The sequence below is a fragment of the Bufo bufo genome, chromosome 1, assembly GCF_905171765.1.
Source record: "Bufo bufo chromosome 1, aBufBuf1.1, whole genome shotgun sequence".
Taxonomy (NCBI): domain Eukaryota; kingdom Metazoa; phylum Chordata; class Amphibia; order Anura; family Bufonidae; genus Bufo; species Bufo bufo.
In genome coordinates this window covers 624122933-624195021 of record NC_053389.1, presented here as the reverse complement: position 1 = coordinate 624195021, position 72089 = coordinate 624122933, and the positions used below count along the sequence as shown (strand labels likewise).

At 42.5% G+C, this 72089-nt stretch overlaps 2 protein-coding genes and 1 long non-coding RNA gene across 3 annotated transcripts in view; 2 read left to right on the top strand and 1 right to left on the bottom strand.

The window, feature by feature from the left end:
* The first annotated feature begins 30713 nt into the window (after positions 1–30713).
* LOC120985713 (olfactory receptor 6N1-like) lies at positions 30714–31625 on the top strand. The gene has a single exon (XM_040413814.1). It carries the CDS (start codon positions 30714–30716, stop codon positions 31623–31625), a length of 912 nt encoding a protein of 303 aa, XP_040269748.1.
* Positions 31626–60295: 28670 nt separating this feature from the next.
* LOC120985711 (zingipain-2-like) overlaps positions 60296–72089 on the top strand; it is a 19022-nt gene continuing 7228 nt past the window's right edge. The window contains exons 1-4 of the mRNA XM_040413813.1: positions 60296–60418; positions 61128–61270; positions 61576–61761; positions 63564–63746. Coding sequence (XP_040269747.1) covers positions 60316–60418; positions 61128–61270; positions 61576–61761; positions 63564–63746 — 615 coding nt within the window. The 5' untranslated portion in view covers positions 60296–60315. The remainder of the gene's footprint in view (positions 60419–61127; positions 61271–61575; positions 61762–63563; positions 63747–72089) is intronic.
* LOC120985712 lies at positions 64649–68249 on the bottom strand. The gene is made up of 3 exons (XR_005775572.1): positions 68238–68249; positions 65796–65801; positions 64649–64860 (listed from the first exon to the last, which is right to left on the bottom strand). It is a non-coding gene; the product is annotated as an uncharacterized LOC120985712 (long non-coding RNA).

Sequence of the window (72089 nt, the reverse complement as noted above, 5' to 3'; positions counted from 1 at the left end):
TCAGGAGGCACGAACAACTTCCCAGAAGGACAACGGGCAGGTGTCTCAGTCTGGGCAGCCTGGACCTCGGCCTCCAAATCGGAATATAGAGCAGAAACAACTACCCCCTCCGCCAAAATGGGACCCGGGTCCTCGGAGTTTCCTCCTCCCGGAAAACAGCGAGAGAGAGCATCAGCCTTCACATTTTTTATCCCAGGTCGGAATGTAACAACAAAATTGAATCTGGAGAAGAACAGAGACCATCTGGCCTGTCTCGGATTCATACGCCTGGCCGACTCCAAGTATGCCAGATTCTTATGGTCGGTAAAAACGGTGATAGGGTGCCTGGCCCCCTCCAACCAATGGCGCCATTCCTCGAAAGCCAACTTGATGGCCAACAACTCCCTATCGCCCACATCATAGTTTCTCTCTGCCGGGGAGAGTTTTTTAGAGAAAAAGGCACAGGGTCGCCACTTGGCAGGGGAAGGGCCCTGGGACAAAACCGCACCCACACCCACCTCGGAAGCATCCACCTCAACAATAAAAGGTAAGGAAACATCGGGATGCACCAAGACGGGAGCAGACGCAAAATTCTCTTTAATCTTAGAAAAGGCTGCAAGCGCCTCCTCCGACCAAGAGGAAAAATCCGCCCCCTTTTTTGTCATGTCAGTGAGGGGTTTGACAACAGAGGAATAATTCAAAATGAACTTTCTGTAATAGTTCGCAAAACCCAGAAAGCGCATCAATGCCTTCTGATTCTCAGGAAGCTCCCACTCAAGTACAGCACGGACCTTCTCGGGATCCATGCGAAAACCAGAAGCAGAGAGGAGAAAACCCAGAAATTGAATCTCCGATACCATAAAAAGACATTTCTCCAGCTTGGCGTACAATTTATTTTCCCGCAGAATCTGCAGAACCTGAAAAAGATGATCCTGATGGGTCTGAACATCAGGGGAAAAAATCAAAATATCATCAAGATACACCAATACAAATTTCCCCATTAAATGATAGAAAATACTATTAACAAAATGCTGAAAGACGGCTGGAGCATTCATCAGGCCGAAAGGCATAACGAGATTCTCGAAATGCCCGTCAGGGGTATTAAAGGCCGTTTTCCATTCATCCCCCTCTCTGACCCTGACCAGGTTGTACGCGCCTCTCAAATCCAATTTGGAAAACACCTTGGCCCCAACAATTTGATTGAAGAGGTCCGGGATCAGAGGAAGGGGATAGGGATCGCGAATCGTGATACGGTTCAGCTCCCTAAAATCTAGGCAAGGTCTCAGAGAGCCATCTTTCTTTTTAACAAAAAAAAAACCAGCGGCCACAGGTGACTTTGAGGGACGAATATGCCCCTTTTCGAGACTCTCGGAGATGTAAGTTCGCATAACGATTCTTTCCGGTTGTGAGAGATTGTAGAGGCGTGCTTTTGGCAGCTTGGCGCCGGGAATGAGGTTAATGGGACAGTCAAACTCCCGGTGAGGAGGTAGCTCCTGAACACCGCTCTCGGAAAACACGTCCGAGAAATCAGAGAGAAATGATGGCACCGTTTTAGTAGACACCTCTGCAAAAGTCGCTGTGAGACAATTCTCTCTACAAAAGTCACTCCACTCATTTATTTGCCTTCCTTGCCAATCAATAGTGGGGTTATGTCTAGTGAGCCAGGGTAACCCCAAAACTAGAGGAGACGGCAATCCGTTAAGGACAAAACAAGATATATCCTCCACATGAGTGTCACCTACAGCTAGCCGGATATTGTGAACAATGCCTTTCAGAGATCTCTGTGAGAGTGGAGCAGAGTCAATAGCAAAAACAGGTATATCTTTATCTAATGTGCAAACCTGAAAACCATGCATGGCTACAAATTGAGTGTCAATAAGATTGACGGCCGCTCCACTATCGACAAAAATCTCACAAGAAATGACTTTGCTCTCTAGCGCCACCCTGGCAGACAGGAGAAAACGGGAACTGCAGGTCAGAGGAAAAGCATCAAATCCTACATCAACTTTGCCCAAAGTAGCAGATGAAGCAGAACTTGATGATTTACCTTTTGAGATTTTTCTCTTATTATCGCTCTTAGTACGGTTCAAGAATCTCCTAGATGGACAAACATTTGCCAAATGACCTATGCCCCCACAACAAAAACAGACCATACTCTGAGGACTAAATCCTCTTTTATCAGGGGCAAGTCGAGCTAGCTGCATGGGCTCCTCCTCAGAGGGGAGCGAGACAGGATGAGGCCCCTGCACACTGAATGAGTCCGCACCACTTCCCCTAGACTGACAATGGCTGGACAGAGAGGTCTCGTTTCTTTCTCTTAGACGCCTGTCAAGGCGTACCGCCAATGACATGGCAGACTCTAAGGACGTTGGTCTCTCATGGAAAGCAAACGCATCTTTTAATCTCTCCGAGAGACCATAACAGAACTGACTCCGGAGTGCAGCATCATTCCAACCCGAATCAGCTGCCCATCTCCGAAATTCAGAACAATAAAGCTCCGCAGACTGTTTGTTCTGGCATAAAACACGTAGGTTAGATTCGGCCAGAGCAACACGATCCGGGTCATCATAAATCTGCCCCAGGGCCACAAAAAATCCCTCCACGGATCGAAGGGAGGGATCCCCTGATGGCAGCGAAAAAGCCCAAGTCTGAGCATTACCCCTGAGCAGGGAGATGACAATCCTCACCCTCTGCTCTTGATTACCAGAAGAGTGAGGACACAAGCAAAAATGGAGTTTGCATGCCTCTCTGAAACGAACAAAATTCTCACTGCCCCCGGAGAACGTCTCCGGAAGTGAGACCTTTGGCTCGCAACAGACTCCATGAGCCGGAGCAGGGGCCAATGCTTGAAGCTGAGTCATAGATTGACGGAGATCCGCTACTTCCAAAGAAAGACCCTGCATGCGGTCAACCAGGCCAGAAAGCGGATCCATGTCAAAAAAGGACGGTTTTGGTGGATTATAATGTCACGGCTGTATGTGGGCAACAATAGTAATACACAGTACAGAGCTACTGACTGGACCCAGAACTAGGGAGGATAACGGGTGACCCCTGTCCGACCCTCAACGCTCTCCCTATTCTGCTAAAGCACATGCCCGGATCCAAATGGCGGAAAGAGGCATGCCCACGTGCCTAAGACTAATGACCACTGTAACCCCTACAATAGTGGAAGGGGCACGGCCACCAGTGCCCTACTCAGTATATGGAGGGAACCGTGGCCACCTCAGATCCAGTCAGAAAATAAACAGGAACACAACAATGTCTGCACACTTAGCTGACGGTGTTGCAGCCGCAGAGAAGACGGATCCAAGGACAGGCTGGCAATATCCGGAGTGCTAGCTGCAGCAGAACACAGGTCCAGTGAACTGATAGCTACAAGTGAAGAAACTAAAGCCAGAGCTACAACTGAAGTGAGAACTATAATCCACATCCTATCATAGGAGGAGGGGTGATATAAAGAGAGGAAAATCAAACACATGAAGGACAGCTGTGGTGAAAGAAACCAAAAGTAAACAGAGTAGTGAGAACTCCTCCCAGCTCTAGTAGTGACATCATCACAGGGGTGGAGAAACAGAGCTGTGAGAACGTCCCAAAGCTCTGGTAGTGACAATGTAGGATTGCCAGAGTGGTGTAGAGTGACCTACAATCTCCCTGATGGTGTTGTGTGCACATGTCACGGTGCTCCTACCTGGATATCCTTGGATCCCAGACATGGTCGCCCGAAGCAATGATAAAAGGGTTAACAGTTGGGGGATTTGGCAGAAGAAATGGAGTCCAGATTTTTATTAACGTTGAACACAGCTTTACTTGGCAAACTTGCATCAAGGAACAATCTTCCAAACTTTATCTTGGTCATCAGCAGATTTTGGCTTAACCTCTGGCAGGCAAACGCAATCGGCTCTGCTACATATGTACTCACTCAGCTCTGCTATGTTGGCTGGATTAAATCGGAACTTTTTCCTCTTCTTCTGTAGACTGCAACTTATTTTTCTGTAGTCTGACTCTGTCTTTATACTGATCTGTCTCTTTGTCTTATCTTTGTCTTTCTCTCTTTCTCTCTGTATCTTTATTCAGGGAACCTTTCTTCCTGGCTTAAGAGGCACTTGGCTTAGGCCTTTGGGCCCAACAGAGCAGGACAAGCTCTGCTGCCTGGACTAACTTCTGCAGGCTCTTCCAGGAGGGACGAGGGCCTGCTCCTTCCCCAAGGAGGGGATCCTCTAGACCAGTGGTGGCGAACCTATGGCACAGGTGCCAGAGGCGGCACTCAGAGCCTTCTCTGTGGGCACCAGCACCCTGGAAAGTCTTTGATGTACCAATATGCCTTAGACTTTTCCTGCCATTCATCAGCGCTGGGCACACTATGAACAGCACAGACAGTACACTGAATGTAAGAAGGCTATTATAGCTAAATGATAAAGTACATGGAAGATATACTATATTGCACTGTTGTATTCAGGCAAAATTGTCGTGTTTACACTTTGCGGTTTTAGGTTGCAGTTTGGGCACTCCGTCTCTAAAAGGTTTGCCATCACTGCTCTAGACTGACTCTTCACTAGCTAAACTCAGCCCTCTCTAGAGAGGATTGGAATGGAATAGAAGGCTCCACTCCAAGGAAACTAACTCTGCCACTGTTGCCGCCATCGGCTGGTGAACCAGGCACATTAAACTTTAACATAATAAAGTAAGAAATATATATACACGTTTTGCAGGACATGACAATTAGTATTCAGGATGACACAAGGATACACAGGATACACCATTAATGATAGTGGGTGCCAGCCAAAAGTGGTAATGCCACTCTTGGGTACTACATTTGACCTCCAGCCCAAGTGGAACCCTCTCTCCCCAGTACATGCTGTCTAAAAAAATCGAATCGCAAAGGTCTGCAGACCTAAACCACAGGGGGCTACAGTAACAGGTAAGTACAGTATACTCCTTTATGGCACTATTTTTAGGGGTATAAACTGACCGTCACTATTTTCAGGGGCACTATCAGTTATTGTTTTGGGGGCATTATGTGTATGACATGTATATTTTAGGGACAATGTCATACAGTGCTTTTATGCAATACTATTTGTCTGACACTATGTGTATAACTTTTCTGGGTACACTATTTGTATGGCACTTTTATTGCTAGTATGTCTGTAGCACTATTATTTTTGGAGAACTGTGTATGACACACATTTTAGGGGCACTGTCTTCTAGTGCTATTTTGTTTGTATGGCATTATTATTTTGGGGGCACTATGTATGACGCTATTATATTTGGGGATAGCAGGAGATTTGGCCTTTTGTTTGAGGGGTGTTATTAAAGCAGAGTGCAGGTGAGTTGCGGCCATGCTGCGGTGAAGAACCTGTATAATCCTTCTTTATTGTTAATGGCCACGTGGCACCTTTAAACAGGGGCTGTTGCTCGTATGGGGTTTGGCTGGTTAGGTGGGGGCATAATATGCAAAATATTGCTGTTCTGGCATGCAATAATGGCCCCCTCTGTATTATTATATATAATGGCCCCTCTGTAGTATTATTATTATTATTATTATTATTATTATTATTATATATAATGCCCACCTTGTGTGTATTATAATTATAATATATAATGGCCCCCTCTGTATTATTAGTATATATAATAGCTCCCCCTGTATAATTATAATATATAATGGCATTTCTGCATTATTATTATTATTATTATTATTATTATTATTATATATAATGGCCCCCTCTGTATATTCTACCGGTATATATATATAAAGAAGGATTTATATATGTATGTATGTATGTATATATGTATGTATGTATGTTTCGCGATCACTCAAAAACGCAACAATCGATTTCAACTAAACTTGGTATACACATTCCTTGCTACCTGGAAAGAAATCCTGTGTGAGTCACAGATCTCTAGGACGTATCGTTCTGAGATATTCCCCAAAAATTACCTGCATTAACCAATACAAGCCTGCAAATCTTTCTCTTCATATCCCAACTGCCATACACACTGTCACATGCCCCTTATCAGCCAATAGAAGATCGCAGGCCCTTAGTCTCCACATACACACAGTTTTACTCCAGGTTTCCATAACAACCCAGCCATTTTTCTTCACTGCTATAGGTCAGCTTTAGGCTAGGGCTACACGACCACATGTGTCACGTGACAATAAGTCGCACGACACATAGGGCACAACTACACTGCTACATGTGTCCCGCGGCATTGATGTCGCACCAATGTCGCGTGACAATTTTTGTAATGATAGTCTATGGTGTTGCACTGCGACATGTGACATGCTGCGATGGGTGGATTTTTTGCAACTGTCGTGTCGCAGTCGCAGCATGTCACATATCGCAGTGCGACACCATAGCCTATCATTATAAAAATTGTTGAGACAAGATGTCGCGCGATACATGTCATCGTGTAGCCCTAGCATTTAAGGGGCAGGGCACTGTGGTGGTCACTGTGAAAGGGGCGTACGCTGTGGAGGTCACTGTTAAAGGGGTGGGCACTGTGGAGGTCGCTGTTAAAGAGGCGTTCACTGTGGATGTTACTGTTAAGGGGTCAGGCCGCTGTGGAGATCACTGTTAAAGGGGCGGACACTGTGAAGGGGCACTATTAACCGCCTCCGGACCGCCGAACGCAGCGACGCGTCCAGGAAGCGGTCGATTCATTCCTTCTGGACGCATATACGCGTCCTCTCGCGAGAGGTGAGATTTCCTGTGAACGTGCGCACACAGGCGCGCGCGTTCACAGGATCGGAAGGTAAGCGAGTGGATCTGCAGCCTGCCAGCGGCGATCGTTCGCTGGCAGGCAGGAGATGCGATTTTTTTAACCCCTAACAGGTATATTAGACGCTGTTTTGATAACAGCGTCTAATATACCTGCTACCTGATCCTCTGGTGGTCCCTTTTGCTTGGATCGACCACCAGAGAACACAGGCAGCTCAGTAATAAGTAGCACCAAACACCACTACACTACACCCACCCCCTGTCACTTATTAACCCCTTATTAACCCCTGATCACCCTATATAGACTCCCTGATCACCCCCCTGTCATTGATCACCCCCTTGTAAGGCTCCATTCAGACGTCCGTATGTTTTTTACGGATACATGGATCGGATCCGCAAAACACATACAGACGTCTGACTGGAGCCTTACAGGGGGGTGATCACCCCATATAGACTCCCTGATCACCCCCCTGTCATTGATCACCCCCCTGTCATTGATCACCCCCTTGTAAGGCTCCATTCAGAAGTCCGTATGTTTTTTACGGATCCACTGATACATGGATCGGATCCGCAAAACACATACGGACGTCTGAATGGAGCCTTACAGGGGGGTGATCAATGATGGGGGTGATCACCCCATATAGACTCCCTGATCACCACCCTGTCATTGATCACCCCCCTGTCATTGATCACCCCCTTGTAAGGCTCCATTCAGACGTCCGTATGTTTTTTACGGATCCACGGATACATGGATCGGATCCACAAAACACATTCGGACGTCTGAATGGAGCCTTACAGGGGGGTGATCAATGACGGGGGTGATCACCCCATATAGACTCCCTGATCACCCCCCTGTCCCCTGTCATTGATCACCCCCCTGTCATTGATCACCCCCCTGTAAGGCTCCATTCAGACGTCCGTATGTTTTTTACGGATACATGGATCGGATCCACAAAACACATACAGACGTCTGACTGGAGCCTTACAGGGGGGTGATCACCCCATATAGACTCCCTGATCACCCCCCTGTCATTGATCACCCCCCTGTCATTGATCACCCCCTTGTAAGGCTCCATTCAGACGTCCGTATGTTTTTTACGGATCCACTGATACATGGATCGGATCCGCAAAACACATACGAACGTCTGAATAAAGCCTTACAGGGGGGTGATCAATGACGGGGGTGATCACCCCATATAGACTCCCTGATCACCCCCCTGTCATTGATCACCCCCCTGTAAGGCTCCATTCAGACGTCCGTATGTTTTTTACGGATCCACGGATACATGGATCGGATCCGCAAAACACGTACAGATATCTGAATGGAGCCTTACAGGGGGGTGATCACCCCATATAGACTCCCTGATCACCCCCCTGTCATTGATCACCCCCCTGTCATTGATCACCCCCTTGTAAGGCTCCATTCAGACGTCCGTATGTTTTTTACGGATCCACTGATACATGGATCAGATCCGCAAAACACGTACGGATATCTAAATGGAGCCTTACAGAGGGGTGATCAATGACAGGGGGGTGATCAGGGAGTCTATATGGGGTGATCACCCCCCTGTCATTGATCACCCCCCTGTAAGGCTCCATTCAGACGTCCGTATGTGTTTTGCGGATCCGATCCATGTATCCGTGGATCCGTAAAAATCATGCGGACGTCTGAATGGAGCCTTACAGGGGGGTGATCAATGACAGGGGGGTGATCACCCCATATAGACTCCCTGATCACCCCCCTGTCATTGATCACCCCCCTGTAAGGCTCCATTCAGACATTTTTTTGGCCCAAATTAGCGGAAATTATTATTATTTTTTTTTTTATTACAAAGTCTCATATTCCACTAACTTGTGTCAAAAAATTAAATCTCACATGAACTCACCATACCCCTCACGGAATCCAAATGCGTAAAAATTTTTAGACATTTATATTCCAGACTTCTTCTCACGCTTTAGGGCCCCTAAAATGCCAGGGCATTATAAATACCCCACATGTGACCCCATTTCGGAAAGTAGACACCCCAAGGTATTCGCTGAGGGGCATATTGAGTCCATGAAAGATTGAAATTTTTGTCCCAAGTTAGCGGAAAGGGAGACTTTGTGAGAAAAAAAAAAAAAAAAACAATTTCCGCTAACTTGTGGCAAAAAAAAAAAATTCGATGAACTCGCCATGCCACTCATTGAATACCTTGGGGTGTCTTCTTTCCAAAATGGGGTCACATGTGGGGTATTTATACTGCCCTGGCATTTTAGGGGGCCTAAAGTGTGAGAAGAAGTCTGGGATCTAAATGTCTAAAAATGCCCTCCTAAAAGGAATGTGGGCCCCTTTGCGCATCTAGGCTACAAAAAAGTGTCAAACATCTGGTATTGCCGTACTCAGGAGAAGTTGGGGAATGTGTTTTGGGGTGTCATTTTACATATACCCATGCTGGGTGAGAGAAATATCTCGGTCAAATGCCAACTTTGTATAAAAAAATGGGAAAAGTTGTATTTTGCCGAGATGTTTATCTCACCCAGCATGGGTATATGTAAAATGACACCCCAAAACACATTGCCCAACTTCTCCTGAGTACGGCAATACCACATGTGTGACACTTTTTTGCAGCCTAGGTGGGCAAAGGGGCCCACATTCCAAAGAGCACCTTTAGGATTTTACAGGTCATTTTTTACACATTTTGATTTCAAACTACTTACCACACATTAGGGCCCCTAGAATGCCAGGGCAGTATAACTACCCCACAAGTGACCCCATTTTGGAAAGAAGACACCCCAAGGTATTCCGTGAGGGGCATGGCGAGTTCCTAGAATTTTTTGTCACAAGTTAGCGGAAAATGATGATTTTTTTATTTTTTTATTTTTCTTACAAAGTCTCATATTCCACTAACTTGTGACAAAAAATAGAAACTTCCATGAACTCACTATGCCCATCACGAAATACCTTGGGGTGTCTTCTTTCCAAAATGGGGTCACTTGTGGAGTAGTTATACTGCCCTGGCATTTTAGGGGCCCAAATGCGTGCAAAGTAGTTTGAAATCAAAATCTGTAAAAAAAATGGCCGGTGAAACCCGAAAGGTGCTTTTTGGAATGTGGGCCCCTTTGCCCACCTAGGCTGCAAAAAAGTGTCACACATCTGGTATTGCCGTACTCAGGAGAAGTTGGGGAATGTGTTTTGGGGTGTCATTTTACATATACCCATGCTGGGTGAGAGAAATATCTTGGCAAAAGACAACTTTTCCCATTTTTTTATACAAAGTTGGCAATTGACCAAGATATTTATCTCACCCAGCATGGGTATATGTAAAATGACACCCCAAAACACATTGCCCAACTTCTCCTGAGTACGGCAATACCACATGTGTGACACTTTTTTGCAGCCTAGGTGGGCAAAGGGGCCCACATTCCAAAGAGCACCTTTAGGATTTCACAGGTCATTTTTTACACATTTTGATTTCAAACTACTTTCCACACATTAGGGCCCCTAGAATGCCAGGGCAGTATAACTACTCCACAAGTGACCCCATTTTGGAAAGAAGACACCCCAAGGTATTTCGTGATGGGCATAGTGAGTTCATGGAAGTTTTTATTTTTTGTCACAAGTTAGTGGAATATGAGACTTTGTAAGAAAAAATAAAATAAAAAAAAATCATCATTTTCCGCTAACTTGTGACAAAAAATAAAAAATTCTAGGAACTCGCCATGCCCCTCACGGAATACCTTGGGGTGTCTTCCTTCCAAAATGGGGTCACTTGTGGGGTAGTTATACTGTCCTGGCATTCTAGGGGCCCTAATGTGTGGTAAGTAGTTTGAAATCAAGATGTGTAAAAAATGACCTGTGAAATCCTAAAGGTGCTCTTTGGAATGTGGGCCTCTTTGCCCACCTAGGCTACAAAAAATTGTCACACATGTGGTATTGCTGTACTCAGGAGAAGTTGGGCAATGTGTTTTGGGGTGTCATTTTAAATATACCCATGCTGGGTGAGATAAATATCTTGGTCAAATGCCAACTTTGTATAAAAAAATGGGAAAAGTTGTCTTTTGCCAAGATATTTCTCTCACCCAGCATGGGTATATGTAAAATGACACCCCAAAACACATTGCCCAACTTCTCCTGAGTACGGCAATACCAGATGTGTGACACTTTTTTGCAGCCTAGGTGGGCAAAGGGGCCCACATTCCAAAGAGCACCTTTTGGATTTCACTGGCCATTTTTTTTTACAGATTTTGATTTCAAACTACTTTGCACGCATTTGGGCCCCTAAAATGCCAGGGCAGTATAACTACCCCACAAGTGACCCCATTTTGGAAAGAAGACACCCCAAGGTATTTTGTGATGGGCATAGTGAGTTCATGGAAGTTTCTATTTTTTGTCACAAGTTAGTGGAATATGAGACTTTGTAAGAAAAAAAAAAAAAAAAAAATTTTCCACTAACTTGTGACAAAAAATAAAAAGTTCTATGAACTCACTATGCCCATCAGCAAATACCTTAGGGTGTCTACTTTCCGAAATGGGGTCATTTGTGGGGTGTTTGTACTGTCTGGCCATTGTAGAACCTCAGGAAACATGACAGGTGCTCAGAAAGTCAGAGCTGCTTCAAAAAGCGGAAATTCACATTTTTGTACCATAGTTGGTAAACGCTATAACTTTTACCCAAACCATTTTTTTTTTTTACTCAAATATTTTTTTTTTATCAAAGACATGTAGAACAATAAATTTTGAGAAAAATTTATATATGGGATGTCGTTTTTTTTGCAAAATTTTACAACTGAAAGTGAAAAATGTCATTTTTTTGCAAAAAAAACGTTAAATTTCGATTAATAACAAAAAAAGTTAAAATGTCAGCAGCAATGAAATACCACCAAATGAAAGCTCTATTAGTGTGAAGAAAAGGAGGTAAAATTCATTTTGGTGGTAAGTTGCATGACCGAGCAATAAACGGTGAAAGTAGTGTAGTGCAGAAGTGTAAAAAGTGATCTGGTCATTAAGGGTATTTAAGGTAGTGGAGCTGAGGTGGATGCTGTGGAGTTTACTGTTAAGACAGCAGGATCCTGTGAGGTCAATGTTAAGGCAGCGGGGAATTATGGAGGTCACTATTAAGGGGGCGGGCCCCTAAGGAGGTCACTGTCAAGGGAGTGGCGTGCTGTAAAACTTACTGTTAAAGGGGCGGGCTGCTGTGAAGGTCAAAGTTAAGGGGATGGGCTGCTGTGGAGGTCCCATTTTAAAGTGGCGGAACTGTGGGGGGGGTCAGTGTTAAGGGGTGGGGGACTGTGGAGTTCACTGTTAAAGGGGCGGGGTGCTGTAGAGGTCACTGTTATGGGGGATATCTTTTAACGACACACACAAACATTAAATGAAATAGATGAAATATGCCCTTCTGCTAGTTATAATATTTTATGGCCCCCTTTCTTTCTATATATATATATAATTGCCTCCTTTGTATCCTTTCTCTTCAATTGTATTGATAATGCCCTCCACCTCCATAGTGCCTCCAGTATGGCCTGCCTTAGGGTACTTAAGTTAAAAAAATTAATAAATACTCACCTCTCTTCCGCTTTCAGTTGCCGCCTGTGGCCTAAGTTAAAGCGCCCCAGCAGGAGGTCACAGTGGTGTCATCGTGATCTACTGCACCGTTCTACTGCCTAATACCCAGTTTTTATTCTATTTCCAGAATATTATTATGGGGTGGCCATCTTGCCTGAGCTGTTCTTAACAACATAAAAAAATTCTATGGGAGAGTTTTCTGAGCATGCTCTGTGACCTGTGCACAGTCATTGTATAAGGAAAGAATAGATAAGATTTGACAATCGCCTATTGTGAATGGAGGAGCCTGTCTTATCTGTACACAGAGGTGATATCATTACAGGCAGGATTAGAAAAATATATAACGGAAGAAAAGTGATCTGTACACACCAAAAGGTTGCGGCAATTATTAGTCTTCGTGGCCATTGCGAAAACTGCAGGATTTATGTTTTATTTAAGTATAAATGTTGACATGGAAAATTAAAAATAACATCATCAAAAATTCTTTCAAAAAACAGTATGTTAAATATAAAAACGTGATTTTAACAATAGGTCATTTTCTAATTACACATTGCCTTTAAAGCTGAGGGGGGGGTTGTTCAGCTTTTATTTTTTTAAAGAGGACCTGTCACCTTGAGATGCAGAGCATTAGCAGACAGCATGTTATAGAGCAGGAGGAACTGATATATAGTTTTGTGGGAAAAGATTCAGTAAAACTTGTAATTTATACATTTAGATCCTCTGCTGTTTCTGACAGAATTGTGTGGTTATAGAAATAGCTGTTCCCAGGGGCAGGGTGCGGTTTGGACGTGTTATCAGTGATTGATAGCTATCTCCTTATACACACACACAGAGAATGCTATCACTGATAACACCTCCCACATGTACATCTATCTCTATAAATACACAATGCTTTCAATCATTGATAACAGCTACCCTCTGAACGTGGAGTTGGAAATAGCAGAGATATAAATGCATAAATTACAAGTTTTACTGAATCCTTTGGCTGGTTTCACACGGGCGTTGCTGTAAAAGGTGCGGGTGAGTTGCGGGAACATGCGCATTGTAATGCGTTTTGCACGCGCGTGAGAAAAATCGGCATGTTTGGTACCCAAACCCGAACGGTTTGGGTTAGGTGTTCTGTAGATTGTATTATTTTCCCTTATAACATGGTTATAAGGGAAAATAATAGCATTCTGAATACAGAATGATTAGTAAAATAGGGCTGGAGGGGTTAAAAAAAAAAATATATATATATAATTTAACTCACCTTAATCCACTTGATCGCGCAGCCGGCATCTCTTCTATCTTCTTCTTTGCTGTGCACAGGAATAGGACCTTTGATGACGTCACTGTGCTCATCACATGGTCCAATCACATGGTTCATCACCATAGTGAGGGACCATGTGATTGGAACATGTGATGTGACATCACCACAGGTCCTTAGCCGGCAGCTCAAGATTACAGAAGAAGGCAGAGATCCGCAACTACGCGATCAAGTGGACTCGGTTAGCTAATTTATTTATTTTTTTAACCCCTCCATCACTATTTTACTTAGCATTCTGTATTCAGAATGCTATTATTTTCCCTTATAACCATGTTATAAGGGAAAATAATACAGATCGGGTCCCCAGCCCGATCGTCACCTAGCAACCATGTGTGAAAATCGCACCACATCCGCACTTGCTTGCGGATGCTTGCGATTTTCACACAGCCCCATTCACTTCTATGGGGCCTGCGTTGCGTGAAGAACACAAAATATAGAGCTTGCTGCGATTTCACGCAACGCACAAGTGATGCGTGAAAATCACAGCTCATGTGCACAGCCCCATAGAAATGAATAGGTCAGGATTCAGTGCGGGTGCAATGCGTTCAAACTCACGCATTGCACCCGCGCGGAATACTCGCCCGTGTGAAAGGGGCCTTTTCCCCCAAAAATATATTTCGGTCTCCTGTATAACCTGCTGCCTGCAGATTACTCTGCATTTTGTGGTGACAGGTCCTCTTTAAGTGATGTCCTTTCCTCGGAATAACCCATTACTAGCTGATCGGAGGGGGTCTGACACCCCACACCCCACACCCTCGCTAATCAACTTTTCTGTGTAGCTCCATTACCTCACAGCACCATGGAGGCATCTCACTACCACAGCGATGCTCCCATTGATTTCAGCTAGTGGTGCCCTGTCCCAAGGATCACATAAAAAAGGATGGACAACCTCATTAGAGGTTTTTTTTTTCCTGCAGTTGGATATTGATGACTTATTCTTAGAAATATCTAATTGGTGGGGGTTCAACTCTCAACCAGGCACCTCTACCAATCAGCTGTTTGAAAAAGTCTGTGGTGCTTCGGCAAGCGCACTTGAATGGGACTGAGTTGCACCTAGACCACGTGACCGATGAACAGGATGTCACATAGCCTAAGAAGAGACTCTGGGAATAATCCAAAAGTAAAATGTCCAGCAAACATGTTTTCCATTAAAATATTACCAGCATTATTTCCATAGTAAATGCTTTAAAAACAAAGTGTGCACATCACTAAATGCTGACGCATTTCGGACATGCAATGTGTACCTAATCGTAGCTGAATATATATAAATGTATCCACAAATAAATACACAGACAGATGCCAACATGGGATGATGTCAAAATGGTTCCACCTGCACTTACATACCACCTATTCATCACACCAGGCAAAGTTAACAAAACCCTAGAGAGTATACAGTGTATATATGGAATCGCTGTTTAATAATGATAGTGTAACGGACCGTTCAGCACACAACTCCGTTCAGACGATATTCCCTCTTTCCAATGCACAGGCAGCTACTGCAAGCACCAGTCTGCCGAACTGCAAACTACACGAACACTGGAAACCGCGGAACAGGAAAAGCATACAATCAGCTTACACTCCTGGCAATCAGCACCCAATCCAATTCCCCCAAAAACGAGACGGCACTTCGTTTTGAGGTCAAGCAGAACTGACTGTCCTGGGGCATACAGCCTCTTTTATTTACAATCCACAAACATAGTACTGCCCACAGGGTTTTGAAATACAACCAATCAATATATTACAACACATACAATGTAAGTACAGCAGCAAATCGGACACAATGGGACAATGGCACAATGGGACAATAGAAACACACCCAGCATATTCCTCCCCTCTGTCTAGGAGATAATTGAGTCAATTTCTGTATCTACACAACTATCTCCTAGGCTGAAAAGTTACACTTCTTATAAATTGTTACAACTTTGTGAGTTTACATTGTACCTACATATAACTTATCTCAATTTAACCAGTATAACATGGGGACAAACCTATCCAAAATTCACTTGAATAGGTTCAGGGGTTTAAAAGTTAGTAAAAGTATATTAAAGGGCCGTAATCCTGGGGCAGGAGGCGGGCAAACAGCCCCCTCCAAAACACCGTGGCGAAGTGGCTTTCGCCACAGATAGTATAAATCTGTTGCTATATTCCATGAGGTTTAAATAAATTCAGAGTGAAGATCCAGCATGCTTCTCGAGCAAGAAGCAATCTCTTCTATAACCACACTGTCACACAACTGAACGTGTACCTGTGATATGTTCACTGATGCATTTTCTAGGGGTCATCAGGTGCCTCCTATATACCGAAGAATGCATTCTGCACACTTAATCATGTATTTAACATAAGATCTAAGGATGAGGGAACCCAATTTGGACCAAACCTGATTCAGTCTGAACTTTGATATTTTTAGACGGCAGACAAACCCCGAATCTTTTCAGGTTTGTTTTGGACAAATCCACAAAAATGGCACGTAGCCCATTTTTCTCCACCATGTTGGCAGGAAACCAAATCACAAGGGAGCAAGAAGAAGGGGTCTACATGACCCAGAGAGGAATTGGAGGGAGGGCTTGCCCTGATTGGCTCCAGGCTGACAGCCTGGATGAGCCAATCAATGCTGCAGCAGGCAAGGAGGTACCCAAGCAGAATGAGCAGAACGCCATTCTGTCATGGGCTATGAGGGTGGATGGGTCTCACATTGTCTGCCAGAAAAAACATCTTAGGGAGTCAGGACAGTAAAAAAATCAATCTGGGACAGTCAGAAATCAATCAAGCTTGTATTCTGTTGCCAGGGAGAGTGAAGGGAAAAGCTAGAATTACAAATAAGAAGAATTGTGTGTATAGAATAAGGACAAGGCATAAAAACATAAATAAATACTCACCTCTCTTCCACTATCCATTGCTGCTTGTGGCTTAAGTTCAAGCATTCCGGCAGAGGCGGTCACAAACACATCACTGTGCTCTCTGCACCCCATGATCTCGTCATCTCGCAAGACCCAGCGTAGGAGGTCACGGAGATGTCGTCGCAATCTCCTGCAACATTCTACTGCCTCATAGGCTTCAGACCTAGTGGCCTGCAGCCTATGAGGCAGAACAGAGGGGATGGGAGCCATAGGCTAACGCGGCCCTCATCGAAATGCCTGCTGCCTGGTGCCTCCTACAATTTGGCGCCCGGGGCAATCACACCAAGCTCCCACCCCCCCCACTGTTTTTATTCTATTACTGACTGATTATGGGATGGCCATCTTGTCTGAGCTCTTCTTACAGCATTTACACAGCATTAAAAAAAATGCTTTGCAGCAGCCCATGGTCACAATGGTCAGGAGAGGCCCTCATTGACTTCTATAGGAGAGTTTTCTAGGCATGCTCTGTGACCTATGCAGAGGTCATTGTGTAAAATGTTCCTGGGTGTTGTAGTGCAATAGACACTAACCTGAGACGGCTGACCTCTGCATGGGCAGGTGATGATGAGAAAATGTTCGTGACGCAGTGCCAATTAAACGTGGCACGCCGTTTGCTGATAGCAGGAATAACTGAGGAACCACGTGATGTTAAAGCAGAACTCAAACTTTAGTAGTCATCATATAGGGACATTAACTGAAACGCAGTTCCTTTGCAGACAGTTGTTTTCAGTACATTTGATGCAGGCAATATATGTATAGCAAGGTGACTTCAGAGTGTTAAACACAGGATTTGTAGTACAGGCAGCTTGCACTCTATTCCCTGACTGATCCTGGAACATAGAAATCTTCTCAAGGCCCAATACCCTAGCTCTGGCGTATATCCTTGGTTTTATCTTTATCAAGTACCTCCTCTGTTGGTCTTGAGTACCTCTTGCTATTCTGAGCTTTGCCTCTGTCTCTCTTCAGCTTCCTCAGGCTCTTTAATTGAGGTGTTCCTGCTTCTGCATAGGTGAACTCAGGAGGGGAACCTTCTCTTTGAATCTGGAACCCGGTTACAGGGACTGCAATACCCTCTCCTGGTCTGCAGGCTTCAGGCCTGGACTTGACTCAGCATTGTCTAGTCTCCAACTACAACTCTAGACTGACTTTCCTTTCCCTGACTGGGCCTTATATAAACTAGGGCTCCCTTGCTCCCTCTAGTGACTAAGAGCTGGAATGAACACCCCTAGCAGGCCTGTACATGCAAGTTTCACAGTAACAGGGAAATACATAGCATTACAGTTTATAAAGATGACTTATACCCAACCTTCCCCATAAATAAGGGGGACGACAGCACACAAGTGACCCTTTTGTAGTGACGGGCATTACAGTCCCCGTACACTACATACCCCACTGCTTTAAGCTGAGTACGACCTCGTACTCCATCAGGGCTCGCCCAACTGGAAATCTCTACCTGAAACAGAAAAAAGAGACATGCAGGCATTACATACATGTAATTCATCTGCACTTTACATTCATATCAGGTCCCAATTGGCAAAGGTGAAGGTTAGGTGACAAGGGGCGTCGTTCTCTTCTTCTCAGGATAGTGAATGGAACTGGGGCGCTGACTGGCACAGCGTAACATTATAACCAGGATAGTCCCTGACAATGAATAAGTCCATAATAGAACAGCAAAATAGATAAAACAGTATAAAAGTTCTTGGAGGCTCAAAGACAAACATGAGTCCGTACCAGGTTATTTTCCTATTAAATCACAGAGGCTCTCGTGCGGTGGAGTCCATCTCTGGGCACATTCACTTTAAAAAGAGTAAGAATCTCAGTGGCTCCGGTTCTTTTGAGTCTGTCTCCGGGCACGGTTCCTTAGTATCAAGTTGCACAATATAAAACAAGTGCTGTAATACCTGATCAACCTGAAAAGGGGGTTAAGGGTAAAAGGGCTGCAACAAAGGAACAGGCACAACTTGGCGAGGGAAAGCAAAAGCAGGCAGGAGATCCTGGAAACAACTTGGCTTTGTTGACCTTGTGATTTCAGTGGTTAACACCTACCACTGAGCCGTGGATGAACTGGCAGCAGCAACAACGACCAGGAAACATAGGACTCCTGTCCTGGAAGGTTAATAACACATTCTTTGGTGAAATAAATCAAAGGCCTAGCAGGCTGATTCACAGGGGTATGTCATCATTACCCGGGCTTGCTGGCAAATACGGCCTGTAGTAGTCCCTCTACAGGAGGATGGGCCCACATAACGGTGTTAGGGGCAGCTGCAAGGTAAAGGGGCCCCTAAATAGGTATTGGCCCATGGGCCTAGGGGTAAACCTTGGGTGGACCGTACTGGTCCCGGCATGATAATTGTGGGATGTACGACAGTTGGTACTGCCCGCCGCAAGCGGTCGGTGGGCTCGGTTTGTAGCAATCACAGGAATAACGGGTCTTCCTTGGGGCCTTGACGGAGCAACATTAGCAGACGGTGGTTTAACGGGTGGTGACAGGCCACCTTACCTCGTCCTTCTTTGGCGGCGTCCGGATCCTGGCGGTGGCAATCTTGCGCAGCTCCCGCAACTTCTCCTCCAGCTGGACAATCTGTTCACCGATGCTCTCCGTGTCAGAGTCGCTGTCATCTGCTGGCGCCGCCGGCGCAGGTACAGTCAACGATGGCGCGGACTCGGCCTCTGCAGGTTCTGGTGATGCATCGGGTCTCCGACCCCTCCGGATGTTCTCAAAGGTATTGCAAAGTCCTTTTTAAGTTTTCCATATCTTGTATGGTCTTCTCCCGATGAGGCAGCTCGGGGGAAGGATAGGGGCTCACCCATTTTTCCAACACGGTTGGCTGCCAGAAGACGTTAGGCCCAAAGAAGGAGCTCCGCTCCTGGAAGGCGTGATGGGCCGGCTCTGGAGAGCGTTCCGGTTCCCGCTCGCAGCCAGAGTAGTCTTCTTCTTCTGCCTCCCAGTCCTCAGGTTCTCGCTTGGGACGGGTCACAGCAGTTGCATAAGGGCCTCTCAGGCTCTCGGCGGGGTGAACTCCACTTCCTCTCCCTCGCGGAGGCTGTGCTGATAGGAAGGGAGGTAGTCTCTCTTGACAGATCTTCTGTTAACATATAGGTCTCTGCCAGTCAGCTAATCTTGTATGAACCTGTAGCCACGGGCTTTGTCAAAGGACACCACCAACCCCTTTCTCCTTTCCAGGCGGGGTTGGGTGTTGGTGTGTCGTTCATGGATAGTCTTGGTCAATTCCTCATAATAGATTTTAGTCTTTGTATTCCGCTTTATAGCGGCCTCCCGGATCTCTGCCATTAGTGAAGACCACTTGAACGAGGGCTGAAAGAAGTCTCTCCAAGAGCCATAGCAGGGCTCTGGTTCTTTCTCCCGTGGCGGGCAGGTGGGTTTCTCCGGTCCCGGAGAGTAGGCCGGTGGAGCCTCTTCTGGCTCTACACCAATATCATTCATTTTTGGTATTTCAGGCGCGGACGTTGCAGCAAAGCGGTGCTCACTCTCCAACATGCTCGATCCTTCTCCGGAGAGCGATAGGGTGGCGCCCACAAGTTCAGCCAGCTCCTCCATTGCACTGGGAGGTCGCCCCCCAGGTATTCCAGTATATGGAAGGCGGAGTCCATGCTGGCAGACATGCAAATGTCCAGATAAGCGGTGGCGCCTGACCTTGAACTCCTTCCCGCTTTTTCATCAGAAGGGCGCCAACTTTTCCCGCTTTTTCGGGATGAAGATGACGCAGCAGCTATTTCAGTAGTCTCAGCGGCCATCTTTAGCAAAATCCGCTGTCTATTCACTGACAGCAAGCAAGATGATGAAAAGTCCATAAAACCACACTCCAATGCGGCGATTTTCTTCCTCTTGATAGCGCAACACTGTACAGCGCTTTTTGGAGGTTTTAGGCACACTTTGGGTAGGATTTTCAGTCCACAAAGTCCACTTTAATAAAACAGGCAATATGTCACTTTGGTCACAGGGCAACTGTATAAGGCACAAAGTTCACGCTTCTTGCACTAGAAAGCGTGCGTATCATGTTCGTGACGCCAAAAGAGAGGTGCAGCGTACTCAAGTTAGGTGTAGAAATGTTCCTGGGTGTTGTAGTGCAATAGACACTAACCTGAGACGGCTGACTCTCTGCAAGGGCAGGTGATGATGAGAAAATGTTCGTGACGCCAGTGCCAATTAAACGGTGGCACGCCGTTTGCTGATAGCAGGAATAACTGAGGAACCACGTGATGTTAAAGCAGAACTCAAACTTTAGTAGTCATCATATAGGGACATTAACAGAAACGCAGTTCCTTTGCAGACAGTTGTTTTCAGTACATTTGATGCAGGCAATATATGTATAGCAAGGTGACTTCAGAGTGTTAAACACAGGATTTGTAGTACAGGCAGCTTGCACTCTATTCCTGACTGATCCTGGAACATAGAAAATCTTCTCCAAGGCCCAATACCCTAGCTCTGGCGTATATCCTTGGTTTTATCTTTATCAAGTACCTCCTCTGTTGTCTTGAGTACCTCTTGCTTTTCTGAGCTTTGCCTCTGTCTCTCTCTCAGCTTTCTCAGGCTCTTTAATTGAGGTGTTCCTGCTTCTGCATAGGTGAACTCAGGAGGGGAACCTTCTCTTTGAATCTGGAACCCGGTTACAGGGACTGCAATACCCTCTCCTGGTCTGCAGGCTTCAGGCCTGGACTTGACTCAGACATTGTCTAGTCTCCAACTACAACTCTAGACTGACTTTCCTTTCCCTGACTGGGCCTTATATAAACTAGGGCTCCCTTGCTCCCTCTAGTGACTAAGAGCTGGAATGACACCCCTAGCAGGCCTGTACATGCAAGTTTCACAGTAACAGGGAAATACATAGCATTACAGTTTATAAAGATGACTTATACCAATTCCCCATAAATAAGGGGGACGACAGCACACAAGTGACCCTTTTGTAGTGACGGGCATTACAGTCCCCGTACACTACAATTGTACAAGGAAAGAATAGATAAGATTTGACAATCTCCTATTATATGGTGGATCCTGTCTTATCTGTACACAGAGGTGATATCTCATCATTACAATCAGAAATTTTAATCATTATCATTACAAGCAGGGAAACTGTCAACCAGGGAGGAAGGAGTGAAGAGCTGAGATTGGCTGTGCCTCCTAGCAGAACTGCAGCTGATGTAAACCTCAAAATCAGCTACCGGCAAGGAAATACTTTTTTTTTTTTTTCCCCATTTTCACCGAAATCTTTTTTTTAGGGAGGGGGGGTGGAGTAAGCGAGAACGGTACCAACACATGTTCTGCCATTAATCAAGCATAGCATATATAATACTAGTGACAACTCTGTCAGGTCGTCTCACATATTTAATGTAATTTATATTTTTTTGTTTGAAAAATCGCATACATCAGTGATTGAGAATGAAATTTTAGGGCTAATTTATTATCTACACACACACAGTCCAGTTCCAATTTTATTTTTTATTTTTTTGGGGGGGGGGGGAGTTATTGAATTTAACTAAAACAGAATATAGGTGATCACACATCAATACACACTAGGATAAAAATGTACCTGTGTTAACGAAATATTAAGGGTCATATCTCAATCGTCCGTTTCGGTATATTCAGTTTCCATATGGTTGAAATTTTATATATTTTTGGGACTTGTTCAATGTAACTAAACCAGCGTATACATGATTACTACAGCAATACACAGGGTAGGGCTGCAATCTACCTGTGAGTGTTAACGTGAAATTGAGCAACAAGACTCAATCGTCAGTTTCCGTAAATTCCATTTCCACATGGCTGGAAAAAAATTTTTTTTTAGGATTGGTAAATTTCATTAAATCAATATATATATATATATAGCCGAAAAATTGGGAAAACTTTGAAAGTAAGGGCTATTTGACCATGAAGGAGAGTGATGGGGTGCTGCGCCAGATGACCTGGCCTCCACAGTCACCGGACCTGAACCCAATCGAGATGGTTTGGGGTGAGCTGGACCGCAGAGTGAAGGCAAAAGGGCCAACAAGTGCTAAGCATCTCTGGGAACTCCTTCAAGACTGTTGGAAGACCATTTCAGGGGACTACCTCTTGAAGCTCATCAAGAGAATGCCAAGTGTGTGCAAAGCAGTAATCAAAGCAAAAGGTGGCTACTTTGAAGAACCTAGAATACGACATATTTTGAGTTGTTTCACAATTGTTTGTTATGTATATAATTCCACATGTGTTAATTCATAGTTTTGATGCCTTCAGTGTGAATCTACAATTTTCATAGTCATGAAAATAAAGAAAACTCTTTGAATGAGAAGGTGTGTCCAAACTTTTGGTCTGTACTGTATATATATATATATATATATATATATATATGTGATTAGTGCAGCAAAACACAGGGTAGGGCATCAATCTACCTGTGAGTGTTAACATATAATTGAGCATCAGGCCTCAATTGTCCGTTTCCATGAATTCCATTTCCACACGGTTATAATTTAAGTCTTTGAGGGGGATTGCTAAATTTAATTAAACCAATATATATATATGTGATTGCTGCAGCAATACAGAGGGTAGGGCTGCAATCGTCGTGGTGTGTTTTTAAACACACTATATGTTAATGTCAAACAAGCGTTTACCCATAGCTATGTACTGTATGCCATAAAAAAAATAAAGTCCTAGGAGGCTAGAGGTGGTTATATACCAACTTGCAGGGTAATTGGAGCAACTTCAGTTCAGCCCGAATCGATTCGGGTCAGAACCAAACTTTCAAAAATTTGGCAAACCGGATCCGAAACGAATATCAAGTGGTTCACTCATTTCTAAAAACTATTACAATTCAAATGCATTTGATGGGATAAATGTAGTCCACATGTCAAACTAAAATTGAGACCATGTATGAACATAAATAACAGTTTGGATATCCACATTTATAATTGCAACAAATGTAGTGGTTTCTTTATTAGAGAAAAAACTAAGTAAAGCATTACCAAAGAATCTGTCTTTTGATTTTATCTTACAAGTGCTCAAACCCAAAAAAAATTAAAACGTAAATGAGTCCAAATGCTGTCCGAAATGCGTCAGTGAAGTGTACACTTTGTTTTTAAAGCCTTTTCTTGGGAAATAAAATTTGCAATATTTTAAGGGAAGACACGCTTGCTGGACATTTTTCCTTTTGGACTATTTCCACAATTGCTTCACTTGAGAGTTGGCTCAGTGCTGTCTCACGCAGCTTTTCCTTTTTGCTTTATATCAGAAAGGAAGAGACTGTGGTGCTCCTTAGAGCGGTATGGTCTATTTAAAGGAGCTATACGGTTTCCTATATATATGATCTGTCATTTTTAGGATAGTTCATCAATATCAGATCGGCAGGGGTCCGACTCCCAGCACCCTCACCGATCAGCTGTTTTAAGAGACCTCATTGCTGGTCACCAGGAGTGCCAGGAATCAGACCCCTGCCAGTCTGATAGTGGTGGCCTATCCTGAGGATAGGTCATCAATAGAGATGAGTGAATTTCTTGAAAATTTGATTCAGCTGATTCGCCAAATTTCACAAAAAAATTTGCTTTGTGACGATTTACTTTGCTACGAAGCACATTTTTTTGTGAGAAGAAAGGTTCAATGACAGAGAGCTGCGATAGTGCCGCCCCTGTCATTGTACCCCTCAGGTGCCGCTTTCATACATGATCGTGGCATCTGAGTGTACAAACAGTGTGAAATTAACATAAAAAAATATTACATCAAACTTACAGCGTCCATTTGCGCGTAACAGGCCGGCCGCTGCCATCTTGCTTGAAGATCTCGGCCGAAATCATGTGCTGCGCAAAATTACGTCATCAGAGTCCCCTCCCCATAACTGTGCCATCCACAGATCCCCCTCCCCATAACTGTGCCATCCACAGATCCTCCTCCCCATAACTGTGCCATCCACAGATCCTCCTCCCCATAACAGTGCCATCCACCACAGATCCCCCTCCCATAACAGTGCCATCCACCACAGATCCCCCTCCCCATAACAGTGCCATCCACCACAGATCCCTCTCCCCATAACAATGCCATCCAACACAGATCCCTCACCCAATAACAGTGCCATCCACCACAGATCCCCTTCCCCATAACAGTGCCATCCACCACAGATCTGTGGATGGCACTGTTATGTGTTACAATATTATGAAATAGCTATATTTTTGTATTTTTCAGGTGATTGTCTTATGTAGGGGCTCATTTTTGGAGGGATGAGGTGACGGTGATGGGGTGGATCATGTTATATTTTTATAGAATCTAATATGTCTGTTTTTATTTCTATTTTTTTACACTTTTATAAGTCTTTATTATGTGAAAGGGGAATTTTTTTTTTATTTCATATTTTTATTTTTTTATTATGAAAAACACTTATTTTAAACAGTTTTTTACTTTTGTACGGCACTGGGAATGCTGCTTGCTGGTATCCTACGGGTTAAAAATCACCAACATATTTATTATCATTATAAACATCAATTCATCCTGTAAAATAGATCATCAAAACACACTGCCTAGTCTTGAAGGGGTTTTCCTCAGGTTAGGTCATAAATATTTTCTCGGTGGGGGTCAGCCGACAACTCTGCCAATCAGCTGTTTGCAGAGGCCACAGAAGTCTGGTGACCATTGTGGCCTCTTCCTAGGCCAGTGACGTCACATTCATTGGTCACATGGCCTAGGTTCAGCGCAGTCCTATTCAAGTGAAAGGGCTTAGGCTGTAAAACCAAGCATAGCTGCTATAGAAAGTATAGTGCTGTGCTTGGTAAACTGTGAGGAGGCTGCGGTACTCAACAGAGTGCCATGGCTTCTTCAAACAGCTGGTGATCAAAATATTCAGACCCGACAATCAAATATTAGTGACTTGTCCTGAAGATAGGCCATCAATCTTGAACATCTGGAAAATCTGTTTAAGGTCACTTTACATGGACTGATAAATGGGACAATTAAAGAGATAAGTGTTTGTAGAAATGCTTCTTCCCGATAACTGGCCAATAATAAGGTACCAACAATAACCTGATGAACGAGCAAACGCTTGTTCATCTTCTGATTGTGTCTTGCGGCCAGCACCAAAAACCATTGTTTCTGCGTTACAAGACATTTTAGAGCACTTTAGGCTTCCCTCTGTTAACAAGCTTTATGGAGATGCTGATTTAATTTTTCAACAGTACTAAACACCTGCCCACACTACCAAAAGTACCAATGTCTTGTTTAATAAACACGGTATCGCTGTGCTTGATTGGCCCAAAAACTTGCCTGACCTAAACCCTATAGAGAATCTATGGGGTTTTGTCAAGAGGAAGATGAGAGACACCAAACCCAACAATGCAGATGAGCTGAAGGCCACTATCAAAGCAACCTGAGCTTCCATAACACCTCAGCAGTGCAACAGGTTGATCGCCTCCATGCCAGGCTGCATTGATGCAGTAATTCATGTAAAAGGAGCCCCGACCATATATTAAGTGCATATACTGTACATACTTTTCAGTAGGCCAAAATTTCTGTATTAAAATAATTTTTTAATTGGTTTTATACAATATTATAATTTTCTGAGATACTAACTTTTGGGTTTTCATTAGCTTTAAACCATAATCATCAACATTAAAAGTAATAAACGTTGACATAGATCACTCTGTGTGTAATGAATCTATATAATATATGGGTTTCACTTTTTGAATTGAATTACTGAAATAAATTAACTTTGTGATGATATCTGTTACATATGATGATATCTGTTACATATCTACCGTATATTACAGACTTTTAAGGCTACTTTCACACTAGCGTTTTGGCTTTTCGTTTCTGAGATCCGTCATGGGCTCTCACAAGCGGTCCAAAATGGATCAGTTTTGCCCTAATGCATTCTGAATGGGAAAGGATCCGCTCAGAATGCATTAGTTTGCCTTCATTCAGTCACCATTCCGCTCTGGAGGTGGACACCAAAACGCTGCCTGCAGCGTTTTGCTGTCCGTCTGACGAAGCGTAGCCAAATGGATCCGTCCTGGCACACAATGTAAGTCAATGGGGATGGATCCGTTTTCTCTGACACAATCTGGCACAATAGAAAACTGATCCGTCCCCATTGACTTTCAATGGTGTTCAAGACGGATCCGTCATGGCTATAGAAGACATAATACATAATGCATGCAGTTTTATTATTGTAAATGAAGCGTTTTTGCTAATCCATGACGGATTCGCAAAAAACGCTAGTGTGAAAGTAGCCTATAAATACGTTTGGGTAAAAGCAGCCCTAGGCCTCATGAATACAGCCTTATCCGTACTTCGGTCCACAAAATATCATTACCTTCCATGTGTATTCTGCATTATTCTCACTCCCATCAATACAAACGCCTAATCTTGATCACAGCACGGACAAGAGTAGGACCTGCTCTATAATTTGTGGAACAGCCCCATGGATCAGCAAACAATATTATTATGTGCATGGCCCCATAGAAATAAACTGGTCAAAATTATGGAATACGCATGGATGAAAAATATGGTGGTGCGCATGAGGCCTTAGGTCGCTTTCAAATGGCAGTGTTTTGGTCATTGCTTTGCATCGGTATTTGTAAGTCAAAATCCGGAATGGATCCAAAATGCAGAAAGAGTACAAATTTTTCCTTTATACTTTTATATATTTATATATTATATATTTACAAATTACTAGTCAGACCACACATGGAGTACTGTGTATAGTTCTGGGCTCCTTTAGTTGCCCTCCAGTTCTGGGTTCAGAGGAGGGCAACTAAAGTAATAACTGGAAGGGGCAACTACAGTACCCTGAAAGATTATGAAAATTAGGGTTATTCACTTTAGAAAAAAGACGACTGAGGGGAGATCTAATTACTATGTATAAATATATCAGGGGTCAGTACAGAGATCTCTTCCATCATCTATTTATCCCCAGGACTGTGACTGACGAGGGGACATCCTCTGCGTCTGGAGGAAAGAAGGTTTGTACACAAAGATAGAAGTTGGATTCTTTACGGTAAGAGCAGTGAGACTATGGAACTCTCTGCCTGAGGAGGTGGTGATGGTGAGTACAATATAGGAATTTAAGAGGGGCCTGGATGTATTTCTGGAGCGTAATAATATTACAGGATATAGCTACTAGAGAGGGGTCGTTGATCCAGGGAGTTATTCTGATTGCCTGATTGGAGTCGGGAAGGAATTTTTTATTCCCCTAAAGTGGGGAAAATTGGCTTCTACCTCACAGTTGTTGTTTTTTTACCTTCCTCTGGATCAACTTGCAGGATAACAGGCCGAACTGGATGGACAAATGTCTTTTTTCGGCCTTATGTACTGTTACTATGTTACCTTTATACTTTTGGTTCCCCACATGGTTTTGGCTTCCATATACTGATGAAAAATACTGACCAAGACATTGCCCTATGAATGTGGCCTTAGACACAGCAATGACCATCTGACATGACAATAGACCTCTCCATTTAAGTCAAGATAGTATGGACAACCTAGTGGTGGTCAGAGGAACATTGGCTGCACAGGTAGGTATAGTGACCAGTACCCATTAGATATTAATTTAAAGGCTTAACAATAAGGTACATAGAATGTTAAAAATGTAAACTCACAAGATAAAAATAATTTCAGCATGTTTCTTTATCTGAGCAGAAAGGTCTCTTAGGAAGTCCAATTTATTTGTCTAACTCCCTAGGCAATATGAATAGGATAGGGAGTAGCTTCTTTTCCAAGGAAGATGCTGGTAATCTCTTTAAATGGGTCAGCAAAGCATGTAATGCAGTTAAGGCCTCATGCACACGACCGTTGTGTGCATCTGCGGCCGTTGTTCCGTTTTCCGTTTTTTTTCGCTGACCCATTGACTTTCAATGGGTCCGTGGAAAAATCGGAAAATGCACCGTTTGGCTACCGCGTCCGTGATCCGTTTTTCCAGTCCGTGAAAAAAATATGACCTGTCCTATTTTTTTCACGGACAACGGTTCACGGACCCATTCAAGTCAATGGGTCCGTGAAAAATCACGGATGCACACAAGATAGTCATCCGCGTCCGTGATCCGTGTCCGTGATCCGTGTCTGTTTTTCCTATCATTTTCAATGCAAACTTGACTTAGTTTTTTTTTTTCACTTTTCATGTCCGTGGATCCTCCAAAAATCAAGGAAGACCCACGGAAGAAAAAACGGTCACGGATCACGGAACAACGGAAATCCATTTCGCGGACCGCAAAAAAAAACGTTGTGTGCATGAGGCCTAATTAAGGCATACATGGGAAGGTTTATTGCCTTTATAATGTGCATGTGCTGTAAGTGTTATAGGTGTATTACTATTATATCGATATGCTGTAGGAAACTCAGGATGGTTGAAAAAGATATGCAAAGGGTCCCTTTAAAGTTATGAAATTATAGTTTGTGTAAAGCACAAGGACTGAAAAATTAAAACCTACAGTTCGGCAGTCACTACATCCTTTGTTCTCTCGTAAGGGTTGCCAACCGGAATTTTTCTTTTTTCTGGGCAAGTTAATCAAAAATCAAGAACAGACAACATATTTTACAAACAAATTGGAAAACCATAATGAATGATTAAGATTATGAGTAATATATGTCTATAGCTCAATATACTGACAAACCTTATTAACAGCATTTAACGTGAGCTTTAAAATGATAATTAGCGCCAAATAATGTAGTCAAATACTACCAGCCTAAAAAAAAAAAAATCACAGACACATCTATTTTTTTCTCAAGGACACAGGAAAAAAATGCCTATTTTTATGGATTTCCAGAAATTTCTGGATTGTTGCCAACTCTGGGCATCATGTGCTGCTGTATGGTGCTCTTTATAGTGCTGTATTATGAGGTTCTCCTATCGTAGAATAACTCATTATTTTGGCATTTGATGGAGTACACAGATATACAGTAGGCCTCAGGGGTTGTAAAGAAGCATAATATGGTAATGTATATGAGGCTGGACAACACTTTTAATGCTTGTCTGTGCCATGAAAACTGCAGAAAATTAGTATAAGTTCTTCAGCTCATATACAGAAGATGTGGCTCAGAGATGGAAGAAGTTTGCACCCAGTAAAAAAAAAATGCCTAGCTTGATGAAACTTGCCATATGTATATGTCATATGTGAATTTATCCTATTGTAGGATATTGGGTCTAATTGATGTTACATATCTACTGTATATTACAGACTTTTAAGGCTACTTTCACACTAGCGTTTTGGCTTTCCGTTTCTGAGATCCGTCATGGGCTCTCACAAGCGGTCCAAAATGGATCAGTTTTGCCCTAATGCATTCTGAATGGGAAAGGATCCGCTCAGAATGCATCAGTTTACCTTCATTCAGTCACCATTCCGCTGTGGAGGCGGACACATTCAGAATGCATTAGGGCAAAACTGATCCATTTTGGACCGCTTGTGAGAGCCCATGACGGATCTCAGAAACGGAAAGCCAAAACGCTAGTGTGAAAGTAGCCTTAAAAGTCTGTAATATACAGTAGATATGTAACATCAATTAGACCCAATATCCTACAATAGGATAAATTCACATATGACATATACATATGGCAAGTCTACGTCCCTCATTTTTTAGCCATTAGCTCATTTCTTTGAGAGCTGGAGTACTATTCCTGAAGAATAAGATGATTCTTCCTTATCCTCTCCATCATGCCTAAAATCCATCCCCAATAACTCAATGAACAATACAATACTAAGGAACAATAGATCTCAGGAAGAATGGGAGCAGTACAGGTGAAACTCGAAAAATTTGAATATCGTGCAAAAGTCCATTTATTTCAGTAATGCAAATTAAAAGGAATTGCATTCATGCAGCTTAAAATTAGAATATTGTGAAAAGGTTCAATATTCTAGGCTCAAAGTGTCACACTCTAGTCAGCAAATTAATCCATATCCCCTGAGCAAAGGGTACCTCAAAATTTAGACTTTGGGGTTTCATAAGCTGTAAGCCATAATCATTCAAATTATAACAAATAAAGGCTTGAAATATCTCGCTTTGCATGTAGTGATTCTATCTCATATATAAGTTTCACCTTTTAAGTTTCATTACTGAAATAAATGAACTTTGCACAATATTCAAATTTTTCGAGTTTCACCTGTACTTACCACTATGTAGATATGTTATATAATGTCTTTTTATATGAGAACTCATAAATCTGAAGACACCAGGTATATACAACCAGATGGATATTCTTTTACCTAGTGGTCATAATGCATAGATTGTAAATTCTGTAATGTGAAGTCACGTGAAAATTGTCCTGTTTCTCTCTTCTAAAGTATGGGTAACACTTCCCAGTGCTATCATGAACCAAACCGTTACTGGCTTTGTTATTCTGGGATTTTCAAGCTTGGGATCCTTGCGTCATCCGCTCTTTGGAATTTTGCTTTTCATTTATTGTCTAATAATTATTGGTAATGTAACCATAGCTCTGATCATCTGGATTGAGCCACGTCTGCATACACCCATGTATATGTTTGCAGGAATGTTGTCCTTTCTAGATATATGTTACACTGCGGTCACAATTTCACAAATCTTGGTCATCTTTTGGATTGGAAGAGTCCATATTGCCTTCAGTGGCTGCCTACTTCAAATGTATTTTTTCCATTCTCTGGGGATAACTGAAAATTATCTTTTGACCATTATGGTCTATGACCGTTACATCGCCATTTGTAACCCTCTGAGATACTCTACTATCATGACTTCTAGATGCTGCAAGTGTCTTGTATTTGCTTGTTGGTTATGTGGCTTTTTGAGTCCAGTGACCAAACAGATTTTGGTAACTTTTTTACCATTCTGTGGATCTAATGAAATACACCATCTTTTCTGTGACCTGTCTCCTCTTTTACATCTCGCTTGTGCAGATACTTTTCTCAATGTTATTACTGACTTTGTCATCAACTCTTGCATCATTTTTTTAACTTCTGCATTCATTGCCTTGACCTACACAAAAATCCTCATTACACTAATCTTGATGAACAGTGCGGAAGGACGTAGAAAGGCGTTCTCCACATGTGCAGCTCATATTACAGTAGTGCTGATATTTTTTGGAAGTGTAGCCTTCATGTATGTAAGACCGCAGAGAGTTTATGCACCTGAATATGACCAACTGGTAACTATTAACTATACCATATTGACCCCATTGTTAAATCCTGCAGTGTACAGTCTAAGAAACAAAGAGATAAAGAGGGCACTTAAAAAATATCTTCTGAGGTAGTAGTTGTAATTTATGGATTGGTCAATTTTTGTAGCTCACAGTAATATCCTAAAAAAAATATGTTGCCTCTGCTCGATTACCACCCCTCAAATCAAAGGCCAAACTAGCAAATAAAAATATCTTCAGCTCAGAGGTAATAGTTGATTATACTGTAGATTGGTTCCTCTTTTACTCTTTTCGGCTTTATCCAAGGAACGTCTTGAAGTTTCTCCACAGTTAAGAGTTAGCCCTCTACAGATGCAGTGGTCGATATGGTTACCAATAGTTGAACTGGTTCACAGTATTCTATTATATTCTAGTTTTGTAAAAAATTAGGCAATATGGGCCTGTTAAAAAATTCTCAACCCAAGTCACCACAAGGAGAACTTACTAAAAAAAAATAAAAAATTAAATAATCAGTTTGCTAAATATGAATTTATAATGAAGGAATATAATTTTACTGCACATTTGTCTGGATGACTACACTACAGGTGGACGTTCTGTTCAGTGCAATCTTTAATACAGTAGTCAAAGAATGATATTTCCGGGTACTTATACACATTAATTTGGTCCTGTTGTCTTTTTACCTGTAAAAAACACTTCTTTTTTTGTTTTTGTATTTTTACAACTGCTTTTTTTCTGCTGGATTCCAGCATTATTTCGGGCACTTTTTTTTCCCACACAATGTATTTGCTCATTAGTAGAGATGAGGGAATTTCTCCAAAATTTGATTTGGTCGGTTTGCCGAATTTTCCAAAAAGAATTTATTCGATCCAAATATATTTGTGGCGAATCGCGTTAAAAAACTGCTATTTCCTGGCTGCAGAGAACCTGTATAGAGGTGTAGAAAACTGTGCCTTGCAGTAACACGCATAGGGAGTCTGCTGTGGTAGTGAAACAATACTGTGAGTTAGTATGACACACACATGACAGGTGTCACTCTTAGGCCCCAGTAGTAAGAGGGTATATGTTTCGTCAAACTGCAAAGTGACAGGTACCACGCCCCCGTTTATACAGATACCCCCGCCCCTTTTATATTGCTTGATATTTAAATTTATATTGCTAGATATTAAATTTATATTGCTTGTTATTAAATTTATAGTGTTTGATATTAAAATTTATAGTGCTTGATATTAAATTTATATTACTTGATATTAAATTTATATTGCTTGATATTAAATTTATAGTGCTTGATATTAGCCTCCCAGGAATCCTTCTCAGATTATTGCTAATGCCCGGCAGTTTACAAATGAAGACAAAAGCCTACTGTAAGCAGGATGTTGAGGTTTGAGAGCTTCCTGACAGCTTACTACAGATTTTGACATCTACCCCTCGATAAACCTGATATTTGTAAACAAACGGGTTAGTTCATCATACATCCTTCTATCTATTTATCAATTATCTTTCTATCTACCTATCTATAGTCTATCTATCCATCTATCTGTTATCTATCTATCAATCCATTTTATCCATACAACTGTCTATCTATCTATCTATCCATCTATCTGTTATATATCCATTTATCTATCCATCTATCTATCCAGCTATCTGTTATCTATCTATCTATGTATCTATACATCCATATACCCCATCTATCTAAATTCTATCCTTCTATCTATCTATTATCTACCTATCTTTCTATCGACCTATCTATAGTCTATCTATCCATCTATCTGTTTTCTATCTATCTACTTATCTATAGTCTATCTTTCCATCTATCTATCTAGCAATCTATATTTCCATTTTTCTATCTATCTAGCTATCTATCTATACAGCCATATACCCCATTTATCTAAATTCTATCTATCAATTTATCTACCTATCTATCCTTCTATCTATCAATTTATCTATCTATCTTCTATCTATCTATCTATCTATAGTCTATCTTTCCATCTTTCTATCTTTCTTTCCATTTATCTATCTATCTATCTATCTATCATACAGCCCATATACCCAATTTATCTAATTATATATATCAATTTATCTACCTATCTATCCTTCATATCTATCAATTATATATTCTTTCTTTCTATCTACCTATCTATTGTCTAATCTTATCCATCTATCTGTTATCTATCTATCTATCTTTCTATCTATCCATCTATGTTTATATACATCCTTATACCCCATCCTATCTAAATTCTATCTATACTTCTATCTCATCTATCTACTATCTCTCCCATCTAACCTTTAGAGATGGCCCGTAATTGTTTGCGGCGAATAGTTCCACAGCGAACATAGCTTGTTCGCGTTCGCAGCTGCGGCGCGAACATATGCGATGTTCGGTCGCCCCTATACATCATCATTGAGTAAACTTTGACCCTGTACCTCACTTGTCAGTGGACTCATTCCAGCTCCAATCAACAGCAGACCCTCCATCCAGAACCTCCCACCTCCTGGACAGCATTCCATTTTAGATTCATTCGGTAATCTGACTTCTCAGTGAGAGGTGGGTCAGTGCTGCTGATGCTGATTCAATAGGGAAAGCGTTAGCTAGGGCAGTGTTCTGTATCCACAGACTCATCTGCTGTAAGGACAGCGTCCTGACAGCACCCCAAAAAGCCCTTTTCAGGGCTGGTACATCAGTCTGCTTTTTTTTTATATATATATATATATATATATATATTTTGCAGTTGCCTGCCCGTGTGTGAGAGGCTGCAGGCTCAGTCACAGACAGTACTGTGTGCACACCATTCATACAGGGTGTGACAGAAAATACCTTGCAGATAAAAAAAAATTCAATTTAATCTTTTTCTGTGATATAATCACAGTTGCAAGCCAGTGTGTGTCAGACTGTATTGTGGCCACTGGATAGGCCTCTACTCATACCGTTACAGGGTGTCAATAACTCAAATACCTTTCAGATAAAAAAAATTATATTTAATATTTTTCTGTGATATAATCACATTTGCAAGCCCGTGTGTGTCAGTCCCACACAGACTGTATTGTGGCCACTGGCTAGTGGCTAGGCCTCCACTTATACCGTTACAGGGTGTCACTCACTCTCAAATACCTCGCAGATAAAAAATAATTCTATTTAATATTTTTCTGTAATATAATCACATTTGCAAGCCTGTGTGTGTCAGGCCCACACAGACTGTATTGTGGCCACTGGCTAGTGGCTAGGCCTCCACTTATACCGTTACAGGGTGTTACTCACAAATACCTCACAGATAAAAAAAAATAATATTTAATCTTTTTCTGTGATATAATCACAATTGCAAGCCAGTGTGTGTCAGGCCCACACAGACTGTATTGTGGCCACTGGCTAGGCCTCCACTCATACCGTTACAGGGTGTCACTCACTCAAATACCTTTCAGATAAAAAAAATTATATTTAATATTTTTCTGTGATATAATCACATTTGCAAGCCAGTGTGTGTCAGGCCCACACAGACTGTATTGTGGCCACTGGCTAGTGGCTAGGCCTACACTTATACAGTTACAGGGTGTCACTCACTCACAAATACCTTGCAGATAAAAAAAATTATATTTAATATTTTTCTGTAATATAATCCCATTTGCAAGCCCGTGTGTGTCAGGCCCACACAGACTGTATTGTGGCCACTGGCTAGGCCTCCACTCATACCGTTACAGGGTGTCACTCACTCAAATACCTTTCAGATAAAAAAAATTATATTTAATATTTTTCTGTGATATAATCACATTTGCAAGCCCGTGTGTGTCAGGCCCACAAAGACTGTACTGTGCCCACTGCCCACCACTTATATAGGGTGGCACAGTACCTTGCACGCATAGTAAGACTTATCTAATAAAAAATGACAGGCAGAGGCAGGCCACGCCGCAGGGGCCGTCGTGGTCGTGGTGCTGTGATTTCCACTGGCCCTGGAATAATGCCCAGTGTTCAGAGGCCATGTACCCTGAACCCCAAAAATTCGGAGAAAATAGTTGACTGGCTTACACAGGACACCCAATCTTGTAACTACAACTGCTCCTTCCCATTCAAGTGCATAGGACAGAGGAGCTGTAATTACACTTATCATCACTGCAATTACCAACGGCAAGAAAGTAAACAGCGAAGACGAACTGTGAAAAGAGTAGCACTTATACAGTAGTGAGATCCCTCCATGGTGCTGTGAGGTAATGGGGCTACATAGAAAAGTTGATTAGAGAGGGTGTGGGGTGTCAGACCCCCTCCGATCAGCTAGTAATGGGCTATTCTGAGGAAAGGACATCACTTAAAGAGGACCTGTCACCAATCTGCAGGCAGCAGGTCATAGAGTAGAAGGAGCTGAGCAGATTGATATTTCGTTTTGTGGGAATAGATACAGTAAAACTTTATTCCTCTGCTAATTCTGACTCCACGTTGTTCAGGGTGGAGGCGTTATCAATGACCGAAAGCACTGTGGTGGTCATTTATCATGCTCGTCTGTTTTTTAGAGTGTGTTTAGACCGACATAGTAGATTAGCCTGTCACTATTTTGCATAGTATTTAGAAGTAGTCACCCAGCAGGTAATGAATTAGGTGAGGTGTCTTTATACTCCTCAAGGCACAAGTGGATCGTGTGCAATTAGACTCGTAGGTCGGCTCACGAAATTAGGCAAAAATGTGCTGCATATTAAATAAAAAGCTGCAGCCATATACACATGTTTTATGTTTGTACAAAGGAACACATCTACCGAAAGATGTGACTTTTAATATAAAATTGTCACACAATTGTCAGACAGACCCACACAAAGCTGATGAACAGAACTACTGTACACAAAGACTCATCTTTCGCCAAATTCATACTTAAAAAGGTGCAACTACATAAATAGGCCAAAAAAAAAAACTTACAGCTAGTCATGCCCGCAATATTCGCCCACACCTTGAAACTGTCTAACGAGTCTAAAAAGACTCTGAAACAGGCGCAGTATGATTAGTAAATGAGACTAAAACAATTAGTCTTTCAAACAAGGAAAAAGACAAAAACAGGCGCAAACTGCAATAATAAATGACCTCGTGTGTTTATAGAGATAGATGTACATGTGGGAGGTGTTATCAGTGATAGCGTTCTCTGTGTGTGTATAAGGAGATAGCTATCAATCACTGATAACACGTCCAAACCGCACACTGCCCCTGGGAGCATCTATTTCTATAACCACACAATGCTGTCAGATTCAGCAGAGATCTAAATTGTATAAATTTACATGTTTTACTGTATCATTATCCCATAAAACTATTTTTTTATGTTTGATGATATGTTCTTTCTTCAGACATTGGGGGTGTCGATGGGGGCTAGTTCTCTCCCTCCATAGCCAATATATTCATTGGCATGGTGGGATGAGAAACTTTCTCCTCATCGACACCAACCCTTTGCAGAGAACATCAGGTTGGTATGGCCGTTACATACAGATGACCTGATCTTCATTTGGTCTGGTGATGTGGCAGCCATACTCTTTCTCTTATTATCTAAACACATGTGTGAACAGCATCCAGTTTACTGTTCACTATGACACCACCAACATTGTGTTTTTGGATCTCCACCTGAGGGGGGACTCCACCGCAGCCTCCATTTACACAAGTACATACAGAAAGCCGACATCATGCATACCATTACTACACGCTAAGTCGTGTCACCCCATCCATACAGTTCGAAATATACCTAAAGGGGAACTCATTAGAGCTCGAAGAAACTGCAGCCAACAAGAAACTTATGAAACGGAGGCCCAAGATACTATTAATAGATTATCATGTAGAGCATGCTCAAAACAGATAATGATAAAATATAACAAGGAAGTTCTCGGTATGAACAGAGATAGACTGATCTCAGCTCACCCGAGAAATACAGATGTAAAGAAAATGGAAATGAATTGTGACACAAATTACACAAAAAAGAATATTTTTGTTACACAATTCAGCAGTGAATACACACAGATCTGCAACATTATTAAAAAAACACTTTCCAGTGTTAGCCCGTGACAAAAACTGGAATGAAGTGGCATTAAATGGTATAAAATGTGCGGCACGTAAAGCCCCTACAGTTGCAAGCACAGTTAGCCTGAGTCTGTTTCAGAAAAACAAAGGAATAATGCCACCCCAAAATACATGGCTATCCACCAAAGGCAACTACAAATGTGGGCACTCTGTGTGTACTTGCTGCAGATACATGAAAATGTCCAGATCGTTTGAATCCTGTGTCAATGGCCAAAGTTTTGTGATAAATCATTCTTATAACTGCAATACGACATATGCTATCTATTGATTACATGCACTAAATGCTTGTTACAGTATGTGGGCTGCACGTCGAATGCTATAAAAACCCGGATAAGAAAGCATATCTCTGATGTGTCGCACATGATAGCCGCAATGTTTCAGCGGCTAGTCTCCATTTCGCGTTTGTTCATGGTGGCGGTACCTCAGATATGCTTGTGCAAGGTATCGAAAGGGTCAATAAACCTGCGAGGGGAGGCGTCGCAAAAGGAAACTTATAAACAGAGAATCCTTTTGGATTTTTAGATTGGAAAGCCGCCAACCCCAAGGGTTAAATAAAAGTTTAGATTAGATTATACAATACTGAATATTGGATTCCCTTGTATCTTTAAGTTATTTATGAGGATATTTTATTTAAGTCTGTTTTATGTCGTCACCTTTGTGGGAGGGAGTGGCCACATGACCCCTTGATTGGTCCAGGTGTGGTCTCCTCCTCCTATTAAGGTGAGGACTAAGTGATGTTTAATGGTCACGTGTAAGGGCTGAAATTGTTTTGCTGCCTGAAAACGAGTTGACCAACGCAACCTGTACTGGATGCTTTTTTAAACTTGATATTGAATAAAGTGCAATTGGAACTTCTCAAAGAAAGGCTGGACAACTCTCCTTCACTTATCTCTAATTGCTCCCAGCCTGGGTGAGGGAGCGGTCCGTGTCCTCATGGTTGGAGGTTCCAGACAGGTGAGAGCTGCTCTAACTACCTTTGATAGTCTTATACCATAAAACTATATGTCAATCGTCTCAGCTCCTCCTGCCTCTATAACATGTTGCCTGCAGATTGCACTGCATTTCATGGTAACAGGTCCTCTTGGTCAACACCGCATCTTTAAAATAGACAATATTGCATCACTAACCACCAGAGAACATGAGTTAAGCCATTTCCCATTTCCATATTGAACCATACATTAAAGCATCAAGTTTCCCACCACTATCCTTTTCTTATCTATAAACTAATCTACAGGGTAAATATACAGACCGTTTCTCTAGTGATCCCCCATTGCACACAGCAGTAATAAAGATTAACTATCACTAGTGAGAGAATATCTTATATATTCCTGACAGATGGAGAAATAATTGCTTAGTCACTGTCACATTAAACGATCATTTTCAATTACTGTAGTTTTTTTCAGGGTGGTATATACAGGGGATCTTTTTGTGCCCCATATTATGGATGAAACACTCGGACTTCCCGCGGTTCATCAAAACCAGATGTATAGCGCTGCAACTTTTGTTTTGATGTAGACATGTGTGGTATGTATGAACTCCTCACATCTTACAGTTTTTTGCAGACCATATTTTATTTGACTAAGGGCTCTGCTAAGTATGCATTTTAGTCTAAATTGGAATTTTGTCCAGTTCGTGTAATAATCGCTGTTTGCTGCAACGTTGCATAAAGGCAGTTGTGTGCATTCATTATTAGGTTATATTTTGATAGAGACATAATTTGCATGCTTTTCCTTATGTTAGAAAGTGTTTGGTGTGGTGTACTTTGTTATAAAGTGCAGCAAATCATAAAGTACATTTTTTCTTTGAGATCAAGTTCCAGTGGCGGATTGGCCATAGACCCTACAGGGAAATTTCCTGGTGGGCCTATGCACAGGGGCCACTCAAGCCATTCTTGATGGCGCTGGCCAGGTACATAGTGATTTGTTGCTCAACGACCACAGGTGCCTTCCTGAACTCAACTGTATTACAGTCCTCATGACAGTGATACTGTTGAATGCTGTGGTTGGGGTGACAGTATTTTGTGCTGCCCTATGGTATTTGGTTCTGATGAGGCGTTATTCTGTGCTGCACTAACGGTATTGCAGGCCCTGCCTACTTCTGGTGTCCCGGCCCTACTTGTTTGTCCTGTTCTCTGTCAATTTGGACCCACTACAACATGGGGCGCTTTTTTTTTTTTTCAGGGCCACTTTAAGTTCCTTCTGTATCAATCGGCACCCAGGAATGAAATCGCAGGGTGCCGATGACAGGCCGTGACCAAGGTAGGCTCTTAAGCCCTGCCTCTAGCCATTTTCAGCAATGTACCTCCTTGGCGCAGCCTGCTAGTGAATGTCTGTATAGCACTGACATTCAAATATAATGATATATAAAAACAGTTGTATCGAATTTTATAAGCGATCAAAATATTGCCTATTATATCCCCTTGTGGGACTAATAAATGGTTTAAAAAACAGTAAAAATCCAAGTAAAAAATAAATATTTTTTTCCATTGAAAAAACAATTTTTCCCATTGAAAAAAATAAAATCTCCTCCACATATTTTGGTATACAACACATTCTAACGACCCATACTACACAACAGTCATGTAATATTAACACAACAGTCATGTAATTTATCCCGTACGATAATTGCCATAAAAAAACAAACACAAAAATGCCAGAATTGCTGCTTTTTTCTTAGTCGCCAACAACAAAAAAAAGAATAAAAAGCAATCAAATTGGGTTACGTACCCCCAAATGATACCAATGAGAACCACAAAAATCAAGCTCTCACAAAGCAACGTAGAAATAAAAAAATAAAAAATGGGTATTGGGATGCTGTGATGCTAAAACATTTCTACTGTAAAAAAAAAGGGGTTTTATTGTGGATATTACAGTAAAATATAATAAACTATAGGGGTCATTTATGAAACAGAAGTACACCCTTTATTAGGAGTATTACTGGCTCAGATTTCGGCGCAAGCAGGGCATGGCGTAATTTGAAGCCATCCATTGGCACTTGGGTCTTTTTCTTATGAGATGATTCATAATATATTAATCGTTTTAATGATGATATGTCCTTGGTGCACAATTTTAACAACCAGGATTGCATGCATTTAATTGTGGACATGACATTTTGCAGTGTAAAGAGATTATATTTTTAAATGGCTAATGTCTGTTAATATTCTCATTCATCCAGGTTATCCACCACCCTCCCCAACTTTATTAAGAACAAGGCCAGTGCACAGACCCCAGTGTATGATCCCTTGTATACAGACTCAGACACATATTACAATGTGTCAGCCAGATACCTATGGCCAATTGAATGAACCATAACAATTTAAAATGATCCTAATGACAACTTCATCTCAGATTGTGGGTACTACAATACAAAAGTTTCTATCTTACTTATACAAAAGTTTCTAACTTACTTAGTTGGGTGGTTCTTGCCATAATGTGGATTAGAACAATAGTAAAATAGGGCTAAACACTGTACGGAACATTGTACCATACCCTACTTCTGCACAACAACAACTTAGGCTACTTTCACACTTGCGGCAGGACGGATCCGACAGGCTGTTGGGTCCGTCCTTCCGCTATTTTGCCGTGCCGCCGGACCGCCACTCCGTCCCCATTGACTATAATGGGGGCGGGGGCGGAGCTCCGGCGCAGCATGGCAGTGCACGGCGAAAAGCCGCCGGAATAAAGGTCCTGCATGTCCGACTTTTTAGTCCGGCGGCCTCTCACCGCGAAATGCCGGACTGCGCTGGAGCTCCGCCCCTGTCCTCATTATAGTCAATGGGGACAGAGCGGCGGTCCGGCGGCACGGCAAAATAGCGGAAGGACGGATCCGACCGGGTGAACAGCCTGTTGGATCCGTCCTGCCGCAAGTGTGAAAGTATCCTTATGGAGGCAAGAAGTTCCCCAAATTAACACTTGACAAGGCATATCTGCTAATGGAAACCATTGCAGGTGATTACCTTATGCAGCTAATAGAGAGAACGCCCATGCCGGAGAATGCCATACGGGTGCAAAGCTATCATCAAAGCAGAAAAATCTAGATTATAAAATAGATTCTGGTTTAAAAATTTTTAGTTTACTACTTAATTCCATATGTGTATACTTCATCATTTTCACATGTTCAATCTTCAGACGGGCGTCCCGGATTTGCTCCGGATGCGTCCGGGTTTATTGCGGGAAACCCGCGCGAGTGCGCACCACAATTTCAGTCAGTTTTGACTGCGATTGCGTTGTTAGTTTTTATCGCGCTGGTGCAATGCGCTTTGCACGCGCATGATAAAAAACTGAATGTGGTACCCAGACCCAAACTTCTTCACTAAAGTTCGGGTTTGGGTTCGGTTTTGTGTAGATGTTATTATTTTTCCTTATAACATTCCCTTTTAAAATGTTGCTTGAGGGGTTAAAAATTTTTTAAAAATTAACTCACCTTATCCAATTTATCGCGCAGCCGGCATCGTCAACTTTCTTCTTCTTTGAGGACTTGCAAAAGGACCTTTGATGATGTAATTGCGCTCACCACGTGGTGAATAAAGATAGAAGATCCTTCTTTTACTTTTCTTCCTTTTCTTCCTATCCTTCAAACTTCTCCATAAATATCTTCCAATTATCCCATAATTTTAGATAAGTTTGCATTTCATTTACTTTGATTTAACCAGCTTTCTCGATAGAGCTTTGCAGGTTCATCATATTCATCCATTCTCTAATAGTAGGCACATCTGATCTCATCCATCTTCTAGCTACTGATAAGCAAGCCTGTCACGAGGGTGTCAAGAGCCACGCCTGACTCCGTTATACCCGGGGTCAGGAAGTCGCACCGGGTGGCTGCGCGCTCTATGCATGAAGATAGTGCTGTTCCTTAATGGGAGCTTTCTGGGTTTGCCTTGCAACCCTTTTTGGCTCACTCAGGGATCCGTAGCTCCTTCTCCCCAGCTGTTTCTTGTCCAGCACTCCCAACCTCCTTATATTCCCCTCTCCCACTTCTCTGGTTGCCAGATATAGAGCTTCCTGCCTGGACTTCTATACTGACCCACTGGAGCTGTGTAGCTGTGTTCCCTGGTTGTTGTTCCAGAACGTTACCCTCCGGATCCCTGTTGGGCCTTTGTGGTCTGCTGTTGTCGCCCACCTGGGATTATATGTTTGTCTGTATTGTCTGTCCTCTCCTTGGTGTTTTCCTTTTAGTGTCAGTGGTGCGGACTAGTGATCCCACCGCCCGGTTCACTACATAGGGCTCATCTTAGGGAAAGCCAGGGTTTAGGCACGTGATCGGCGTACGGGTGAGGAACCCGTCTAGGGACGTCAGGGCAGTCAGGTGCCAGCCTCAAGGTGAGTCAGGGGTCACCACCTTTCCCTCTCCCTTGGACAGGGCCTTCCCATTTCCCTCCCTTTGCGTGACGCCGGTCATTACAAAGCCACAACGAAGGATTTATACACCATAGTCTGATTCATTCTCGATAAGTTATGTGGAGTTTCGGCTAACACGCAAATAAATATCGAGAAGGATAACTTAAGTCCAAAAATGTCTCCAATCATTTCACTAAGACCCTGCAAAAATGGTTGTATCTTAGGACCACGCCACCACATATGGATAATATCTGCTTTAGAACTTTCACATCTTGGACATACAACTGTAGCACCCATTGAAAATTTTTGAAGCCAGGTGGGAGTCACATATAAACGATGCAAAATCATAAATTGGGTGACTCTATGTGCTGGATTCCTCAAGCATCTGCTTACATGCCAGTACCTCCTTCATTGGTCCTTAGTTATTGTGCCTAAATCATTTTCCCATGCTAACCTACTAGTGCATTTTTCCCCCTTGTCTATAACCACCCTTAACTTCTTATATAATATTGACACCCGTTTATAATTACCCCTCCACTGTAAAATAAAATCCAATATCGCATGTGTACATAACATCCTAAGTACCCTATTTTTAACTAGTTTAAATATTACCACTAATTGTAAATATCGAAACACACTGTCTATCATCACCTAAATTCCCTAATAAGGCTTCCTTTGACTTCAGTGCTCCATCCGTAACATATTGTGATAAATATAAAAAACCTTTTATTATACAATATTTAGCCTCTTCACCACAAGTGTTATCCCCCCAAAAAATAATTATACCAAAAGGGGCTTATTCGAATAAACCCCTCAAAACCCAAATAATGTTTAAACGTGACCCAGGCTCCCACCAAGGATTTAACCAATGGGATCTTATGTGCTTTTTTATTATATCATTGTCCTGATTCAAGGAGTACAAAGATGATTGGCAATGAACCTACATTATTATTCAACAAGCTTTTTAGAAAATCCACCTGCTCTCATTTCATTAGCAATTCAAGGTTAGAAACCAGACAATAAAGCTTCATATCAGATACCTCTAAACCTTCGTAATCATAAGCCCTGATAAACCAACTTAATTTTTTCCTCACTCTCTTACCTGCCCACAAAAAAAAAAAACATTAAACAATTTCGCAATTTCCTTAAATACAACGTTACCTAAACAAATGGGGCAATTTCTAATAACATACAATAGTTGAGGTAAAAAAAAAAAAAAAACATTTTAATTAGGCCTATCCTATCTGTCTTATTAATAGGTAATTTGTTTCAGATTTTAATCCTGTTGTTAATCTTACGAAACAATGGCTCAATATTCAATTCAATACATCTACAAGCATCTTTAGCTATTTCTAATCCTAAATATCTAAAATTGTCCTGGCAACCCAAAATAGTAAACCTTTCATCCAGTACCACCAACTTATTACATAATGAAAAAAGTATTGATTTACACCAATTAATTGTTATGCCAGAAAGACTGCCAAATTCCTCCATCAATGCCATCACGTGTTTTAAGGTCCCTCTGGTATCATCAAGAAAAAAGAGAAGATCGTCTGCATAGAGTGATATTTTATCCTCACTTCCCTTCACCCCTTCACTCTAATGTTGTTAGAATATAAAAAAACTTTCAACAATCTACTCGTCCAAAACTCTCTGTCTCTTTTGTATAACTCTATAGGTAAGCCATCTGGATCCGCTGTTTTACCAGGAGGAGCTTCAGCTATTGCCGATAACACCTCGCTCAATAAGATGGGGCTATCCAATGCTTCCCGCTGGGTATCATTCAGCCTTGGTATCTTAATATCCCTCCAAAAGCATTTCAGTCTGTTATAGTCAATTTAAATATGCGTAGAGTACAGATCATTAAAATATTCTCTAAACACATATCTGGCTAATTATGTACTATACCTCCTTTATCGTGAATTGCCGCAATATTTACTGCCTTTTCCATTTTACTAATAATCCCAGACAGAAACTTGTCAGGCCTACCCCCCTCCTAATATCTTATAGATTTAATAAATAAATCAATATTCTGTGCCTTTTCCCTAAGGCCTCCGAGTCCACCAGTTTATATGGCAGTAGTTGGCGGGCTAGCAGTTCCGACAAGCCAGCAGTCAGCCATTGGGCAAGAGGGTTATCCGGTGTCATCATCTTTTTACGCTCAAAGCCAAGCTTCTATTGATTCCAGTGTTTTTTGAGTTATAATTTTTTCCATTTTCTCCGATATTAACTTTAGATCATCTTCCTTCTTCTTAAATTCTATTTTTAATTCTATTATCTTTTTATTTAGTAGTCCTCTCACATAAGCCTTGGCAGTGTCCCAGACCACATTAACCCCAGCAGAGTCCTTATTTATTTCAAAAAAGGAAATCAACTCACTCCAAATTGCTTTCCGGTCCCATTAGGTTAAACCAAATAGGATTAACCGAATAAGGTTTACAAGTACCATTTACAACTTCTACCCTTGTACCCAACTTAATTAATACTGGGAAGTGGTCTGAGACACACCTTGGCTCATACGAGACTACCACTCTACTCTGGAGTGTCATCTGATTTCCAAATACCAGATCAATCCTAGAAAAAGAATCATAAGTTTTGCTATAACAAGAATACTGTTTCAGTACCAGATTTGAATCCTCCATATATCACACCAACCAAACTCTTGGGTTAACTTCATTAATGGCGTAAAACCCACCTTTTTAGACTCATCTTTTTTAGTCAATCTATCAAAGTCTTCGTTCAATGTGCAGTTGAAATCTCCCAGTAATTGCATTGTGCCAATGGCCACAAATTTTCTAAAGGCCTCCGAGTCCACCAGTTTATATGGAAGTAGTTGGCGGGCTAGCAGTTCCGAAAAGCAGTCAGCCATTGGGCAAGAGGGTTATCCGGTGTCATCATCTTTTTACGCTCAAACATTTTGGCCACAAAAGCCTGCCTTATGCCAGATGAACACGACAATGGCACGGTGGAAGGTGGAGTGGAGGACAAATGGGAGGAGAGAGGAGAAGAAGCAGGACGTGGAGCGCCCGGGAGTATGGCTTTGTGGGTTCTGACGGCGTTGCTCCCACTGGGCACGGTTATGGGAGGCCAGGTGCCTTCTGAAGGCGGTCATCCCTAGGTGAATGTTGGGCTTACCGCAACTTATGCCTTGACAGCACAGGCTGGAGATGCCAACACTATTGTCAGCAGCTGACACGTTAAAAAAAGCACACACTGCGGAGCCATGTGCCAGCATCCTGGAAGCGCCAGAAGTGACCGTGCATGGTGGATTGCTAGCTCCAGATACATTTGCAGTCTGCTTTTTGCCTCCTGTGCCCTGCGAGCTGTGCCTGCTTCTCCTCCTTTTCCTCCCTCTCTGCTGCTCCGTCTCTCCCTCTGAACTCCCCTCCTCTTCCTCTCTTGTAGGCACCCACATGATGTCCATCGACACGTCATCATCGTCACCTTCACCACCACTGACATTTGAGATCTCGGAGTAGGCAGCAACATTGGGGACCTCCCTCCTTGGGCTGATCTGGGTATTGTCATCAGACCGCTGGGTGGCAGCCGTTGCTACCTCCTCTTTCTCATCCGATGTAAAAAATGGCTGCTCATCAGTAAGGTCTGGGAATGAATGGGAAAATAATTCCTCTGACTCGAGTGGAGGGGCTATGGTGGTGGTGGTTGGGGGTGCACACAGCAGAGAGTGAGGAGGGTGCAGAGACAGAGGATGAGGAGGGTGCAAAAGTGGAAGGGTGAGTGAGCCACTCAACCAACTCTGGTGCGCCCTTTGAAGTAATCGCACACGCTTTCTCCAACTTCCCACTTAGGCTACGTTCTGGTGCACCTGCCCGACCCCTACCACCCCTGCGGAACGGCCTGCCTCTTCCTCTGCCTGTCATTTTCAAAATGACCCTTTGCCTTAGTCCCTAGAGAAGAGCAGTATTTGTGGAACACAGGTATATTGCAGGCCTCAATCAATATTTGGTGGAAGCTGGTATATCTAACCCCTTAATCAGTCTTTTGTGGAAGCAGGTATAACACACCCCTCAATCAGTTTTTTTGGGGGGCAACTGGTATATCACACCCGTTGCAATTAGTTGTTCCAATAGCGTTTGTCCCTCTATATAGCTGCGGTATTGCAGCAGAACTGCACACAACTGCTGCACAGTTCAAATGCACTATATAGAAAGTATATTATACAGTCAGGTCCATAAATATTGGGACATCGACACAATTCTAACATATTTGGCTCTATACACCACCACAATGGATAGCAACACCGCAGGAGAAATGCTAGCACAGGCTTCCAGTATCCCTAGTTTCAGGTGCTGCACATCTTGTATCTTCACAGCATAGACGATTGCCTTCAGATGATACGAGATGTGCAGCACCTGAAACTACGGATACTGGAAGCCTGTGCTAGCATTTCTCCTGCGGTGTTGCTATCAGTGTGTGAAGAGTGGGAGAAAAGGGTTGCATTGACAATCCAACACAATGGGCAGCACATTGAACACATTTTGTAAGTGGTCAGAAACTTGTAAATAACTCATGAAAGAATAAAGTTACGTTAAAACCAAGCACACCATTGTTTTTCTTGTGAAATTCCCAATAAGATTGATGTGTCAAATGACCCTCTTCCTATTGAAAAAACAAAAGTTGGATTCAAAATGGCCGACTTCAAAATGGCCGCCATGGTCACCACCCATCTTGAAAAGTTTCCCCCCTCACATATACTAATATGCCACAAACAGGAAGTTAATATCACCAACCATTCCCATTTTATTAAGGTGTATCCATATAAATGGCCCACCCTGTAGTTAGAAACAGACAAATAAAGTTAGCTTGTAGTTTCCAAACTGAAACTTCAAAGGGCAAACCCAGCGAGGAATAAAACTCCAGTGCGTTCCTTCAGGACACTGAGAGAGAGCCCTTGAGAGAGGTTTTCCTAGCTCTGTATTCAAGAAAAGCCAATGTTCCTTCAATTTAGGGCACTATAAATACCTCCATACAGACAATAAAGCAAATAGTTATCTGTGTTAGAGTGCAAAGGTGTTGGGCACTCTCAGGGTTACTAAAGTAATTGGGTTAAGCTGGAATTAGTTAGGCAGACATCAGTAAAGAATGTTAAAGGGGTTGTCCGGGTTTAGAGCTGAACCCGAACATACCTCCATTTTCACCCAGGCAGTCCCCCTGACAAGAACATCGGAGCAATTCATGCTCCGATACTCTCCTTTGCCCTGCGCTAAATCGCGCAGGGCAAAGGCATTTTCAGGAGTTCCGGTGGCGAACAGGCTCTCCTTGGGGCTGCCAGCAAGCCCGGTGACGCAGGCTTTAGCGCTGCTTTAGCCAGTAAAAGGGTTAGGGCAGTGCTAAAGCACGCCCATCCGAGCCGGTCACATCACCGAACACACTGCTGGTCAGAAGCCTCCGCCCGGCAGTGTGTTGTTGTAAATAAAAGAGCCCGTGCCGTGCGCGGTCTAGCGCAGGGCAAGGGAGCGCATCGGAGCATCTTATGCTCCGATGCTAGCATCAGGGGGGCTGCCTGGGTGAAAATATGGGTATGTCCGGGTTCAGCTCTGAACCCCGGCCACCCTTTTAAGTAAATCTTCTTGTATTTTGGTAGTTTGCTCCAACTCCCCTGAGACTCATTCTCCTTAACATCCCCAAAAGATATATATGCAGGAATTTATATGCCCTTTTCTAAAGTCACGCAGCTCCCCCCTTGTCATAGGAGAACAAAAACCATAATACACCCAGGCGGCTGCCCTCACCCGGGCAATCAACAGCAAACTTCTACACCTCAATAAAGGATAAGTCCTCCGCTGACCTCCAGAAAGTAATTTCTCCTCTTCTTACCACTTCGCAGCCACTGCCGGCTGCTTACCACGAAGTGGAGCACAACAGCCAGCCTTCATCAGAACAGCAGGTAAGACGGAGACACAAGCCTACCATACAAGGACAACCGAGCGGGAGCTTTCTCCGGGCCTGGGGACGGACGCCAAGGGTGAAACACATGGAGGGCACGCCAAGCAGCGGCAAGCACTTCAAACAAGCGAGCTCATCACGGAGCAGAGAAGGGAGGTGGAGCTACAGCCGACGTGCTACAACACCCACGTCATGCCGGCGTGCCTCCCTGATTTAAAAACTATTTTTAGAGGGAAAAAACAAGAAAAACCATGAAATAAAATGGTGCAAACTTTTCACTGGTAAAGTAGGTCTGGGTGATATGACCTAAAAATCAAATACCAATTATCTATTGGTGCTTTGGATGGCACGCCTTTAAATTAGCTAAATTAAGTCATATTACCCCTAACTTTGTGTCTGACTTAAAAAGTAACTTTTTAAACACCTTTATTAAAAACTATTCTATGCTGTATGTTTAATTTTTTGTAATATGCTTTATTTATTTTTTTACAATTTTACTGATATGGATTCCTAAGTGCTATAGACACCCTGAACTGTGGCTGCCTATTTTGTTAGTAAAATAGTAAAAAATAAAAATAAAAAATTAATCATAGGGTATTTAGAATCATTTTTTAAATAAAGTTGTTCCAAAGGTTACCGTAGTTACTCTGTAAATAAATTGTATATTCAGAGTAAGGGCTCTTTCACACGAGTGGATGCCGTGCGGGTAATCCGCTGCGTGAAAGAGTGCCAAGCCATGCTCCGGACATCAGAGACACGAAGCATTAGGGTCCATTCACACGTCCGTTTTTCCTTTCCTGATCTGTTCCGTTTTTTGCGGAACAGATCAGGACCAGTTCTGGACCCATTCATTTTCAATGGGTCCTGGAAAAAATTGGACTACACAATGTGTGCTGTCCGTTTCCATTGTTCCGTTCCGCATGTCCGATTAAATATAAAACTTGTCCTATTCTTTTCCGCAAAAATCGGATCCTGGTACAATACAGTCAGTCAATGGATCCGCAAAAAATGGAAGACATTCGGATGTCATTACGTATGTCATCCGTTTTATGCGGATTCCGTTCCTGGAAATTAAATTTTTATTTTATAAACTTTTATTCACTTTTTTTTTTCCAATTTTTTTCAAAGAAATCCAAACAACTTTATTTGCTTATTGAAATTTATACATGTTTCCATTTTTTGCGGATCCGCAAAAAACGGATGACATACGGATGACATATGGAAACATTTTCAGGAACAACGGATCAGCAAAAAAAGGAACGAAATTCGGGATATAGAAAAATACTGACGTGTGAATGTAGCCTTAACATGATTGATAATGCTCTTTGCCTCTCTGTGATCTTTTTACTACAAAATCACGGTGACAACAAACATGTTCATTGTGGTATGTTCAACGGTTACTAGTTATCAGACCAAGTAATGCTGTCATGTGACTATGATAATATCATCAACCGGAAAACCTGATAGACATCAATAGTATATAGGTTACTGATATTGCATGTGACTGCTACCTTCCACACATCATTCAAGTGAGTACTGCAATGAATTGGCAATGATATTTTATGTCTTTGTGCTCCTTAATTTCATTGTTCCCACTGGGATAAAAGAGGGAAAACTGTTCCAATAATATAGGGTGGTAGCTGAACTGTGCCATAGGGCAACTTGTACAGGGTATTCAGATATGTGTAGTCCCACCTGCCTGGCTGCACTTCTGTCATAACATGTATAATCAGCAATAGTACTGTATAGACAAAATTGTAATGTTTAGAACTTTTTGCACATTATTACACATATTACCTCTAGTGTCTTAGTTTGCTTTTAAAAGTTTCTTTAAAAAGCATGGACTAAACCGCAAATATTAATATATCCATACATCATGTGACAAAATCATTCATTGTGTAACCTATGTTTAATACAACCATTCAGTGATGGTATAATATAGGTCACTTGCTATTGATTTTGCAATGAATTTAACCCTATGTGTTACAAATCCGTGGTGGAAACTGAAGCATAAATTGATTTAATGTCCACAACGCAGGTGAATTTACCTTGTGGAGAACTGTTGCAGAGTGTGGATGAGATTTCTTAAAATCTGGTCAGCTTTGCAAAAGTCTATGGATTTGCTGCACACAAATCCACAGCGTAGTTTCCCCGTGTTGAAGTATGCTTAAAATGAATTTGATAGATAAGGGCTGTATTACACCAACAGATTATCTGACAGGTTTCTGACCAATCATTGGTGAGATGGCCTATTACACGGACAGATCTTTTATTATACACACCAACTATTGGTCTGATTGGACAGAAATTGGTCAGATAGTATGTTGCTGCAATATAGCCTTAACTGTGCTATTTAGATGGAGATAAGAGTTTTATAGGTTAATCTAATACATACATGCATACATAATTCATGAAGTTGGCCATACACATTTAATAGCTGTTGGCCAAATGCTCGTCTGCTGACAGCTACTCCTTCTGACCTCCTCATACATATGCATTCATGGTTTGGCCAAATATGGAGAGGAAAGTAAGCTGCTGCCGGACACCTCTGGTTTATCTCCCTGGATAACTAAGGTAAGATATGTTGAAATATAACCGAACAATACTTTTTCCCCAACTAAAGGCCGCTTTACACAGGACAAGAATCGGCCAGATAATCGGTAACATGCATTCATAGGAACGCTTGTTAGCGATTATCTGTCGGTGTAAAGATGCCGCCAATTACCCGATCATGCTTGTTCATCGGGTAATCGCATCATTCATGTGGACCCCTACATCGTGCCATCTAATCACTCCCTGCTGCTGTCAAACAATGATTCTGTATGGGGACGAGCGTGGCATTAGTGATCCCTCGTCCTCATACTGTGAAGGAGATTGCTGCATGTAATAGCAGCAGTCTCTTTCACTGCTGAGCAGGAGCTTGCCAGGAGGGAACTATTCCATCCTGACAATCCCCTGCAAAATTGTTCATTGTAAAGGGACCTTTAAGGGGTTCTCTGTGATTTTTATATTGATAACCTATCCTCAGGATCCGACACCCGACACCTCCGCCAATCAGCTGTATGGAAAAATGGTGCGCGCAGTGCGCATGTGCTGTCTCCCTTCTCTCTTCTTGTCCACTGCTGCTGTCCCATAGACATACAACAGAGAGCAGGAAGAGAGAAGGGAGATGGTATGTGCACACTGCACACACCGTCTCCTCAAACAGCTGATTGGCGAGAGTGCCAGGTGTCGGACCCCCGCCAATCTGATATTGATGACCTATCCTGAGGACAACCCCTTTAAGGCAAACAAACATCAGCTGAATATCAAATACACATTTTATAGTTGGCCAGTAGTCCCAAAGAAATTGTCAGGTTCGGAAGCCTTTAATGACAGATTGATTGCTTCTACAAGTATACGTGCCTCACCAGCATAGCTAACGAGATGGCCAGTACCGGAGAGATATGCTCATTAAATACTAGATTTTATGCTGTAAGAACACTCTTTTAATCTGAAGTCACTTTGCGAGGCTTACATAATAGAAACCACCCAAAAATCACCCATCTAAGAAACTACACCCCTCAAGGTATTCAAAACTGATTTTACATACGTCGTTAACCCTTTAGGTGTTGCACAAGAGTTATTGGCAAATGGGGATGAAATTTGAGAATTTCATTTTTTTTGTCTAATTTTCCATTTTAACCCATTTTTTCCACTAACAAAGCAAGGGTTAACAGCCAAACAAGACTGTATCTTTATTGCCCTGACTCTGCCGTTTACAGAAACACCCAATATGTGGCCGTAAACTACTGTACGGCCACACAGCGGGGCGTAGAGGGAAAGGTGCGCCGTTTGGTTTTTTGGAGGGCTGATTTTATGGACTGGTTTATTTACACCATGTCCCATTTGAAGCCCCCTGATGCACCCCTAGAGTAGAAACTCCCTAAAAGTGACCCCATCTAAGAAACTACACCCCTCAAGGTATTCAAAACTGATTTTACATACGTCGTTAACCCTTTAGGTGTTGCACAAGAGTTATTGGCAAATGGGGATGAAATTTGAGAATTTCATTTTTTTATCTAATTTTCCATTTTAAACCCATTTTTTCCACTAACAAAGCAAGGGTTAACAGCCAAACAAGACTGTATCTTTATTGCCCTGACTCTGCCGTTTACAGAAACACCAAATATGTGGCCGTAAACTACTGTACGGCCACACAGCGGGGCGTAGAGGGAAAGGTGCGCCGTTTGGTTTTTGGAGGGCTGATTTTTATGGACTGGTTTATTTACACCATGTCCCATTTGAAGCCCCCTGATGCACCCCTAGAGTAGAAACTCCCTAAAAGTGACCCCCATCTAAGAAACTACACCCCTCAAGGTATTCAAAACTGATTTTACATACGTCGTTAACCCTTTAGGTGTTGCACAAGAGTTATTGGCAAATGGGGATGAAATTTGAAAATTTCATTTTTTTGCCTTATTTTCCATTTTAACCCATTTTTTTCCACTAACAAAGCAAGGGTTAACAGCCAAACAAGACTGTATCTTTATTGCCCTGACTCTGCCATTTACAGAAACACCAAATATGTGGCCGTAAACTACTGTACGGCCACACAGCGGGGCGTAGAGTGAAAGGTGCGCCGTTTGGTTTTTGGAGGGCTGATTTTTATGGACTGGTTTATTTACACCATGTCCCATTTGAAGCCCCCCTGATGCACCCCTAGAGTAGAAACTCCCTAAAAGTGACCCCATCTAAGAAACTACACCCCTCAAGGTATTCAAAACTGATTTTACATACGTCGTTAACCCTTTAGGTGTTGCACAAGAGTTATTGGCAAATGGGGATGAAATTTGAAAATTTCATTTTTTTTGCCTTATTTTCCATTTTAACCCATTTTTTCCACTAACAAAGCAAGGGTTAACAGCCAAACAAGACTGTATCTTTATTGCCCTGACTCTGCCGTTTACAGAAACACCCAATATGTGGCCGTAAACTAATGTACGGCCACACAGCGGGGCGTAGAGTGAAAGGTGCGCCGTTTGGTTTTTGGAGGGCTGATTTTTATGGACCGGTTTATTTACACTGTGTCCTGTTTCAACCCCTCTGATGCACCCCTGGAGTAGAAACTCCCTAAAAGTGACCCCATTTGGAAACTACGGGATAAGGTGGCATTTTTTTGGGGACTATTTTTAGGGTAAATATGATTTTTGGTTGCTCTATATTACATTTTTGTGAGGCAAGGTTACCAAAAATTTTAATTCTGAAATTTCATCTCCATTTGCCATTAACTGTTGAGGAACACCTAAAGGGTTAATAAAGTTTGTATAATCAGTTTTGAATACCTTGAGGGGTGTAGTTTCTTAGATGGGGTCTGTTTTGGGGAGTTTTTACTCTAGAGTGCATCAGGGGGGCTTCAAAAGGGACATGGTGTCAATAAAAAAGGCCATCAAAATCGGCCTTCCAGAAACCATGTCGGTCCTTTCCTTTTGCGGCCTCCCTTTTACTGATACAGCAGTTTACGACCACAAATGTGGTGTTTCTGTAAACTGCAGTATCAGGGTAATAAATATTAAGTTTTGTTTGGTTGTTAACCCTTGTTTTGTTACCGGAAAAAACGGATTGAAATGGAAAAGTGCCAAAAATAGCGGTTTTGGCACCGTTTTTTTTTTTTTTTACCGTGTTAATCTGGGGGGTTAGGTCATGGGATATTTTTATAGAGGAGATTCTTACGGACGCGGCAATACCTAATAAGTCTACTTTTTTTACAATTATTTAGGTTTTTGACTATATTATCTTTTTTGATACAAATCTTTTTTTTGGGTATCTCTAAAGTCTAAGGGTCATTTTATTTTTATTTTTTTTATCCAATTATCTCATGTGGGGGCTCATTTTTTGCAGGAGGAGCGGACGGTTTTATTGGCACTATTTTGGGGGCTATATGACTTTTTGATCGCTTGCTATTAAACTTTTTATTATGTAAGGTGACAAAAAAAAACTTTTTTTGCACCTTTTTTTTTTTTTTTTTCTTGACCGTGTTAATCTGGGGGGGTTGGTCATGGGGTAGTTTTATAGATGAGATTATTACCGACGCGGCGATACCTAATATGTCTACTTTTAATAAATTATTTTAGTTTTTTTGGGTGTCTCAGGTCTGAGAACCATTTTTTTTTATCCGATGTCAGTGCTAAATTGGGATATAAATTTAGTACTCCATGGAAGTGTGATACTCCCTGAAGCAACCGTCAATGCAGAGGCCCGGATGATCGGGGCACGTGTCGCACTGAGTAGTCGTGTCCTTCCGTATCCCCCTCCTGCGACACACTCTGCACTTTTTTTGGGTTCGTCCCTTCTTTCCAGTATGGGGGACCACACCTGGAAAGTGTTGGCCAGGGACGATCCGGGCACCTACAGTTCCCGAGGTACTCCGGCCTGCTCTTTCCCGGTCCGAAAAGATCAGGGCCTTGAGGACTGCCTCATAGAACTGGAGGAATGTCCCTGTGCTGCCAGCGCTTCGGGATAGTACAAAAGAGTTGTACATGGCAACCTGCACCAAGTAGACCGCAACTTTTTTGTACCATGCCCGGGTTTTGCGCATGGCATTATATGGCTTGAGGACTTGATCCGAGAGATCAACTCCTCCCATATACCGATTGTAGGCGACGATACAATCGGGCTTGAGGACCGTTGCCGCGGTACCTCGCACAGGGACAGGGGTGATGCCGTTACCATGAATTGTGGACAGCATAAGGACATCCCTCTTGTCCTTATACCTGACCAGCAACAGGTTTCCAGTGGTAAGGGCACGGGTCTCACCCCTGGGGATAGGTACCTGGAGGGGGTGGGCAGGGAGGCCGCGTTGATTTTTCCGCACGGTCCCACAAGCGGACGTGGATCTGGCGGCAAGGGACTGGAACAAGGGGATACTGGTATAAAAGTTATCCACGTAAAGGTGGTAACCCTTATCCAGCAGTGGGTACATAAGGTCCCACACAAGTTTCCCGGTAACACCCAGAGTGGGGGGACATTCTGGGGGTTGAATCCGGGAATCTCGCCCCTCGTACACACGAAATTTGTAAGTGTACCCTGAGGTACTCTCACAAATTTTGTATAGCTTCACGCCATACCTCGCCCGCTTGGAGGGCACATACTGGCGGAAAATGAGTCTCCCCTTGAACGCAATGAGAGACTCATCAACCGCGACCTCCCTTCCAGGTACATAGGCCTCCATGAATTTGGCCCCAAAGTGATCGATGACCGGCCGTATCTTATACAGACGGTCATGGGCAGGATCACCTCGGGGGGGACATGCTGCATTATCGGAATAATGCAGACATTTCCGGATGGCCTCAAACCGGGAGCGTGTCATGGCTGTACTGTAAAGTGGGGCCTGGTATAGGACGTCCCCACTCCAGTACAGCCTGACACTGGGTTTTTTGACCAGGCCCATATGCAGCACGAGGCCCCAAAATATCCTCATTTCGGCTGCACTGACCGGCGTCCAGCCACCGGGCCTGGCCAAAAAGGAGCCCGGGTGTTGAGCGACGAACTGTTGGGCGTACAGATTCGTCTGCTCCACCATCAGATTTACCAGTGGGTCACTGAAAAAATGACAAAAAAAGTCATATTCAGTGTAGCCCACTGTGGAAATCTGGATTCCTGATTGGCCTACAAAATCAGGAATCACGGGCTCGTATCGCTCTGGGCTACACCAGACAAGTTCACCGGAAGGGGGCTCCGGTGGATTTAACTGGTGGGCCGGGAAACCAGTACGAGCCCCAGAGCTGCTCGTACTAGTGTGGGCCACAGGGTCCCTAACATGGCGGTCCCCTTGCTCCGCCTGGCGGCGTCTCCGCCGCCTTGGGGGCTCATCATCATCGCTAGATGATGAGGAGGATGCGGATGACAACAGGAATGTGGGGTCATCCTCATCCTCACTGGGACTCTCGGAGTCGGAGGCAAGCTGGGCGTATGCCTCCTCGGCCGAGAACGTCCGGCGGGCCATAGGGGAGTGTGTGTCTGCGTGTATATGTGCGTGTGTGTAACTCTTTATTTTGTGTGCGTGTGTGTGGGGGCACGGGTGTTCACGAACTCACCCTAAAACTAACAGAAAAAAAATAAAATAAACTAACTAAAAAAAGGGCAAAAAATGTGGGGGAAAAAAATCAAAACCGCTGATCAACTGTCCGAAGTTGATCAGCGGTGGGGTGTGCGATGCGCTAACAGTGGCCGGACACTAAGTGCCGGCCACAATCAGCGTACAAAAAAAAAAAAAAAAATGCACCCCAAAAAAGGTGGGGGGAGGGGGCGACAAGTGGCAGCACCCCTGGGGGGGTCTAGGGTCACACAGCTGTGCTGTGGACCCCAGACACCCTAACTTAGGGTGATGCAATCAAAGTAAGAAAAGTTCAGAAACTAACTTTCCCTTTTTTTTCCCTGCCTAAAACAAACTTTCCCTATGCTGTCCCTATGTACCTGATGGGGGGTGCTGGGGCACAGATCGGGTCCTGGGGGCACAGATCGGGTCCTGGGGGTGCTGGCAACGATGGTGGGCACACGTGCAGGCAGCTCCTCTCTCCTCCGGCTCCGGAACACAAAAGGAGGAGGAGAGGAGCGCCTGCCTCTTTTGAATTTGGCGCCGGACCGCCCACAGACCAATCGGAAAGCGATCCTAAGTGGTGATGTCACCATCACCACTCAGGATCGCTGGATGGTGATTGGTGGGGTGAAATCACACCACCATCACCATCCTGTTCCGGGTTATCGGGTCTTCAGAGACCCGAACAACCCGGAAACGCAGAAAACCGCAGGTCTGAATTGACCTGCGGTTTTCTCCGATCGCATACATGGGGGGGTCACCGGACCCCCCGGCGCATTTGCCCCAAGTGCCTGCTCAATGATTTGAGCAGGCACGGGGTTCCGATCACCGCCCGCCGCCCGGCGGTGATCGAAAATACACAGGGCGTACATGTACGCCCTGTGTCCTTAAGTACCAGGGCACAAGGGCGTACCTGTACGCCCTATGTCCTTAAGAGGTTAATAATGATTTTGTTGTAGTAGCAAGTGAGACTAGCATTCCTTTCTGGGAATGTGTAAGAAAACTGAAGCAAAAAGTCCCATTTAGGCCTCATGCACACGACCGTATTTTTTTGCGGTCCGCAAAAACGGGTTCCGTTTTGCCGTGATCCGTGACCGTTTTTTCATCCGTGGGTCTTCCTTGATTTTTGGAGAATCCACGGACATTAAAAAAAAGGCATTTTGGTGTCCGCCTGGCCGTGCGGAGCCAAACGGATCCGTCCTGAATTACAATGCAAGTCAGTGGGGACGGATCTGTTTGACGTTGACACAATATGGTGCAATTTCAAACGGATCCGTCCCCATTGACTTTCAATGTAAAGTCAGGAGTTAATATACCATAGGATCGGAGTTTTCTCCAATCCGATGGTATATTTTAACTTGAAGCGTCCCCATCACCATGGGAACGCCTCTATGTTAGAATATACCGTCGGATTTGAGTTACATCGTGAAACTCAAATCCGACAGTATATTCTAACACAGAGGCGTTCCCATGGTGATGGGGACGCTTCAGGTTAGAATATACTAAAAGAACTGTGTACATGACTGCCCCCTGCTGCCTGGCAGGTGCTGCCAGGCAGCAGGGGGCAGCCCCCCCCCCCTGTAGTTAACACATTGGTGGCCAGTGCCGCTGACCCCCCCCTCCCTCCCCTGTAGTTAACTCATTGGTGGCCAGTGGGCCCCCCTCCCTCCCCTGTAGTTAACTCATTGGTGGCCAGTGCGGCCGGCCCCCCTCCTTACCCTGTAGTTAACTCGTTGGTGGCCAGTGGGCCCCTCCTCCCTCCCCTGTAGTTAACTCGTTGGTGGCCAGTGGGCCTTCTCCCCTCCCTCCCCCTCCTAATTAAAATCTCCCCCCTATCATTGGTGGCAGCGGAGTATACCGATCGGAGTCCCAGTTTAATCGCTGGGGCTCCGATCGGTAACCATGGCAACCAGGACGCTACTGCAGTCCCGGTTGCCATGGTTACTTAGCAATTTGTAGAACCATTATACTTACCTGTGAGCTGCGATGTCTGCGTCCGGCCGGGAGCTCCTCCTACTGGTAAGTGACAGGTCATGTCACTTACCAGTAGGAGGAGCTCCCGGCCGGACGTCACTTACCAGTAGGAGGAGCTCCCGGCCGGACGCAGACATCGCAGCTCACAGGTAAGTATAATGGTTCTACAAATTGCTAAGTAACCATGGCAACCGGGACTGCAGTAGCGTCCTGGTTGCCATGGTTACCGATCGGAGCCCCAGCGATTAAACTGGGACTCCGATCAGTACACTCCGCTGCCACCAATGATAGGGGGGAGATTTTAATTAGGAGGGGGAGGGAGGGGAGAAGGCCCACTGGCCACCAACAAGTTAACTACAGGGGAGGGAGGGGGGCCCACTGGCCACCAATGAGTTAACTACAGGGGAGGGAGGGGGGGGGGCGGCCGCACTGGCCACCAATGTGTTAACTACAGGGGGGGGACTTGAATGGGTCCGTGAACCGTTGTCCGTCAAAAAAATAGGACAGGTCTTATTTTTTTGACGGACAGGATACACGGATCACAGTCTCGGCTGCAAAACGGTGCATTTTCCGATTTTTCCACGGACCCATTGAAAGTCAATGGGTCCGCGAAAAAAAACGGAAAACGGCACAACGGCCACGGATGCACACAACGGTCGTGTGCATGAGGCCTTAATATGCAATTTTTATATTTGTGCTAATAATCCATGTATTACTCCCATAAAAACTGCAGAATCCTGTCCTCCATCCTAACCATTGATAAGGCCATGAATTTTACGATTTATGTAGTAAATCAATAGGATTTATTAAAATGGAGCCTTATAATTTATTCCTTTACTGCACAGCGCCACCTAGTGACTATATAGAACATTCGATTGCAAAGAAAAATCTCCCTGAAGTAATTACCCAAACTGAAATGAAAAATAGTCTTCTAAAGATATGGCCAGCAGTGATGAGCGAATTTCACAAATTGGATTTGGCTGAATCAGTCAGGTGATTCGGGTCTGAATAAATTCCATCTGAATCTAATGTGCTCCAATTGCCGTGAAAAGTTGTCGATAACACACTGGGGTCTCTGAACGCCAAGCCAGCATTAGTCATCTTAAAGTGACAGCAATATATATGTAGGTATGGGTAAACACATGGCTAGTGGTGGTAACAAACAGATTTTTTTAAAACAATCTGCACTATAGGATTTTCTTATATTTTTTTAAAAAATGCTCTGAAAATGTTTCACTTTTTGGCGGCATATGCCACTGTAGATATACTTTCTTAATAGTAGAGAAATTACACGCATTCTTGTTCTTCTTACTGTTAGACCACGTTTAGCATGCCCCCTTGTCATGTACACAACTAGTTGATATTGTACTATTATTACTACAGTTTTGTATTTGTTTCTACTATATTAGTCATTTCATTCTATTCCAAAATGGACTTGTCTTTGTGAGCTTCAACTTTCTGTAAACGCTTATTTCTAGGATGCATCTGGAGAAACTTGCGCTGGTTTTGTCTGCTGTTATCGTATGCGCCCTTTCTTCACAGTTTCTTGACCAGGAATGGAAAGCGTGGAAATCTAAATATGGTATTACATCCTCCTTCTTGTATAGGATAAAATTATAGGAAAGGAAAATGGGGCAATTGCTCTGTGCCCGGCATCACCTAGGAGGGGGGTCTGCACAAAACATTGGGGGACAGTTAAAGTGAGGGCAAACCGAAGTTGCAAAAAATGTATCACGGTGACACTAACTGTATACTAAAACCACATTAGACACTATGGGGTCATTTATCAAACTAGTGTAAAGTAGAACTGGCTTAGTTCCCCGTAGCAACCAATTAGATTCCACCTTTCATTTTTCAAAGGAGCTGTCCAAAATGAAAGGTGAAATCTGATCGGTTGCTATGGGAAACTAAGCCAGTGCTACTTTACACCAGTCGGATAAATGACCACTATGCTCTTCCTTTACGCCGCCTCTTGGCTGGCCTACTTTTCACCAATATTTTATTCCAAAATAATGGAGTGCACCATTAAGAGACCTGACACATTTTATATTGCTTTTAGCCACACCTATTAGACACGCCTATTAGACACGCCTAGACACTTTTCAAAACTATCCAGATTATCAACTGACTGTCAAGGGGCTGAAAATTAAAGCAATTAAGATTTTTTGTCCACATGAAAGATGTCTATATCCTTTTAGAAATGTTACATGTGCAGCCTGTACTGTAGTAATCCATAAACGCATGCAGTAAATGGTCTAACTACGTATTTTAATTTCATAAATTCAATATAGAAAAGAATTATAGCACTTTTCGTGATGAGATGTTCCGGAGAAAGGCTTGGGAGGCAACCTGGCAAAAAGTCCAGAAACACAATAGACTGGCTGACCAGGGTCTGTCCAGATACAGAATGGGCATGAATAAGTTTGCAGATATGGTAAGTTTACAAAAACCAGCTTAATAATAGGTAAAAGTTAAGAAGGTGAAGATGGAGAGCAGGAATATAGGGTTTCCAGACCTGTGTAGACATCTAAATAGCCCAGTGGACCCGATGTCGCTTGGCTTATTGTGCTTAGTAGTGTTAGTTACGGTAAATATTAGTTACCTCCAGATAAACCCCCAAAGAAGGACTTGAATGTGTATCCACAGATACAACAGATTATATTAGCATGATAACTGCTTTCTGTAGTATTAAATAGTTTTGATAACTTGTACATCATACTTATTTTTTTATCATTCCAGACACCAGAGGCACGTAGTTCTAGTAGCTGCTATCATTCAAATAGAAGGTCAACATCCAGGAACAACGTACCTCTTTGGTCTTACTCCGAAACTGACATACCAGAATCGATGGACTGGAGGGAATCAAATTGTGTGGGCCCTGTCAAAAATCAAGGGCTTTGTGGATCCTGCTGGGCATTTGCCACCGTAAGAAAAGCTTATCATTCACTATAAAAAATATACAGATAAAATATATATGCTATGACAACAAGCCAAGACTATGGGGAAAATGTATTGTGCCCTATACTTCAGAATTCTGGCTTCAAATAGTAGCAGAATAGGACTTTACGACTTTTGGGGGTTACTTGTGCAAAACTTTGGCAGTTGTGAACTCATTCCAGTAGGGGGTGCTGTTAAAATTAGAGTAACATTTCTACAAAAAAACAATGAGGAGACTAATCAAAACTGGAAGAAAGGAAAACTGGCTTAGTTCTCATAGCAAGTTTAGCAACCAATCCGATTCCACCTTTCTTTTTCCTAAGGAGTTCTGAAAAATGAAAGGTAGAAACTGGATGCTAGAGGCCACTAAGCCTGCTCTCCTTTGCACCCGTTTTGATAAATCTCCCCCAATGTGTGCCGTTTGATAAATTTAGTGCAAAGTATGCAAATACAGATCCAAGCAAAACGGACTTCAGATGTTACCCTCATGATAAATTCCCCCCCAAAGTGTTTATAGTGAAAAGGTATGAAGCAATGTGTAGTCATTGGGGTCATTTATTATACTGTAGCTCTATGTCAGTTTTCTGGTGTAGAAAGTCGTAAATTGTATTGCAAGTGCCAGTTTGTGACAAAATGTGCAACACTTTTACAGACTGTGGGAGGAGCATGGGCAGGAGGAGGTGCGCCAAAGTGTGGGACCTCTGCGGGCCAGCAAACTGGTGCACATCACATCAGAAAATCACAACTCCAGCTCCTGGCTGGGGTAAATTCCAGTTCTGGTGCACACACAGCATACGCCTCTTAATAAAGTGGTCAGATCTTCCTCCAGCGGAGTCTTTAGTAAATTCTCTTTCATTCTCTATGCTACTGGAAATGTATATGAATTTGGCAGGAAGTCATAAATAACTTTTTTTTGTAAATTACATTTCAGATAAATCATATACTAGGCATTTACTACTTTTAGTGTCAATTATTACAAAAGATTGTACACAACTTAATGAGAGTATTCTGTGGTCACCAGGGAGGACATGTTATCAGTGCTACATAGCATTATTATTTATTTGCACAGCATGGCAGTATTTTATGTGTACCACATGGTGGGATTAGTTATATGCACAGTGCAGCATTATCTACATACACAATGTGGTAAAGTTATTTATACACTATATCAGGGGTGGATTGGCCATAGACATTACAGGGAAATTTCCCGGTGTGGCCGATGCCCAGGGGGCTGCCTGGGCCCTCCTTCCGGCCAGCTAGTGGAAGTTATTGGGGATGTATTTTGTGCTGGTGGCAGTATTTTCTGATGTACTGGTATTTGGCTCTGTTGGGGCGGTATAATGTGCCACAGTATGGTATTGTTGGCCCTGCCTTCCATCAATTTGGACCCAACTACAAAACGGGGCCACTTTTAGTATTTTTTCCAGGGCCACTTTAAGTTCCCAGTCCGCCCCTGCACTATATAGTTAAGGCATTGAGTACTGCAGGTCTATCTTAGTGCATGCACATCGATTTGTGTGCAAGATACATATGCATGTTTAACAGAATCCTGTATATACTCTTGCTAAAGTATTTACCTACCTGCCTGAACTGCTTTCTGAATGGAGGCATCAATGTGATATTGCCAGAATGATAAACCGCCATTGAGTGTCACCCTTTTTATAAAAGTGTCAGTCAAGCATGCACACTGCCTCTCCATTCAAACTCTATGGAACTTCCAGAGATAGACTATATAAAAAGAATTTTTAAGAAAATACATAATTTCTAAGATGTAATGTTATATCTTCAAGGTGGGTGTATTCGAGACACATTATTGTCTCAAAGCCAAAAAGCTGGTTGAATTCAGTGAGCAGCAGCTTGTAGACTGTGATGGCGATAATGACGGTTGCTGTGGAGGATTTCCAGATACAGCCATGGCGTATGTTGCAAGTCACGGTATGATGAGTGCCGAAGATTATGAATATTCAGGGAAGGTAAGCTTTTTCCATATCTTTCACACTATTTTGAGATGAGAAAGTGATAAACTATGTACAAAAAACTACCTATTTCTTTTACAGAGGTGTTTCTAGACTTGAGTAGTTTAGTACAGTATATTTTTGTTTGACCTTATGACAAAAAAATATCCTGGGAAACAAGTATAGAAGAAAGGGACCCCATATGGGGACAACAGAAACCACCATCTGGAGAAATCAGGATTAGGGTCCATTCAGACGTCCGCACTTTGGGTCCGGATCTGTTCCGCAATTATGCAGAATGGGTGTGGACCCATTAATTTTCAATGGGGACGGCAAAGATGCGGACAGCACACAGTGTGCTGTCCGCATCTGCATTCCTGGCCCGGGGCCCCGAACTTCGGGTCCGCGGCTCCAGAAAAAAATAGAACATGTCCTATTCTTGTCCGCAGCTGCGGACAAGAATAGGCATTTCTATTGGGGTGCCAGCCCGGTGTTTTTGCGGATCCGCAATTTGCGAATCCGCAAAACACTGCGGACATGTGAATGGACCCTAACTGATACTGTACTTGTCTATCCCCAAGCTATGTAGACTTAGAGCTATAAATTCATAGGTATTTCATAATAAATTTAACAAAATATGTTACTAACAACACTTTGTAAATTATTTGCAAAAAATGGCTAAGAAAATACACAAAAAAAAGGGAAAAAGTGTCATATACAGTAGCTACATTAATCCTTAGACCATTAGGCATTCTAAACATGCACCACACTTATCAAAGTGGCTCCAGATGGATGACAAATTTAGTGCATCTTTCTACACCTTTGTGTAACTTTATACCACCTATTGGCTGGATTACGGTACTTTAAACCAAAATGTTGTCCCAGTTTGGCGTTTCTTAATAGTGTTGTCCCAATTAGGCTGAGTTCATACTTCCGTTATTTGTTCAGTTATTTCCATCAGCTATTGTGAGCCAAAACCAGGTGCAGGTCAAAAAAAAATAATAAAGAACAGGAGGACATTTTCCCATTATACCTTATCGCTGTGTAGGCTTCACTACTGGTTTTGGCTCACAATAACTGATGGAAATAACTGATCAAATAACTCAAGTGTGAACTCAGCCTTAATAAAAAGCTCAAACCAAACCCTGCAATGTCTTAAAATAAAAAATCACACGCTCACCTGTGTCTCCAGTACTGTTCTCTGTGGCGCTGGTCCGGTACTCCTACCACTGCTTGTGTACATATAGCATCAGTGACCCGCCAGGGTACAACACGTGATTGCTGCAGCCAATCGCTGTCCTGGATAAATGGGTGAATATATCATGTTTATTTGAAGTCATTGTAGTGGTTGTCCTATTTTTAATTATCTCAGACAACCCCTTTAACTTGGCCAACAACCCCTTTAACCAGTTTAACACTGGGCCATTTACTCCCTTCCAGACTAGACACATTTTTGTTTCTTTAGTTATTTATCTTTTTTCGGTGTTAAATAGGACTTTATGTTTATGTCATTGTTATTTTAATATTTTTGTTTTTATTTTTTTATCCCAAGCATAATATAAAAAAGGGGAAAACTGTTTTTCCCTTTTTTTTATTTTTGAATAGAACAAATTGTAACTAAAATGCAGGAAAAACGTGGATAGATCCGGCACCCAAATAAAAACGAATTACTTTATTAAATCAGAACATAGTAGAAAAATATTAAAACCACTGGTGCTTACGCGTTTCAGGCATACAAGCTCTTCCTCATAGCATACAAGACATAGAAAATGATAAAAATGTATATACTAACAGGCATGCTGGAAAAGCAGTAACACCGAAAATCTGGCATGGAGGGAATAGTAGCTGAACTGGAAATATCTTAATAAAAGAGTAATATAATATAATAAATATATCAAGCCCAGTACAGACACATATTACAAAATATGCATTTAACAAGAAGGCAAAATGCAGTGTGAATAAGGTCGTCAATATACAGTAGATATCACAAATTGGTCTTAAGGTTCATTCCATTTGGACTTCTTCACCGAACATGGTTATAAGGGAAAATAATAGCATTCTTAATACAGAATGCTTAGTAAAATGTGGATTGAGGGGTTAAAAAATAAAAAAATGTAACTCACCTCATCCAATTGATTGCACAGCTGGCATCGTCTTCTTTCTTCTTCTTTCAGGACCTGCAAAAGGACCTTTGACGTAAATAATACAGTGAATACCCTTTAATGGGGTCCGGGGTTGCTTTAATCCCTATCATCTCTTAGCAACCATGCGTGAAAATCGCACCGCATCCGCACTTGCTTGCGATTTTCACGCATCCCCATTTATTTCTATGGGGCCTGCGTTGCGTGAAAAATGCAGAATATAGAACATGCTGCGATTTTCACGCAACGCACAAGTGATGCGTGAAAATCACCGCTCATGTGCACAGCCCCATAGAAATGAATGGGTCCGGATTCAGTGCGGGTGCAATGCATTCACCTCACGTGTGAAAGGGGCCTTACAAGGTTTGATGTATTTGCATATACTACATCTGTTATGACCACATTTATACAGGCCTTTGCATGTGAGCCAGTCTTGTGCATTTCTGCCAATGTGACTGTTTGGAGACACATACATGGAAGGAGTATTACCTAGTGTGATGCCCCGTTTGGCTACAAATCTGCAGGCATTCTTGAGAATATTTTTGATTTGGGGGTCATCATCCAAAATAGTTAAATATTATTTGAGGAGATGAACAATCTGATCATATTCCAAAGAATAATTGGTAGAAAAAGTAACCAAATTAGTGTTACGTTTTTTGGGGGAATTTTTTGTGACAGTGCCATCGCTGAGTAAAGATTCTCTAGTTTTAGTGATCGCGATATTTTTGGCACAATTGAGAGACCAAATAGAATAGCCTCTTTCTTTGAGGCGGTTATCAATGATGACACATTCCTTATAAAAATCCTTGATGTCTGAACAAGCACGTAACGCCCTGATGTACTCCCCTGCTGGGATGCTGCAAATCGCGTGCTTGGGATGGCAACTGCTTACAGGCCAAAATAGTGTTACGTGCTGTAGGTTTTCGATGCAACTTGGTTATAACCCGGTTATGACAGGAATCTCCAATCAGAGTTAGATCCAGAATTTCATATGGGTGGCTATTGTAAGGGAAAATAAGCGAAAAACTATTGTTATTTAGATATTCAATAAAGGCTAGAAAGTAGCATTTCAACAAAAAAACTCATATGATCTAGAGAAATAAATGAGCTCTGAATTAAGGACATGGTGGGACCCCAAATCCCTACAAACATGTATATCCCACAAAATGATATCACATGGATTAAGAATAAATAAAAAAATACCTTTAATATATAATAAAGATTTCATGTCCAACTGGAATGCTATTTTATTGGACTGCTCCATTCGCTTGATGGAGTAGATAGTGAGCCATGGAGGCGTATAACTCACCGAGACACGCAGCAAAATTATTGCATTATCAACACAGATTACAAAAGAGAGGTTTCTCGAAAGGAATATTTGGAATGTGAGCAAATAATTAAGGATAACCTAGCAAAATTGGAAAAAATTATGACAGACGTAAATAGATCCAAATTTATTTGCGATCACTATAACTACGATCACAACATGGTTTATACCTGGAAACATAATGAGGATGACCCCCAAACATCGAAGTCTATTCTCAAAAATAGAAAATCATATAGGAAAATAGGAAATATAGGAAATCAAAAATGAATGTCAGCTTCAGTTCTACTGAGGCAGAAACTTCTGATAAACAGCGTTTTTGCCAATGTGACTCTTTGGAGACACATATATCTTGCAGAGATCTGTTAGTCTCTGGAACTTGAGGCCCAAGAAGAAGAAACTCCAGTCTAGGCTTACATCTAACCTTCTATGATGGCTAAGCCAGGGTTATTAACCCTGGGTTTGCCCTCCATACAGACTATACTGGTGAAATACATAGAATGGTATAATAAATAACATTCAAGAGCAAACTTATATACAGATGCACAAACTCTGCAGTGACATTCAGAAGGGTCCTTGCAGAGTTAAATGTGGAACACTAGCACATTATTAGTCTATAGGTGGTCTGCAGCATGCCCATTTCAAGTTAAGGGTACTTTCACACTAGCGGCAGGGGAGTCTGGCAGGCGGTTCCGACAGGTGAACAGCCTGTTTGATCCGTCCTGCCGCTAGTTCACATGTTCCCCTGGACTGCCGCTCCATCCCAATTGACTATAATAGGGCGGGGGCGGAGTTCCGGCGGCAGCATGGCAGCGCACGGCGAGAGGCAGACAGACTAAAACTAGCCTAAGCTTAACAACTTTGTTGACCGAGGCACAAAATTGTCTAAAACATAATCATAAATGTGATACAAAGCATGCACAACAGTTTTTGGGCACAAACAAAGCCAGAATTCTGGTTCATAAATTTCCCTCCATATCTGAAAACCACTTCCAGTAATGTGAAAATGGATTGGAGAAGGGCACTCACTATATGGGAATACACGGAAATTTAATAAAACTTCACTTAGAAGCATACAGGAATTTATTCAATAAAATGACACAATAATAAAACAATTGTAATGGCACAGCAAAAAAAACAATTGAAATAAAACAGCAAATCCACTAAATGAACTGCCTAGAATGGCCTGCCTAGAATTAGCCAACCTGCTGACTAGACTGTAATAACCATATACATCCACATCTGGTATATAGCCCGTATGTTTCCACTTGTAGGGTATCAGATATCCCTCATACGGTGCACACGCCTACTACGTCCAAAAGAACTCCAGGTTATTATAAGTAGACAACAGATGATTACTATCAGGATTAGTATGGTATGTTAGGGATGAACTTCAATGCACAATGTTAGTTGTATAAGGCCAGTAAGTCCACATTTATAAGGCCACGGATGGTAAGATATCTCTCATAAGTTGCATACACCTGCTATGTCCCAACCCCTCCAAGTTAATATGGATAAAAGACGCAAGTGGTTAGTAACATAATTAGTCTGGTAAGTTGCGGATATATTTCCCCTCAATGCACAGTATTAATTTGTACTGGTATTGTACATTACCGCTCCTGGATTCTCCGTCTGTGTCCTGTGAGGGTTTCTTCTGTCAGCCCGCCTGACACGGCATTCAGTGTGGCTGTTACCTGACGCGGCGTCCCGCGTGGTATCCGAGTCAGACGTAGCGTCCCACGTGACTCTGTAGCCGCTTCCTGGAGAGCGTCTCCAGTCTCCTGGGTCCTACTTTCCCTCCGCCTCTGCTCTCATTTGGTTTCAGAGATGCAGGTATCTGTAGGGATGTAGCATCAGGTTTCCATAAGTAATTTATATTTCATTGATGAAAGTCCAGTACGGCACCAAACGCGTTTCAGGGTCTACACCCCTTCATCAGTGGCTATCGAACTGGGCTGCTTGTGAGGGCTTTATATATCCCGCCGTATCTGGAATAATAGGTTATCCAAAAATCTTGGATCTGGATTTGTCACCTTAACATATAGTCATACAACAACTAGGAAGAAATGCCAAAATCCCGAGGGACCAACTAAATTTTTTGATGGAAGGAGTGAATCACATTCTCCGACACAATTATTTCGCTTTTGAGGATGATTTTTATGTACAGTTGACTGGCACCGCCATGGGCACCAGATTCGCCCCCAGTTACGCCAATTTATTTTTGGCCAATTGGGAGGAGGATCATATCCTACCCAAGCTGGGGACGAGTCTGGTGCCGTTTTATTGATGATATTTTGTTTATATGGCAGGATAATGAAGAATCATTAGAAATATTCTTATCAGAGATCAATGTGAACAATAGGGGTCTAATATTTACACCAAAAACGAGTAGGGATCAGGTCGAATTCTTGGATCTAAATATCAATATAAAAGACAATAGGGTCTGTTGTAACACCTACTTCAAACCCGTGGCGAAAAATAGCTACATACGTTTCACAAGCTGTCATTTGCCACGATGGCTTATAAACATACCAAGTGGCCAGTTTAGACGGCTTAAACGTAACTGTACAGAGAAGGAAAAGTTTGAAGAGGAAGCAAAAATCCTGAGCCAACAATTCCTAGATAGAGAATATCCTATGAAAGTGGTGGAAAAAGCTTTAGAAAAGGTGAGGAACATGGATAGAAAACAGTTCTTCGAAGATAAGGCCCCCGTACAAATAGATGACACATTGAGATTAATATTGCCATTTCATTCACAGTATCGTCAAATAGAGAGAATCTTTAAAAAGTATTGGTATATTCTATTGGAAGACAAAATAGTAGGTCCTCTTCTGAGTCATGAGCCAAAGATCACATATACCAAGGCAAACAATCTTGCATCCACAGTAGCCCCTACGGTAAAAAAGACCCTTATAAAATTAAATGGATCCAATTGGTTAACCGCAAAAGGCTTCTTTAGATGTGGTCAGTGAAACAACTGTAAAATTACCTCTTTCGCCAAAAAGACTATGGAGGCTAGTTCCACACAGAATGCGTTTAAATTATCTATTAGGGATGGTTTGACATGCAACTCCAGTTATGTGATTTACCTCCTCGAGTGTGCATGTCATAAACAATATATTGGGAGGACAAAGAGACTGTTCAAGAAAAGAGTGTCAGTCAGAACACATTTCCAATATAAAGAAGGGCTATGAACTACACTCTCTCTCTAGTCACTCTAAGCAGTTGCACAATTGTGACCCATTATCCCTTAAATTTTATGCGTTAGAAAAAGTGAAACGTCCATGGAGAGGTGGTAACCATATCAGACATATGTCCAGACAGGAATCAAGGAGAATTTTTGAGTTTGATTCACTGCTACCAAAAGGCCTTAATGCCGAAATTGAATTATTTGGCTTCCTATGAGTGTGGGGGCGTGTCCTGTGGTGATGTGTGGTCGAAGTCAGGCTGTTTATCAGCACTTCGACCCCACCTCCCTATGGGACTCTCCCCCCTAGTCTACAGAATTGACAATGAATATATTGGAAGATGCAGAGGTCTATATGTAAATATGTATATGCAGTTTTTTATGCGTTGCATGCGGTTTTTTGCATTTTTTAGGAATTTTATTATCATCATGTTTTATTAAATACATATTTTTATTTCAAATAAAGTGATTTTATGTATTTTATGTGAATATTATTATATGGTGATAAATATATGTTCTCCAAGAAATGGCAAAGTAATGTATGATTATATGTTAAGGTGACAAATCCAGATCCAGGATTTTTGGATAACCTATTATTCCAGATACGGCGGGATATATAAAGCCCTCACAAGCAGCCCAGTTCGATAGCCACTGATGAAGGGGTGTAGACCCTGAAACGCGTTTGGTGCCGTACTGGACTTTCATCAATGAAATATAAATTCCTTTGGAAACCTGATGCTACATCCCTATAGTCACCTGCATCTCTGAAACCAAATGAGAGCGGAGGCGGAGGGAAAGTAGGACCCAGGAGACTGGAGACGCTCTCCAGGAAGCGGCTACAGAGTCACGTGGGATGCTACGTCCGACTCAGATACCACGCGGGACGCCGCGTCAGGTAACAGCCACACTGAATGCCGTGTCGGGCGGGCTGACAGAAGAAACCCTCACAGGACACAGTCGGAGAATCCAGGAGCGGTAATGTACAATATCAGTACAATTAATACCGTGCATTGAGGGGAAATATATCCGCAACTTACCAGACTAATTCTGTAACTAACCACTTGCGTCTTTTATCCATATCAACTTGGAGCGGTTGGGACATAGCAGGTGTATGCAACTTATGAGAGATATCTTACCATCCGTGGCCTTATAAGTGTGGACTTACTGGCCTTATACAACTAACATTGTGCATTGAAGTTCATCCCTAACATACCATACTAATCCTGATAGTAATCATCTGTTGTCTACTTATAATAACCTGGAGTTCTTTTGGACGTAGTAGGCGTGTGCAACGTATGAGGGATATCTGATACCCTACAAGTGTGAACATACGGGCTATATACCAGATGTGGATGTATATGGTTATTACAGTCTAGTCAGCAGGTTGGCTATTCTAGGCAGGCCATTCTAGGCAGTTTATTTAGCTGATTTGCTGTTTTATCTCAATTGTTTTTTTTTTTGCTGTGCCATTACAATTGTTTTATTATTGTGTCATTTTATTGAATTAATTCCTGTATGCTTCTAAGTGGAGTTTTATAAAATTTCCGTGTATTCCCATATAGTGAGTGCCCTTCTCCAATCTATTTTCTATTTAGTTTTTTAAGGACGGGCGAGTCCATTGAAGTGTGCACCCATTTTATGGTGTCCAGCTGGTGAGCCACCGAATACATAATATTCATCACTTCCAGTAATGTATAACATAGAATAAC

Bases quoted from the DNA above. Each gene is read 5' to 3' on its own strand.
- LOC120985713 (XM_040413814.1), top strand. From the start codon at position 30,714: ATGAACCAAACCGTTACTGGCTTTGTTATTCTGGGATTTTCAAGCTTG.